This window comes from Hemicordylus capensis, chromosome 3, assembly GCF_027244095.1.
Source record: "Hemicordylus capensis ecotype Gifberg chromosome 3, rHemCap1.1.pri, whole genome shotgun sequence".
Taxonomy (NCBI): Eukaryota; Metazoa; Chordata; class Lepidosauria; order Squamata; family Cordylidae; genus Hemicordylus; species Hemicordylus capensis.
In genome coordinates, this window is record NC_069659.1 from 148,472,942 (window position 1) to 148,545,030 (window position 72,089).

General features: G+C 43.7%; 1 protein-coding gene across 10 annotated transcripts; it reads left to right on the plus strand.

Annotated features, from left to right (window-relative positions):
- Window positions 1–2,558: 2,558 nt before the first annotated feature.
- On the plus strand, window positions 2,559–51,148 carry LOC128349119 (maestro heat-like repeat-containing protein family member 6). Of its 10 annotated transcripts, none has more exons than XM_053305071.1 (16): window positions 2,559–2,700; window positions 3,530–3,923; window positions 8,948–9,100; window positions 10,722–10,876; window positions 14,468–14,633; window positions 17,871–18,040; window positions 22,360–22,494; window positions 22,583–22,697; window positions 26,707–26,850; window positions 35,548–35,715; window positions 38,148–38,303; window positions 41,969–42,061; window positions 43,499–43,601; window positions 46,352–46,433; window positions 49,806–49,917; window positions 50,953–51,147. In XM_053305071.1, exons 2-16 carry the CDS (start codon window positions 3,558–3,560, stop codon window positions 50,998–51,000), a joined length of 2,166 nt encoding a protein of 721 aa, XP_053161046.1. In that variant the 5' UTR covers window positions 2,559–2,700; window positions 3,530–3,557; the 3' UTR covers window positions 51,001–51,147. The 10 variants fall into 10 exon arrangements, 8 of the variants coding, with proteins under 8 accessions (XP_053161046.1, XP_053161048.1, XP_053161045.1 ...); XM_053305073.1 differs by having other exon boundaries at window positions 2,567–2,700; window positions 3,551–3,923; window positions 35,551–35,715; window positions 50,953–51,148; XM_053305070.1 differs by having other exon boundaries at window positions 2,567–2,700; window positions 3,551–3,923; window positions 50,953–51,146.
- The last annotated feature ends 20,941 nt before the right edge of the window (window positions 51,149–72,089 follow it).

The following is a 72,089-nucleotide window of genomic DNA, read 5'->3' on the forward strand; positions in this document are numbered from 1 at the left end:
CAAGCTCGGGTGTCTCTCCAGGATGCCCCACGCGCTCGCATGGAGCATCCTGGAACTTCCGGGGGGCGCGCAACCCCCGATCAACAGAGCCGGCAGTCATGTGAGCGGCTGATCCGGCCACCCAGGGCTGCCTGGCAATCGTCGGGCGGCCCGCTCTCCCCCAACTAACCCCCTTATGGCGAGTCTCACTGATCGTGAGACTCGCCTCAGTGTCAAAGATTGGCTGCTATTGCTGTCAAATACTGTCTAAGAATCCACAGTCAACTGTTGTTGTCAGATATTAACTGCCACATGTCAGATTGTGAAATGCTGATTTCCAGCAGACAGATACTGTCAACAGCCAACATAGTGTAATGGTTAGAGAGCTGGACTAGCTCTGGAAAAGCCATGAAGTTCATTGGCTGACCTTGGACAAATCACTCTCTCAGCCTAATCTAGCCCACAGGGTTAGAGAACCATGTATGCTGCTCTCAGCTTCTTGGAGCTAAATCTGAAGTAATTTAATTGTTGCCTGCTATTTTATAATCTTTAGTTATTAAATGCTGATGGTATTGGAATATTCCAATAATATTTAGAGAGTAGTTGCATATCCAAAGCTTATTTACCAAAAATAAATTTTTGTAGCAAATTTGTTCAGACTCTACACTACACACATCCTGCTCTTCATGGTCATTGAGTAATAAAATAGGCACCAGCAGCAGCAGCAAAAAGGAGCATATTATCAATCTAAAAATCTAAATATCAAAAGCCTGAGGAAATAAAAAGTTTCCACCTGATATCTCAAGTCCATCCAAGAGGAAACCTGTTAGGCTTCAGCTGGAGAAACTATCCCATAACAACACCAAGAAACCTCTGACCTAATTGGTACCACAAGACACAACTGCAGAACGAGAAAGAACTGCACTCCTCAGCCGGCTCTTAAAACAGAGTGGAGGTTATAGGTGACAAAGCATATCTTAAACCATTCCAGCTGTACAGGCACTTTCAGACCCTCCATTCTCTGGTCATGCATCGTTCCCCAGCTACTTGTAAAAGCAAACATTTATCTGGCTTGCACAAAGCACCAGTAATGAGATAAATAACAGGAAATCATTGTGATCCGTGGCTTGGCAGCATGTATGCACTAATCTTGTTGATGCTGCTGTTTCTTGGATCTTTGCTGTCAAACATCCTTTCATCTTCACATCCCCTGCTTGAATTAATCAGCCCTATCCAGATGGATGTTAACGACAAGGACTTTATGCAAAGCGTTGTTATAAAGTGACATTTCTACCATTTCCCCCTTTTGTTTCTATTTATAGTGATGGTATAGACAAACTCAGTTAAAATCCCCAGTACAGTATCAATTGAGCTCCAGTCCATTAAAAAATCCAAAAGCTCATTAAGGTCTTCTAAGATAAGGTGTTTATCCTCAAGACAGGGCAATTTGGATACTGCATCCATTGGGAACTATATTAGGAAAGCATTGCAGTTTGCATAAGACCGTAGTAACTGAGAGCATGCCTATCTGTTACCAATCTTCAAACAACTCCTAATAAAACAGAAATCAGTTTTACAAATGGATAAAACTAATCAAGTTTTTGTCATAAAACCAATGAAGTTCTTTGTTGCCATAGCAATTCTTAAGAATCTAGTCTAGAATTTTAAACCTCAAATGGTTAAAAACCTTCTGATTTCCAGGATAAATTTATTAGCCACTACTAGTCACTGTACTCATCGTTCTTTTCTTCAACCTAATGAACTCGAATTTGTCACACAGTCATATTGTCTCTCTCGCCCTCTTTTTCCAAGTTAAACAAGTAAGGCCAGCTCAAGTCCTCACCCTGCCCTCACATAAATACCCAAGGTGGTGCAACCATCTGTCACCCCTAAACCCGGGTCTCTCCCCACCACCACCTTCCTGGAGGCACACAAAGTGTGTCAATTTTCACTCCCCTCCACCCCGAGGGGATCTCTTTTCTCCTCTCCTCCCCATCCTGAAGGTCCCAGATTCCCTCTCTGGCATCTCCAAGATAGGGCTGAGAGACATTCCTGCCTGTAACCTTGGAGAAGCTGTTGCCGGTCTGTGTAGACAATATTGAGCTAGATGGACCAATGGTCTGACTCAGTATAAGGCAGCTTCCTGTGTTCCTATGAAGCATGCTACTTTCCCACCCCACCACAGCCACCATGCCCCGTTTTCTCCCTTATTCATTCCCATCACTGCCCCTCCTTCTCCTCCTGCTCTTGCCTCTGGCATTTTTGAAAGCTTAAGGGGAAGGGAGCAGAACAGAGTGTGGAGGAGGAGAGGAAAGTGCTGGGTTAGAGCATGTTGAGGGGATGCAGAGGCCTGTGGGGGTGGCTGCCAATGTACTGATAAGTTGGCCACCGCCAGCTTATTAGCCTCATCAGTAGGCCAGCTCCATCCCTGAAGTTGTCCTAGTGATGCTTCTGTACAATAAAAAACAATAAAAACCATTTCTGGCCTTACTTAGATTCACAGCTTGTGCCACTGCAGAGAATGTTGCCATATCCATGACAAGCACCGGAACGCTGGTCATCCTTGGTAATTCTGTTACCATGGCAGCCACAAAACCTATTGCATGGCAAGATCTATTGTGATCTGCACCCTGATGAGCAGTGATCCCTCCATTATCCCAGTGAGGCAGGAACTCCAGAATTGGAAATACACAATATCAGTAGCTCTAAACATGCAAACCTGTAAGTAGTACATTGGTTGTAGTACATGTTGTACATTGCTTATATGTTCCTCTTCTACTGCTCTCTTCTGCTGCCAAACACATCCACTGAACTTTTCTGTGTTTGATTATTTTAATCTGTCTGTAGGTCTGAAAGAGACCTTGGGGGGTGAAACATTCCGGAAGTGTTTACTTTTGCTCTTCTTTATATTCATACTCATTCTTTTTAGTTGGAGTGGTGTGATGCCGACTTGTATGTTGTGCATTTGTTTCATTTTGTTTCACACTGGGTGAGTGAGTCTAAATTTGTAGCTAATCCACTGATTCAGAACCCAAGGCATTTGGAAGCAACCTTTCTTTTGCCTCATGGTGGGGACTGGTTCTTCAGACTGACATACTGCATAGCAAAAGACAGGCAGTTCAGCACTGCTTGTGCTGCTGCTGCTGTGTGTGTGTGTGTGTGTGTGTGTGTGTAAAACCTCAGAATAGGGCAGTTCTTCTCCAACTTAAAGTTGTACAAATGCAGTTGTGTGACATGATGCTCATTGGAAATAATGGGTGTCGCGTCGTGCAGCTGCATTTGGACAATTGCAATTTTAAGTTGGAGCAGAACTTCTCTGTTCCACAACAGTGCTGGTGGGGCTTTGCACACATGTTGCTGCACAGGCAGTGCTGAGCTGCCCATATTTTGCAATACATGCCATCATAATGTGACATCATGCAGATATATAGCTAGACATTCCTGGGAGAATAGAGGAAATCTGTCATGAGCTTGCCATTTTTGGTAATAATCCTGGGGCTGGCACTTTGTCTAATTCTGCCCGTTACCTCCTTGCTAATAAGAGAAGCAGGGTTGTTTTTTCCTCTCCTAGAACAACCATGGTTGTAAAAGAAGAAATAAACAATACCTATGGCCCGCATGGGGGGCTGAAATTCACCACAGAACCAGACTTTATCACCTTAGATAAAGCTACACAGACTTCCTATGAAGAGGAGGCAGATGATCTGACCCAGGGGAAGAGAGCAAATTCATTTCAAGCTCACACATTTGTGCCTAGTAAAGAAAGGTACTACATACTACAAACAAAGACCAAAGTGGTACGAGAGAATGCCTCCCCTATTACACCAGAGTCGGAGTCTGGGGATATCCTCCTGAATGAGAAGCAGATAAAAAAGGATGCAGACAAGAACTTGGAGCAGCACCAAAATATCTCCTTGCAACCAGATGAGAAAGCCTTTAATGAGGTATAAGCATTTTTTATTAATTAGCGGGACTTCTTTTTCCATGTTTCCTTCTCCTTATGCTCCAAATCTTTTGTACCTCATGGTGAAATACAACATAGCTGAATACACATAAGGGAATGTATTCCAATATGTTTAAATTAGTTTTAATTTGTAATTTTAATCTGCTTTTAATTGGTTTTGAATTGTAATTTTAATCTGCTTTTAATTGGTGTTTGATTTTAATTGTTATGTATTTATATTTTATTTTAGTGTAAACCACACTAAGCCACTTTAGGAAGGGTGGGTGTGTGTGTGTGTGTGTGTGTACACACACACACACACACACACACACACACACACACTAAATGCCTCTAACTCTACCGTTCGGACATTGGGCAAATTCAGACGTAACACAAAACTGGAGTTATAGGGGGCAGTGGTTGGAACTCCGTTACATCTGAATTCATGCAACCGCAGTTTCACGGCGAAAGTGACCTGCAGTTTGCCTTGCCAAACTCCAGTTTGAACCTTCAGTTTGCAGTAAGGTTCACCACCGAGATCAGCTGTTTGGCGACCAAAGTGTTATGTACGAATGCAGATGGAGACATAACCATGGTTCCATGAGGTTTTTGAAACTCCAATCATAGAGACAGCAGTGTAGACCCACCTAGGATCGCACCCACTCCATGCCTGCGGTTTTTCTCACTCTCCAACCACCAGCCCCACCCCTCTTGCATCCGATGCAGCTATGCATTTGCCCGGCATCAGGGCACATCCCATCCCAAACTTGTCAGCCTGTCAAGCGGCAAAGTAGCAAAGGAGTATTCCCTCTCCCCACTCTGTCCCTTGCTCCCCGCTCCTGACAAGCAGGGGGGAAAGGGGACAGGATGACAGGATGGGCAGTAAGTGCTTCGCTCCCTGAGAATAAAGTGACAATGATCTATGTTCACAAGCACAAACACTCCAGGTGGCAACATAAGCAGGGTATCCCATTACAGTGCCAGAATGGGGACATTTGGCAGCGGCGGGAAGGGTTCCCAGGATTGGATTTGAATGGCGGCCCTAACCAGGGATTCTTGGACAGCCAATTTCTAATTTTTTTCATAAGTAAGTTGGGGAAGAGCAGCCCAGCCTCTTGCCCTTTGGGGACATTTGCACTCCCTAGGCTTACTCATGAGAAGGGCTGGGCAGCAGGATGAGCACTGCCAACACAGAGAGGGGAGAATCCTCCTCTGTGATAATGATGGATGCTGATCCTGAGCAGACCACTCACTCATGAAAGTGTCAGGCCATGGGGACACCCCATTACAACTCATGAGAAGAACCGTCTGTAGGGACTGGGATGTCAGACAGAAGCTCTAATAATGCATGATTACAAAACAACCCCTTCTCTGATGTACAGCTCTCTCACAAGAGTGACAGGCCATGGGGCTCTATATTGAGCCAGGTTGCTCTGTGCAGGAAAGCCATGGGGAAAGGTACCCCAGCAATTGCTCTTCTGTTTTGGTGACTGCCACCAGGGAGCTGTCAAAGTGTCCCCCCTCCCAGCCTGCCCACTTGTGGACATGTGCACCCTTGCTTGTGCCCTGAAATGGCAACCCCACATTCCTGGAGTCGCTGGAAATTGGAGCTCCCCCTCCCCTGATTCCCCACAGCGGCAGATCTGCATAAGGTGCAGTGACAGCTCACACCCGGGAATTTTGAAAGGCAGTAATGATCCATCCCCGCACTCCGGTGTTCCCCCTGTCTGCTCAAACATCACAATCTCCTTTGAGTCCGTGCAAGGCTTCCCATGGGAAGAGGGAGTTGCAGCGAAAAAGTTCTACCTAAGGTGCTCATCCCCATAGTCCTCCCCAGTAGCCTGGGCCTCTCAGGACAGTGCTAATCCAACAGAGCAGGAGTGTGATTTGGTATGGACTGCTTTGTTGGGGTGAGCCCTTGCAAGAGCATTCTAGGTCTCAGCGTGACAGACCTCCCCCCTGAACCTGTTTCCGCCCTCATTTACATATCTCCTCCTGGGGAGTCCTCCTGTTCCCTTCCCTTTCCTCACAGGGAAATGGTGCCTCCCCCAAAGAAATTGTGCTTGTGTGGAACAATTTTGTTGAAGGGCTCTTAAGAGGCGGGCAGTGTTATCGCTGTCAGAAGAAGCACTGGCATGACATGGCATGGCATTTAAAGGGATTTAAATGTGCTTTCCCTGCAGAGGGTGAGTGGGCCATTCCAAAAAGGCACAATCACACTTGGTATGCCCCCTTAAAGATGGTGGCCAATTGCAGCGACTCTGGTGACATGCTGACACTTTGCCCACAGTCTGGCTATGGAGCTTGCGGGGAAACAGCCTTGGGAGCCAAGAGCAGGGAGGCCTGAAGCACTGAACCACCCTGCCCTGAAGCCGGAAGCTGCTGAACCAAATTTGGACAAATGTCTGCAAAGCGATTTATGGTTTAGAATTGAAACTGGGGGTTTGTCAATGTTATGTGCAAATTCAGCCATTATCTAACACAGCACCAGGGACGTAGCTATAATTGAACAAAAGCGTTCAGTCCTTCCTTCCTTGTCCAGGAAGGAAGGACAAGGACTTAAGGACAAAAGTGTTCAAATAACACGGGCCCCCAGCTCCAGAAGGCCCTCCAGCTACATCCTCCCTATTTTCTTCATTATCTCCCTCAGTCTGGGGGGGCCACCAGAAAGAGGGATGAACACGGGCCCCCTCTCCCCTAGCTACACCCCTGCACAGCACAGTGGAAACAGAAGTACACCAGGTAGCTTTGCCTCCAGGACTGACCCACTCACTGGTCACCTGAGTTTACTATTTACTGAGTTTAAGTGCTATTGCTATTGCTACCTGGGTTCAATGTGTCTGAAGAGAGCAGCAATAAACACATTTTCCAGCTGGGTGCCCCCCCCCTTCCCTCCACAACTGCCATCAGCCAGAGCTATCTAAAAAGCCATCTTGCTCTAAGGGGAGGAGAGGAGAGACAAAGCCTAAAGAGCACAACATAAAAAGTGTAGCTCTTAAAAATTGCCATCTTGCATTTTTTTTTTTAAATTAATGCTTACCCTTTCATTTCTTTTATGTAAACCAATTTAGAAGGTTTGCCTGCAAAGCAGCATATAAATACCAAAAATAAATACATACATACAGTTTCCTTCTGCATGATTTAGAACCCTGGGCATTCCTCTCCAGGCAAGGCTGAACCTGGGAGAGCCAAGAGGCATGGCTAAAGAACAGGGTGCCAGGGGGCATACGGGTGACTATTTGTGCTCCTGTCCCCCCTGTGCCCACAGAGGGAATGTTTGAAAAGGGCTTCTGTGTCTGATTGTAATAGAGCATAACACTCGCAAGTTGTTTCCTTCTTTCACCTGTTTGTAGCCCTTCCTTTTCAGATTTACTCCTGTACCTTCTACTTTTTCCACTCCACATCATGAACATTACTATACCTGGGGTTTCAATTGCCTTTGTGCCTCCCTCACATAGCATTTGTAAATCTCTGTTTGTGTGATAATTATCATTTATTATTATTATTATTATTATTATTATTATTGCAACACAGTCAGACAGGTGTTATTGACTGGTTTGTTTTATCCAGACATCGAGTCCTTCCCAAGGACCTGGGATGGCTGAATTTTATTATCAATGTCGTTGCTGTTATTATAGATATCATTGCAGAATATAGGCTGTTCCCAGTAAAGTTGCTTTTTGTAATTGGCTGATGGTGATTTTTATTATTTATTATTATTATTATTTCTTTGTTACACAGTCAGACAGGTATTATTGACTGGTTTGTTTTATCCAGACATCGAGTCCTTCCCAAGGACCTGGGATGGCTGAATTTTATTGTCAGTGTCATTGATTATTATTATTATTATTATTATTATTATTATTATTATTATTATTAATGATCAGACAATATTCGTGAATACCTCATAATGTGAAAGAGGAAGAGGAAGAAAGGAACAGATTAAGGCTGTTCTCACGACACAAGGTGCCTGGGATACCTGAGGCATCTCATGTTGTCTGGAGCACTGGGAGCCCTGCAGCCATGGCTGCTGCAGTCCTGGGTAGCCCTAATTCTCTACCCAGCTTTTTACCAAGTTAGAACGAACTGCCTCAGCAGGTGATCATGTGTGTGTGATCGCTGCTGGGTAGCTAGGTTTGCCCCCAGCCCACCACAATTTTGGCCAGTGAGCCGGGGGAAAGGAGTCGCCATGCAGAGTGGAACAGCTGCTCCACTCCACTGCCCACACTTCCTCCTCCCGATCCCAGCTCGGGACTCTTTTGCTGTGCCAACCGTGTGGGTATGCAGAGTAGCAGAGCCCAAGACGGCCACCGCTGGTGTGGGGGGAAGGCAGGCAAGCTTCTACCTCCACCTCAGCCCTCCCCAGCCCCACAGCAAAGGCATTTTTGCCCATATAGATTTTATATTCATAGCACAAGCTAACTGAAGCTAGAACCATATGTGTAAAAAAGCACACACACACACTTTGACTTGATCTTATGTTTTTGTGCTTATCTCTAAATCTCTCTATTATGTAATAATACTTCTTTCCCCACATAAATGCCTTTGATGCTTTAGAAGTCTTCTTTCTATTGTTTATTATTGCTATAGTAATGTCTGAACCACCCCTGTGTGAAATGTACACACAGGGGTGTTTCAGACATTACTATAGCAATAATAAAGGATACCACATTATTATATTTAAATTAGAGGTGAGCCACATGATTATAAGACTGTGGGTCAGCACACCCAGAGGGGAGCCGGACATGTGTGCTTACATCCTACATTGTGTGCTGGTCAGCTTTGTCCAAAGCAGCCCAGAATCTAGGGAAGCTTTCAGAGTATTTTTGCCTCCTTTACAATAGAATAGATATTACTGTCTGAATCTGTGTTTGAAATTATGGTATTAATTTCACTAAGCTCCACTCTGGCAAACATCCTCTCCAGTCTAGCACGCAGCTAGTCTACCATGATTATTATCCTTTCAGGAGAAGGATACATTTACAGATGTATCATTTGCAACTTTATCTTCTCTGTTTATTTTAGATAGCTGGAAAAGCTGATACAACAGCCACAGTTACTGGACAGATACTTTTAGCTGTGGCTAGTCTGAGGGACACAGACAAAACTAATATCCAGGCAGCTACAGCTATGCTTAATTCCATCCTGAAGAAAGAGAGGAACAAACTGAGTGGGAAGGTAGAGAAAATTACCAGTTTTGTGTACATTGTTCTCAGAGATTGAGCTTGGTAATACTATGTCTGTGGGTCTCTCTCAATTATAAATGAAATCTGGAGGCAGATGCACTGGGTGCAGACATGTTACTTGCTTGCCCACTTGATTTGTTCTGAACTCACCGCACACACACACACACACACACACACACACACACACACACACACACACCCTCCAGAAGTCTGATGTGGAATATACAGTCATGTCCCCCATCCTCCTGCTCTAATTAAGAACATCCTACAACAAAATTAACAGTTATGACTAGGGAGACTACTCAGCCTATCAGATGGTTTCTTCACATAAACAGCACAATGTCTTCATGTTCTAGATAGTTAGTTCAGCAGCTTTTTCAGACAATGGGTGGCAGTTCATATTCCTGTCCACCTGTGATAGGTACTGATGGGCATGGTGGTCCTGGAGCAATGAATTCATAGGAAGAACATAGAAAGCTGCCTTATACCAAGTCAGACCATTGGTCCATCTAGCTCAGTGTTGTCTACTGATTGCCAGTGGCTTCTCCAAGGTTGCAGGCAGGACTTTCTCTCAGATCCCCTGGTCAGGTCACTGGTCAGATCTCCCAAATTATGTACAAGCCGAACAGTTTTGTGAAGAGGATAATTCCTGTATCTGCCCAATGTGGTAATGCCAAGTTACATCAGGTGCAGCACTGATTTCATTGAAATATGGTCCCCTTGCAGCTTGAATAGTTCCTGGAATCCATTTTTTATTCTCTCTGTAAGTTCAAACAATGACAGGTTGGCCTTGTTAGAGGTTGTTGATTTTTACCCACAATAGGTAAAACAGCAGAGCACTAAGGAATGAGCACACACTCCAGTTACAGAGCAGGTAGCAGAGGATGGTTTGGATATTGCAGCTATTTAGAGAAAACACATGGAGATCCTTGTATGACTAAACACTAAATATTTATTGGTTAAATACACTTAGATAGGAAAGACCTATATCTAATCTAAAGGACTACATAATGGATCGGTAAGGAGGGAGAGATGTTTCCATCTGCTCCCTAGGAGGAAAGGAAGGATTGTGACTCAGCACAGGAAGTGCTGCAGAGTCAGTCCAGGGGTCATAGAGTAGGGACAGATAGGGAGACCCTTACTCACTGTCTCTACTCCCAATGCCCCTAGTGGTCATTAGGACAGTTGGTGCAAAAGGTCAATGCACTGGAAGTTCATCTCCAACAGGCCTACCTGCTAAGTGTAGAGTGTTCGTAGTGCTCTATCTGGTCAGTTTCTAAACAATCCTCTGTAATTTGGCTATAACTTCAAATTCCTCTCAGATGTGAACATACAGAACAGTAACTAAAGGAAATAGTCCTACACCATTCATTGGCTGGAGGTGCTGCATACAATACACAGGATGCCATCATCACCTTTTGATTTCTAATCTCTTTAGGACAAGGACACTCCCATTTTTCCTCTGAAATATCATTTCTACAAACCACTCTCACCCAGATTCTAAGTATCGCTACATTCATCACTGGGGATCAAAAATGTAAAAAAGGAACAAGCATCAGAAAACATGAGAGAAGCGTACGTGACAATCCCTTATCTGTTTTGTTTTTCCCCAGGTGCCAGAAATAATTGATATTATTTATTTTCACCTGCGCGCTATCCAGGAACCTAGTGCAAGAGAAGCAGCAATAGGGGCTGTGTGCCTGCTGGCCGAAAAACACACAGAGGAAACTATCTCAAGCCTTCTGAGACTTTCGCTGCTTTGTGACAGGTAAAAAGAACAGATCCAGACAGAGAAATAGAGAGAAAGAGAAGTCTGGGAAAGTAAGGTTCTTCACCCAAATGAGTTTCTGCTGTCCCTGAATGGGGATGGGCAGTGGTGGATTAACACAGAGGCAGGGCACGCATTTGACCACAGTGGAAAAATTTGAGGAGTGGCAAATTTTGCCACTCCTCAAATTTTGCTGCCTCTCTCTGGCGGCGGCAGTAGTTGCAGAGATGGTGGGGGGCGAGGAGGGGAGAGTTCCCCTTTACCTTCCCCTTGACCAAAGACTTATTTACCTTTGCCCAGGGAGGGAGGGTGGTATGAGGTGTGTCAGTAGTGGCAGCTGCAGGGAAGGTGGGGGTGGCGAGGAAGGGAGAGTTCCCCCTTTTACTGGGATGGGGGGGTCAGCGAGCTCCTTCCAGCTCTCCTCCCAAGTGACTGCATGAGCCTCTTGCCTCTCTGCTGAGCAGCCCGTTTCTGGCCTTCCTCCACGGGGCTGCTCAGCAGAGAGGTGAGAGGCCCATGCAGTCACTTGAGAGGAAGGAGGGGATCTGGAAGGAGCTAGGCCCCCACCCGTCCTGGTAAAAGGGGGGCCGCTCCCCTCTTTGCCCCCACCCCCACCCTCCCAGCAGGTACTGCTGCCACCGAGCAGCAACATGTGGGGTTTTATTTTAACACAAAAGGGGGGAGTTACTCCTCCTTCCCCTGCTGCAGCCGGCGCCACGCCCTGGGCAAAGGGGGGGAGTTTCCCCTCGCCCTCCCTTCCCGCAGCCTACTGCCATCACCGCACGGCAGCATTTTAGTTTTTTTAAGGTAAAAGGGCAGCAAAAGCCTTTTTGCCTATGGGCGGCAAAAAGGTTACTCTGCCCCTGGGGATGGGAGGACCAAGTTTCCCACAGTGTCACGGGCTCCACCTTTTCAGATACCCCCACATTCATAACTTTCCCAAGAATATTGTAGATAAACAGACCCTTTGCTTTGTTTATACAGTGGTCCCTCTACTTACGAAATTAATCCGTTCCGAATGCACATTTGTAAGTCGAAAAATTCGTAAGTCGAAAAGCGGTTTCCCATAGGAATGCATTGGGAACGGATTAATGCGTTCCGGAGCCTAGAAAAAAGACCCAGACCCTCAGTAAGGCTTGCAAACTGCACAGGAACATTTCTTTTCAAGAATAAACAGGCAGTAAACAGGCAGGGAAGTCAAGGAAACCGCATGTAAAATTTGTAAGTCGAGGAAACCCCATCTAAAAATTTGTAAGTCGAGGAAACCCCATCTAAAAATTTGTAAGTCGAGGAAACCCCATCTAAAAATTTGTAAGTCGAAAAAACCGCATCTAAAACCAGATCTAAAACTGCCGTTTGTAACTCGAAAAATACTTATGTCGAGTAGTTTGTAAGTCGAGGGACCACTGTATATCATTCATGATTCCATTCACTGAACTGGCAGAAGGCTTGAGCAGTTGCCTTGATGTGGGCATGCTAAGTGAGGCAACACTCAGACTTTATGCTGAAGTGAGAGCTTTGACTTCACTCTTCTTATTTTTAGTCCTATGAGCATTTAGATGGAAGTGAAGAGTACACCAAGGATGCCATCTTCGCATACATGCTTATGAAGCCCTTTCACATATGTCTGCCTTGCACAGTCTGCCTCATGCACTGGTGGGTTTTCCTTCACTAGAGATTTTCAGACAGTATTCAGATAAGAGGCTGGATGGCCAACTGTCAGGAATACTGTAGCAGATTCTTGTACTGAGCAGATGATTTAATGAGAAGGTCACCCCAAAGTGCTTTCCAGGTCTAAAAGTTTGGAGAAGTCGACCATGCCTACAGCAGTGTCCATGAATGGATACAACATCATCTGCATTAGCCAAGTGGGTAGGTGGCAGGGAAAGAAGCATCCTGCACATCGAGACTATGGGATTTGATGTGTTAAAGCAACATACAGTATTTAGTCCCCCAACTTAGAACCATTAGGACATGCTCCAAGGACGTCTTCAATATAAACAATTTGTTCTAATAATAACTCATCTGCCTACTTTTCTTTCACTGTCCCTATAACTAAATTAAATTTGGTCCAAATTGGTTAGGCACCCCACAAGTTAGCCCACTTTCACCTCAAATGTCCCATGCATCTGCCATCTTGAATTGGGGTGGATAACATCATCACAAACTATGCATTTGAAGTGCCCCTATGTGTCCCTACAACTGTACCAAATTTGGTCCATATCTGTTCCCACTTCAAATATTCACGTGTCTGCCAACTTGAATTGGGGTGGATGACATCATCACAAATGATGCCGTTGAGTTGTCCTTGTATGTCACTCACTACAACAATACCAAATTTGGTTCAAATCAGTTAGTGGTCCACAAGTTAGCTCTCTTGCACCTCAAACATTCATATCATCTATGTACATATCAGATGTACATATCAGGCGGTATAGAAATATGATAAATAAAATAAAAATACATAAATATTTACATGTCTGCCATCTTGAATTGGGGTAAATGACATCATCACAATATGCTGTTGAGGTGTTCCTGTGTGTCACTCACTACAACTGTACCAAATTTGGTTCAAATTGGTTAGACAGTCCACAAGTTATCCCACTTATGCCTCAAACGTTCATGTGTCCTCCATCTTGAATTGTGGTGTATGACATCATCACAAACTATGCCATCATTGAGGCATCCCTAGGTGTCCCTACTGCTGTAGCAAATTTGGTCCAAGTCGGTTAGGTGGTTCATGTTAGCCCACTTGCGCCTCAAACATTTACATATCCACCATCGTGAATCGGGGTGAATGATGTCATCACAAACGACACCCCTGAGGTGTCTCTATGTGTCCCTACAGCTTTACCCCATTTGGTTCATATTCATCCAGGCACTGCAAAGTTGATAGGGGGACACACAGACACACACATGGAATGCCGGGTGAGCTCATAAGCCTACTAGAAAGTAAGCTAACAAAAATAGGAGGAGCCGTTTTCTGGACAGTATTTTGATTGAAAAGTTCAGTTCTATGCAGGCAACATTGGTATGCCATTGATCTCAGAGGAGAAGATTTATAGTGGATGAAACATTGACCAGATTGTGGGGATTTATTTGCATGATTCACTATTCATTTCTTAAGGAGTATTTATATCTGGTCACATTGCTCAATTGAACCCTTAGAATAACTATCTATGTTACAGTAATATGCTGAATGGTTTGGCTTCTGCTCAGAAAATAAAACTGCACGGCAGCAAGTGTTACACAAACAGAGCATGGGGATGTGGGAGAGGAATGTGAGAAATACACAATTAAAAGAGAACACTAAGTACAACACATTATAGCACCCAAGTGGGTAAGAGCCAGTTTCTACACACTGACTTGCACAGCTTGGGTGCACATTCTAAAAACATTTCTAGTCCTCATAGTTGAAAAAGTGAGTTTGAAAATCTGATAGCAAAAAATTGTAATTTATTGGGGACAAACAACCTTCCAGACTGTTAGGTATACATGAAATGAACATGCATGAAAGTGAGCTAAAGAAACCAAAGAGATCACCAAATGTATTCATGTATATTTGTTTTGTTTGCTTGCTTTTGATTTCAGACATATCAGTAAAATTTGGGAAGCTCTTGGCCAAGCTAAACAACCTGTTAGACTCCAGGTTCTTGCCAAGCTTCTGGAAGCACTGAAAAAAAAACCTTGCCTCAAAAGTGAACACCCTGGATCGAACACCAACTTGAAGGATAATTCATCCCTTCTACCTCTAGCTGTGAGCAAAGACAAACATGTTGTTTCCCTACCTCCAAATGTAGCAAGCTGTGCTTAGTTAGATCATAGATTGGGATCTAGAAAGGTGCTTGATTCTGATTGTACTGTACAATTCACAAGCCACCATCCAATAGAGAATTAAGTGTACTTAAGCACATTTAAATCAGTGTGCTTAAACATGTTTCATTTTCTCTGTTAGAATGGGGCCAGATTCTTGCTTTGTTGTATTACTACAGTCTTCTAGTTTGCCCATGGTGAGGTGTATGCTCTAGTATGCAATTCTGTGTACTATCACTCGCAGCACTATTGATTTGTTTGTGCTTTGATGATCCAATTACAGAGGATTACAGGCCTTAAGGAAATAAGGAAAAACTGAGGGAGGAGGGGAGATGGCGAAAAGTCGTATGATGTTTCCTAAAATCAGATTTTCCTAGAATCTCTCATCAGGCTAATTTAAAAAACAAAACAAAGAACTTCTATCAGGAAGGGATTTGGTGGAGGGAGAAGATAAGTAATAAACATTAAAACCAGGGGCGTATCTAGGGTGGGGCAGGCATTGAAGGGGGGCGCCTTTTTAAAAAAATGAATTTTTTAAAATGAATTTTTTTTAATGGCCACTGAAAACAAAATGGCCACCACGTGTGCTCAAATGGCCTCTGCAAGGCCCTAGTATCTGGGAAAAGTCAAATTCTCAATTTATTTTTAAAACTTATGTAATCGTGATGCTACAATGCATAGTAGAGAATTAGAGAGGCACTTCTGTTTAGTTTTCCAAGTACACCTCCACATAGTATTTGGGTATTTCATGAGCCCCAGCATACTGAAATTTGTAGTTTTTGAGCATTTTTTGGTCTGGCTACATCCACTGCTAAATAGTTTTTGAAATATTAAAAGATTAATGAGCTTGACTTGTATTTTTGAGCTGATATTATGGTAAAGTTATCTGAAAGATGGGTGTCAGATGTTTGGACAGGGGGCACAATTTCAGTGCTTGCCCTAGGCGCTATTTTCCCTAGATATGCCTCTGATTAAAACTTAGAGAGGAGAGCTGGTCTTGTGGTAGCAAGCATGACTTGTCCCCTTAGCTAAGCAGGGTCTGCCCTGATTGCATATGAAAGGGAGACTAGAAGTGTGAGCACTGTAAGATATTCCCCTCAGGAGATGGAGCCGCTCTGGGAAGAGCAGCAGAAGGTTCCAAGTTCCCTCCCTGGCATCTCCTAGATAGGGCTGAGAGAGATTCCTGCCTGCAACCTTGGAGAAGCCGCTGTCAGTTTGTGTAGACAAACCTGAGCTAGATGGACCCTCAGAATATGGCAGCTTCCTATGTTCCTATTTTTTGAGAGATACTGCTATTGAAAGAATTTAATTATCCTGCACAGATTGGGGAAGGAATTTATCAGGAAAATTTATGTTTTATTCTTCTGCTTTTCTTATCATGAACACTCTAACCCAGTGTTCTTCATTGTAAGGCCTGGGGGCTAGTGGCAGCCCCCATCAACCCTACGTGCAGCTTCCTAATTGTTTATTGAGCCTATGTGAGGCTTTGGTGGAAGCTGAAAACTCTGCACAGTCCCCCTGGCAGCATGCAGAGATGACTATTCTTACCGTGCAGTGATGTGCTTTGACCAGTCCCACAGGACTCCTATACAAGAAACTGAGCTGAACCCTTGCACTACCTTGGAAGGCTTGCACAGAGTGCTGGGAACTGTTGCTCTTCTCCGTGCTTTCCACCTAGAGCTCTTAAAGGGCTCTCTCCACATGGAGAAAAATGCAGTAATGTGCAAAGGTCAACATCATGGGAAATGGCTGTCACATTGAAGGTTTTTGCCAAAGTGGCTCCCACTTGGGAAAAGAGTGAAGATCACTATTCTAACCAAAGGTGTCTTTGAAAGACATCACAGCTTGAGGACAGGAAATGCTTAGCAGCAAGAGATCTGACTTCATCACATTTGACTGCCAGCACCAAAATATTGCTGTAATATTGCCAAGGTGCATCCCATGAAGCAAGAGAGGTCGGAATTGGAATTAGCCTGGGTGGTGATCTGAAGCTTGTAGAATCCAGAGGAAAGAGTTGTGGCACACAAGGACCAGGCAGTGGAATATAATTAAGAATGTTAGTAGTTTAATGATATAAGTATTATTTACAGAAGGGTAACCGCAGACGGCCTTCTCTTCTCCTGTTGCTTGTTGTTTGTTTGTCTGCTCCACATCCAGTCTAGGACTGGACTTAATAGTAACTAAATTCAAGAGCTAGCCTGGATCAAGGAATGGGTTAACCAGAAATACCACATTGCTGTGGAGTCCCATTGGCAATGGTGAAGACGTTTATCCAGCTACCAGCAGGATGTATTCTCTCCTGTTTTAACAAGGGGTGGGAGGAGAGAAAGAAGTATGTTTTTACAGAGAGGAGAGTTTGGCCTGCATATGCCTCTTCTGAAAGATGCAGGCTGAGTTCCATCACTTAGGCCTGCTTAAGAAGGGTTTCTGTCTTGGATGGTTTCCATTTTGTACTTACTTCAGCCCTCTCCCTAAACTGCAGTGCCTTTCCAAGAGCAGGGAAGCTGGAAGGTCTTGGAAGGCCCAGCAGACTGGGAAAAGTCTCAACACTCACTTCTCCCATCTGGGCAAATGGTACTCTCTCCGCATTCCCCTTGGCCTGGGAGAGGAAAGAGGCTTTATCAGGAAGGGGGAATTTCACTGCCTCTCCCTGCTGGCCCTACCCAACTGCTGAGCCAAATTCCAGCACCTAGGCCACACCCTATGTTTGAATAATGCTGTGTGTGAGGTCAGCTGTTGGGTTGAGGTTTCCTGCTGCTGTCTGGGTCTCTGCTGAATACTCCAAGCTACTAGAATTTGCATCACATCCCACCTATGGGATTCTCTTAGTTTCCTATGTGGAAACTAACTTTTTCAATCCTTTCTTGGTTCTTACTGCTCTGTGAAGGTACAAAAGTGAAACTGTACCATTCATTGTAGTCATACAATAACCCTAACCTGGTTTCAGGGTGAAACCACAACAGAGTAGAGAGCCAAATAATGAGTGATGCAAGTTATTGTGGAAGAGCTATCGAAGTATCCTGAATTAATGGGCGGGTTTACAGGACCTACTACAAATCAGTAAGCCAATAACACGTTAGCTCTTGCTTGCACCCCAACATTTAAATGACATCTTACTGGTTTACTGATTTGCAGTGGGTCCTGTGAACCTGCCCAACGGAAGATTTTTGTTCTGTTTCAGGCAACAAAGGCCCTGTGCATAATATTTAGAGATAAAAAGTGCAAAGTGCCTATGAACAGCTTTTATGTGTCCGTGATCATCTTCCTGGTTATTCAGCTTCATTACCTAGTGAACTTTTCAGAAATTGAATACGGACAGGAGGATATACTCCAAAATTCAAGCTATATAAGGTAACAGCTAATGGGATACTAAGCAGGTAAATATCCATGTCAGATATAACAGTTTTTCTCCTCTAGCTCTTAAGGAATGACTTTGGAGGATTTGTCCCTGTACCACATGCCATTAGAGTAATTGTCATTAAAATCTCCTGGTACAATAGATTATCTGATTTTGGAAGATGGTCCATTCCATTATGGGATTCCCAAGAAATAACATCAGTTGGATCCTAAATAGATTTACTTATGAAATAAGGCCCTTTGGTTTCAAGGGAGTTTTTGAGAGAGAGAGAGAGAGAGAGAGAGAGAGAGAGAGAGAGAGAGAGAGAGAGAGAGAGAGAGTTTTTCAAAAAAATAACAGAAATAGAAAAGAGACAGAGAAAAAGAAAGAAAGAGAAAAGTAACTTTACAATTAGCAGTTCTTAGACATCTCATAATTACATACATCAATCGGGAGGTTCAACAGCCCTCTGTTCTCCACCTTCCAAAAAACACCCCCCCCACGCAAAACCACCCTTGCCAAGAATTGTAAAACAAACAAACAAACAAAACACAGAAAAACCATTTTAATTAGCTGTCTGTTCTAGAACGAAAAACCAAATCTTGGATGAGGGTTTTGACCCCGTGCTAAATTGTAAATTATGAAAGGTTCCCAAATAAATAAATGTTTCATCGGAAGTATTCCATAAGTAAGCAGTAACCTTAGCCAGGGAGTTTAAAATCTTGTGTGTGTCCTAGGATTGCAGCCATAGTGTGTTTCTTTCAGTGCAGCTAGGATCCATCCATGCCGACACCATTTTAAGGCACTTAAGAACTAACCATGAGGCTATTCACATGCATATGCAAAACCAGGCTAAGGAAGTCCGGCCTGATCTCGGTGGCACCACAGCGGCAAACTTGCTTGTGGAGCCTCCCTCCAAAACAAGGTAAGGAGAGCAAGCTCTCTCCTAACCTCATTTTTTGGATCATCTGCCAGCCACAGCTGCTTGCTGTGTGCTTGTGGCGCCCTCAGGGAGGGGAGGGGGATCTCCATGCACTTTCACGGTGCATTATTAGAGCTCCAGAGGGCAGGGCAGGGCAACATGTCCTGGCACTCCGAGCTGCCAGCAGCAGCCGGTGCTTGTCTGGGAGGGCAATCTGCCCATCCAAAGACAGTGAACTGCTCGTGTGCGGGGAGGTAAACTCTTTAGGGCTTCCTCCCTGCAAACCCTGTAGCCCTTTCTCATGAGCAGTGAGAAAGGGCTCCCTGTCTCATTTGGTTCCTGTGTGGATGGGAAAGTTCAAGAGTTTCAGAAAACTAGCAAGAGTGCCAAAATTGGCAGCAACTTTAGATAAATAGTTAAATAGATAAATAGATAAATAATCCGCCTTGGGATTGTTTTAATGAAAGGCGGTATATAAATTTAACAATCATTCAATCAATCAATCAACAGTACCCCCACACAGACACACCCACCCACCAACATCCTATTCTAGCAGTTGCATTTTCATAGTGTAGAAATTGAGGGTATAAAGACAGGAACCCCTCCCTTACTCTGGATTAATTTGGGCTGTTCCAACTCTTCAGTTCCACACTGCCAACCACAAATTTGAATCCTTTAGTCTCTCACACACTGCGGCTTCAAATGTGAAGGATTTGTGGTTTTTAAATTTTATATCCCACCTCATTTTGTTTGAATTCAAGAATGGCTTCTCTTCCCACAAGTTGATACCTCCCCCCCCCCGCCATTTTCATTGAAACAAATGACACACATTGAGCCTCTTTGAACAAGCAGTGAGGACTCCAGATTGGGCTGCAGGGAAGGCAGGTTAAACTTACCTTCCCCACAGACAAGCAGCTCTTCCTCCCTGGGCGAGCAGGTCGCCGGCCCAGAGAGGCACTGGCTCCTGACGGTAGCACTGAGGGTCAGGGTGCCGGGACACGTCGCCCTGCATTGCCCCGTGCCCCAGGGCTCCAATAACCCACCACACGAGTGCACAGTGCATTATTGGGATTCCCTTCCCCTCCCGTGTCTGCAAGCTGTGGGTGCAGCTGACACCCAATTGGAAAAACAGGGTTAGGAGAGCGCTCGCTCTCCTAACCACGTTTTGAGGGGCGCCTCCACAAGCAGGTTTGCCACCAGGATCGGATGTGATCCCATGCCTGTGCAAAAGCGGGCTGGGCTCCCTTTGCCCAGTTTTGCACACACGTGTGAATAGCCTCATTATGTAAAATTAAACTGGTTCTATATGCTCTTGTGAAAATCAAGTTAGGGGAATATGTTGTTCAGCCAATCAGCTTCTGTTTCCCTGACCCTTTGGTATAGGAGAGAGAAGGAAAGAATAATGGAGAAACTGAACTGTTTTAGAGTATCTTTAGCTATTCTGACTCACTTGAAAACTCATTAGCCTGTTTTTTGGGGAGGGAGGGGTAAGTTGACTCTCCCCCCCCCCTTTTAATTAATTGTTTGTAGGAAGAAATTGAAGTTTGTTCCTATTCATGGTTGTGAAAGCTAGTAGAACGTGGGGGATAATTGATTACTTGATACTACTGGTAATGTTTATGAACTTACTTTTGTTACAGGGTGGGGTGGTGAAAAGGAAAACTGATAAATTTAAATTAACATTAATTTATTGAAAATCAGTAAATAATTACTCATTGTATTACTGGAATGTGCCTTATAGTCATTGATTCCAATCCTCTGCTCCAATTAGGATATAATGAAAATTTTCAGTTTGGGGTTATCTTATATTACAGAAATAAGTATTTGGACTAGGGCTGTGCTGAATATTTTCCCGTTTCAACTTTTGGTGCAAAAATAGAGATGGGATAGAAACATTCCCCTTTGGGAAAATAGTTTGGCAGGGGTGGGGGATGGTATTCACTTTTTACAAAATTCTGTTGAGTCTTCTATATGCTGCTGCTTTCGTGCATTTTTTTCCCCTGTTCGGTAACTTTTTCTTCCTGGATTAGTCACATGGACTATCCCAGTCAATTGGAGATCACATAATAAGCTGAGGACTTCATGATGCTATGTAATCAGTGTTGACTATATGTTGACAGCGGTTAAGGCACATGAAGTCAATTGATAGCAGGGGCATTGACAGTCCTGGATGATTTGCATGACTGATCCCAGCCAGTCATGGATCACACAGTGTACAGGATGACATGACTATATTAAATGTCAAATATGGATATATGACAATATCACTGAGGGCAAATTATTATTATTAATATTATTATTTTTACATGTATATCCCGCTCTTCCTCCAAGGAGCCCAGAGCGGTGTACTACATACTTGAGTTTCTCTTTCACAACAACCCTGTGAAGTAGGTTAGGCTGAGAGAGAAGTGACTGGCCCAGAGTCACCCAGCTAGTTTCATGGCTGAATGGGGATTTGAACTCGGGTCTCCCCGGTCCTAGTCCAGCACTCTAACCACTACACCACGCTGGCTCTACCATCTGAGAGAGGGGAAGTGGCAAAATATATGAATAAGGTAATATTTCTGAATAATCAAGGGAGGGGATACTTTTTGACAGTGCAGAAAATATTCCTCAGAATGTCGGCACTGATTGAAAACTAGGATTGCAAGCATGATTGTAATGTGGGACGGATTGGTACTCATGCTTACTTATCTGTGCACCATGGAAATTTCAAAACAGTGGCAGTGGCTTCACATGCCCATATAATGTACATGTTCTTTTCATAAGGAAAGTGTGAATGAAACCTGAAATAGGGAAAGTGGCCTCTGTCTGGAACTAGATGATAAAAGCATCTGTGACTGTCAAGGTAGCCTTCCGGGGACGCAAAGATGGTATTCTGTGACAATCAGAAACCGAAAACAATGGGTTTTATGACCTGCAAGTTACAAGCTAGTAACCTTCTTATTGCTTTATTTAGAAAGGATGAGGGGTGTAGCAAAGGTGAAATGGGCCCTGGGACAAGAAGTGAAGATGGCTCCCTGCCTTTTTCTTCTCCCCGCCCCCACCTGTGTCTCTGCTGCTGAACTGTAAGGACATAGTGAAAAACAAAACATTCTGGGCATGCTCTTTCTCCTGCTCCTATACAAATAATATCACACACCCACACTGTGATCAAGAGGCAGCAGCTTGCCAATGAGTCAGAGAGGCAAGAGCAAACAGTGGGCTGTTTCCCAGCCAGCAGGCCTCCCTCACTCATGGGCCCAGGGACATTTCCCCCCCACCACCATAGTTCAGTTATAGTTACGCTGCTGTAAAGGATATGCAAAGGGTTTACTAGTTGTGTATCACAAAGCTACTGAGGGTTCAACACCATAGGATCCATGTACGATTATCACCACCAGTCAAATGCTTTTCTTGTCCCAAATTCAGCTGTGCCATGGAAGCGTTAAAAGCCTTAGTTAAAAGGGAGAAGTCTTCTCAGACATGCTTTACAAGTCTAGCAGGAAGCTGGGACCTCTTGTCTTCACCTGAGAATTATATTGAAGGAGTTCTTCTGCTGGCCAAGTAAGCAGTGGGAGATCTGTATTTGGGGCTGCTACTCTTCAGCTTGATTTCTGCATATGGAAACAGAATTTCCTTTATATCCTTCCAGAGCCATTGTCAAACATCATCGGGGGCTTGACTATGCTGTGTTTACCAAGGTGATCCCACTCCTTCATCATGGGGATGACCAACAGAAGCTAACAGCAATGGCCTTTTTCACTGCAGTAGGTCTATTTTCTCAATTTGAGCAGCATCTTGGGACATACATACTATTGACTCTATATTATTTTAAGAGTAAGATATCTGCATTCTGAGACTGCTTTGCTCCATTTTATATTTTGGAGCTGCTTTTGCTTTTGCTGGTAAACGTTTTTGCTTTTTCTATTAGCAGCTACAGTAGGGCAGATTGGATTGTTAGCAAGGATACACCTCCACCTCTTTCAGATCCTAGCATTTAAAAGCTTGCTGTAGGCAGAAGGCAAGGGCTTCAGGCCATACACTGCCAGGAGGTTTTACACACAGGGCTTATTCGCCGATTCTCATCCGGGAGAGTGTGTGGGTTAACACACCAGCCATATTTTCTTGTTTCTAGAGTAAACTGAGAGCAGAGGGGAGGGTCTGCTTCCCTCAATGCTGCGAGTGTACTTCGTGGTGGCTTCAATCCACATTTAACACGAAGCCTGAAGCCAAGTGTGAATAACTCCCAGGAGAACACACTTCATTACGGCCCTTGCCTTGAGTGTGGCCCAGGCAGTTCCAGCAAGGAGATGTCATGACATGCTCAACAATGTTTAATTTGGTTTCTATGTTTAGATTCTGAGAAAAAGCATTTAAAAGCATGTGTCAAGTATTTAATAATTATGCCTTACAAATATTTTAAGCACATTTATATTAATATAATATAGAATACCCTTTTCTACAACTATATTTTCTGTGTGGATGAAATTTGCTGTTTCAAACATCCTATAGATTGATTTGTGTTAATTTTATTTGTTAAGTTTGATGAATTGGGCATTATCTGAATTCATGGACAAATGCTCTTTTATTGTTATGTTGTAGCTTCAGAGCTGGTGAAGGATTGATAGTATTTGGGGGCAAGTTTAAATATAAATTTATTAATGGGGAAGAGAAAAGGATACTAAAACCTTAACTTATTTCTCTGATAGAATAGCTTCCTAATCTAGGTCTGAGTCTAAAGTTTCAGAATCTAAAGTTTCAGTCATTAATGAGGCTGCTATATCTACAATTATGTTGGAAAGGCTACAATAAATACTTTTATCCAAAATTGGCAGGGTAAAACACCATATTGATAAAAAGAGTGAGATATCAGGTAAGCAAGTTGAAGATGGAATGAAAAAGTAGAAATAAGTTGGACGTTCTGGAAAATAAATTTAACAATGATAAGCTACTGAAGGATCTAGCAGAACAAAAGAAATTGGAGGTAAATTCACTTATTAATGGATGTGAGGGTCACATTACAGGTGACCTTTAAAAAAAAGTTTTAAAGCTTGGCTCACAGCAGTGGCACAAGATTGGGAATTAACCCTTTCTCCCTGAACAATTTTCCTGACAGAAATCATTCACATCACACCCCAGCTGAAGCTCCTATTAGCTCACGCAGGGGAAAAGACAGGCATTTCAATTGTGTTTTCCTTTATCCTCCAGCAAGGGCATGAACAGTTTTGGGAGAGATTTCTATCAAGAAGATGGGCATGGGAGAAGGAGTTAACCATTACCTCCCTCATTTGAGCCACTGCTCTAATCCAAGCTGGGAATTTCTCCACATCCAATTTTAAGTTCTTAAAATGTATCAGGAGATCCAGTAATAGATTACTGACATCATATGTAGTTTGACCCTAACGGTGCAAGGTGAAGATTTGGACAATAAAGCCAGGAGAAGCAACTTGCTAATGTAAAGTCCCTGAGGGAGCAGTGTCTTACTTGCACAGAAAGTAAGCTTTTTAGCCTACTGTCCAGTAGGCTTATGAGATCACCCAGCATTCTGTGTGTGTGTGTGTGTGTGTCCGTGTGTCCCCCGCTATCAACTTCGCAGCGCCTGGACCAATATGAACCAAATCAGGTACAGTTGTTGGGACACCTCAACGGCGTAGTTTGGGATGATTTCATCCACCCCGATCCAAGATGGCAAACGTAAACTTTTGAGGCACAAGCGGGCTAACTTGTGAACTGCCTAATCGATTTGAACCAAATTTGTTACAGATGTAGGGACACACAGGGATGCCCAAATGATGATGTCATCCACTCCAATTCAAGATGGTGGCCATGTGAACATCTGAGGCTCATGAGAGCTAATTTGTGGACTATCTAACCAATTTAATCCAAATTAGGTACAGTTGCAGTGAGTGACACATAAGGATACCTCAATGGCATAGTTTGTGATGATGTCATCCACCCCAATCCAAGATGGCAGATGCGTAAGCTTTTGAGGCACAAGTGGGCTAACTTGTGAACCGCCTAACCGATTTGAACCAAATTTGTTACAGATTAAAGTACACATAAGGATGCCCAAATGGTGTGGTGTGTGATGATGTCATTCACTCCAGTTCAAGATGGTGGCCACATGAACATCTGAGGCACAAGCGGGCTAATCTGTGGACTGCCTAAACTATTTGAACCAAATGGGGTGCAGTTGCAGTGAGTGACACACACAGATACCTCAATGTGATGATGTCATCCACACCAATTCAAGATGCAGGACACAAACTTTTGAGGCAGAAGTGGGCTAACTTGTGAACTGCTTAACCGATTTGAACCAAATGTGCTGCAGCTGTAGGGACACATAAAGACACCTCAACAGCAAAGATTGTGACAATGTCATCCACCTCAATTCAAGATGGTAGACACATGAACTTTGGAGGCGCGAATACACTAACTTGTGGACCTCGCTCTGCACCAAATTTAGTCCATATGTAGAGACAGTGGCAGGAAAATAGACTGATTAGTTCTTACTAGAACAACTTGTTTTAATTAGAGTTGCAGGTAGAAGCACCTAGGGTAGATCCAGTGTTTAGACTAAAATTTCATTATACTCGTCCAGTGAAACATCCCAGCAACATATTTTCATAAAACTTTATTACAATGGTAAAAGGAGTTAATGCCACTTTCTGTATGGCAGAGGCCCAATTTAGTGATTAGTAAATCAGATGCAAGCACCTGATACTTTAAGAAAGGATATATACTGATTAAAAAGGTCACCTTTACATTGCAACAGGAAAAGGTTATCGTTGGGCTTCATCTTATGGTTATTTTGTGCTTGTTTCAAAGGTGAGATGGTAGATATTTCTACTAATGAAGAAGGATATCTATTCTGTGGAAGAATTAATGCTATGGAATATAATTGTTAAAGGAGATAATACTTTAGATTTATATAGGTATTTTGTATGGCTGCTTTTCCGGTGGAGTATGATGGATTTTTGTGATTCTTTATGGTGTGAACATTCTCTGGGATTTTTGTATATGTGTCAGTTATGACATACAGCTTGAATATTATATAGTGAAAAATCATGATATGCCCTAGAATGTTTGATATTTTTATTTAATTTCCAATAACAATAAATAAAAGAATGCCCTCTTGTCTGTGTCATCCAATGCCAATAAAAGCACATGGAGATGTATTCTTAACTACTGCTCCAAAACTTTAGAAAGGCTTCCCAAGATTGGCTTCCCAAGTTGAAAAGATTGTATGGCCTCCTATTTTGGATTGTCACATTTGTTGGGGTTACATTTGTTGTATTATAAATTCTGCCTTTCATCTAAGGAGTTCAAAGCAGCAATTGAGCCTCACAAGAAATTTAATCCCAACCCCTCTTTATGGTGATATTTTCGTACATATCCTCATTTGGTGGGCATCTCAACAGAAAATTATGTCATGGGAATGTAAATGTGTTCTGGAAAACAGCATCAAAAATCCACACAAAACTTTATGTCAAAGCAAGTATAGTCATTTCACTAGCAGAAAAACTAGAGATGAATAGATGTGATTGCAAGACAAAATATAATAACCCACTGTGCTGCCAAGATTTTTTAAATTATCAGTATTTGGGTTCGGGCCGGGGGATCTTTGTTCATTGGTTAAATCTTCAGTATTAGCTAGCAATCATTACAATTATTCTGTCATATGATCATAAATAACCTTTCTATAGCTGGCAAAGGATGAGGGAAAGTTCCCTGAGTCTTTTGCCATATGTCTATTTATTGGTTTGTGTTGTTCAGCTTCTTTCTTCTGAATCCACCTACAAAGTGCTACAAAAACATTATATCCTGGGTCTATTAAAGAACTGGCAGAACGATTCAAACCCAACCTACCGCCGGCTCAGTCTCCATGGGATAGGCAATGTAGCACATCACCTGCAAACTGTGAGTGATATTGATTCACCCCTCCCAATGATTGCACCTACCTTTTCTTTTAAAAAGAAGAAAGCCAACTCTAAAGTGGAAATGTTGATTTAAGGTAGACAGAGTCTTTGCTGAAGCAAAATATGCCAAGTGAAATCAGGCACGAGTGTTTAAGGAACACAGTATCAGTTGAGCCAAGGGCCACTGGGGCAGAGTTCCAGAAACTGTCAGATTCCAAGGCTCAGGTTTGGAATATGTAAAGTGATAGTAATGAGGAATTCCTTTGGCAACAGTATACCTTTCCCTCGTCACTGAATTTTTTGTGCTGAATAAGACACACTGAGACACAAGCTCATATTGCTCAGAGTATGGCAGAGGTGTAGAACTCATATGGGTTAGTGGGCCATAATTTCAGTCCAGCAGATGCTCAGAAAGCACAACCATATTTTTGATGCAAAAATGTCCCATCTGAATTAGTGATGCAGCCAAAGTTTGAAAGTAAGAGGATCAAAATGCTAATTTTACCAGTCTGCAATGCTAGTTTGTATTGCAGCTCAAGCTCTTTTGCCCTGAAATGCTTGCTGCATTTGTAATTACAATTTATATTATGAGCATATGCATTGATGTTGCATTTGCATGGTCAGCATTCATTAGACTAGGCATCTGAAGCTGGTAGCCATTGATAGCATAGGCTCAGAGGCTGATTGCTCTAACTCCTTGCTTTCAAATGAAACTGTCCTTAATTGCTGAAGTTGACAAAGTTTTAAAACGGAACTCTATTTACAGAGTAATATCTTCAGTCCTCGGCACTTTCAAGATTACACCCTACAACGAGGTCATGACATATCTCTGAAGTGTGCTTCCACACTTCCTGTATTGTGACACCACAGTCCCTACACTGACAGCAGGGTGCTGTTCATATTTCCAATGCCTTGTTTCAAATTTAACCGCTGCAATATAGTGCTATAAGGTTGTATATCGGGTGTTTAAAGGTTGCTGTTTTTTCGGGTTATTCGTTTCTGTGAGACTGCTCCCCCTTCCGTTTACGTTTTGAATGGGATTTGCCTGAATGGAAGCATTTTGCCACTGTTGAGCAGCTAATCTGGAAAGCGCCCTGAGCAAACAATTTGTTTAGGAATGTGAATGTCACTGTGTGTTTGGCTGAGTTGGGGCGTGGATCCCTGCCACCTCTTAGTCCAGCTTGAGCTAAAATATTGAGGAATGCCCCGGAGGTTACTGAGAAGATTCTTGCATGTTTCGTTACTGCTTGCTTTGCATATGTGTGAAGCAGGTGGGCGCATGGAAGCCTCCTGGGCTATTCATACCTTGAGGACTAGATCTAGACAATGCATTGCCTTTCCCCACCCCTGCACTACAGTTCCCATGGGGCCACTGTGAGAATGCACACATGCAGCATATTTTACGCCAGTTTAGAACTCTCCGGGAAAAGCCTTCCCCATCCACCCCTGCCCCCGCAAAGCATTCAGGGATTACATTTGCAATTTGCAGCCCAGTTACAATTTGAGCCAGGAGGAGTTGACACACATCACTGATCTGAATTTGATTTCAATTCCGCCCTAATTAGACTCTGAAATTGAAAAGGCTAGTGCAGCTTTCACAAATTAGTTTCTCAAACGTTTATAATATAACAAATATATATTATGTAAACATACATAATGCTTTGTTATGACAGTAAAACCAGTTCATGTGACAGGGCATCTGGGTCCTAATTCTGAAGATGGTCCAATAATTTGTCACACACCAAGGGCCTGATCCTGCCTTTAGGCCTTCTATTTAACAGCTTTGCATTAGAGAAAGAGCTTCCAAGCAAATAGTTGTGGCTAACTGTCAAGGCTTCAGCCCCAGACCTCTCGTTTAAAACTGAAACAAGGAGGCTATTCACACAATCTCCCAAAAGTGGGCTAAGGGAGCCCAGTCTGCTTTGGGGAGGGCGTGTGCTGCAACAGGAACCGCACAGCTCCTGGCAGCAAACCTCCCAAAGTGCCCCTCTCCTTAAATTTGGTTAGCGTGCTGCTAACCCCTTTCCAAGACCGTGAGATGGTGTGGCTCTGTGCCACAGTCACTCATGAGGAGACCCCCGACCAGGAGGCTGACACAAGCCACCTGGCCTCAGGGGTCTCCTCAAGATGCCCCACACACTTGCTCAGGGCAGCCTGGGACTTTGGGGAGCTGGATGGCCCCTGATCCCTGCCACCCCTACCGGCTCCATGATGGAGCCAGTAGTCATGTGGGTGGCTCCCTGCTCGACTGTAGGGAGAGCAGGCTAGCCCACTCTCTTCACAGAGCCCGGTAAGGCTCTACACACCAATCGTGTATAGAGCCTCATTGCCTGTGAAGTATGTCAGTAAACAGACATGTTGTCATAAGAACATAAGAACAGCCCTGCTGGATCAGGCCCACGGCCCATCTAGTCCAGCATCCTGTTTCACACAGTGGCCCACCAGATGCCGCTGGAAGCCACAGACAGGAGTTGAGGGTGTGACCTCTCTCCTGCCGTTATTCCCCTGCAACTGGTACTCAGAGGCACCTTGCCCTTGAGGCTGGAGGTGGCCCACAGCCCTCTGACTAGTAGCCATTGATAGACCTCTCCTCCATGAAGTCATCCAAACCCCTCTTAAAGCCTAAACATTCCTAATTACTAGGGTCTAATAAGCTGTGTGTGGCACTCTCATGGATTCCTCACCAACTGAAGACTACCACCCCACTCCAGTTTCCAACACCTGAATATACTATTTATTGGTGAATAAATATGCTATTTATTGGTTTAAACATGCTAATTTAAATATGCTATTTATTAGTGAAGGTAAAGATACCAGGTAAGAGTGGTGAAGATACCAAATCAAAGCTCATGCTGAGGAGCTGTGCTGAGTGAATTTCCATCACCACTAAGTTCTAAAATTGACCCTACAAAACTGGCATTTGGGATTATTTATTTGATTGATTGATTGATTTGTATACCACCCTTCCAAATTGGCTCAGGGCAATTAAGGCTTTCATCTGTGAGCCTTGTCATGGTCACCATTTACATTCTGAGATAAGAACATAAAATGTTAATCAAAAATGACTCCTTTTGATTCATACTACTAATATAGGCTAGAAAAGAGTAGGGGGCAGTGAGAATTCATGGTGGCTTAAAGCAAAAATTTAAAAATAATAGAAATAGAAAATAAATGAAGACTGCATTAAGTTTGAGATATTAATAGCAGTAATAGAACAAAAACACACTGAGCTTTTCAATTAAGGCTATAGTGCAATGCATTCTATGCATGCCAACTTAGAATTCCACCCTAATGGAATTCTTAGGAGAGGAGAGCTGGCCTTGTGGTAGCAAGCATGACTTGTCGCCTTAGCTAAGCAGGCTCCACCCTGGTTGCATATGAATGGGAGACTTGATGTGTGAGCACTGTAAAATATTCCCCTTAGGGGATGGGCCTGCTCTGGGAAGAGCATATAGGTTCCAAGTTCTGTCTGCCAGTCTGTGTAGACAATACTGAGCTAGATGGACCTATAGTCTGATTCAGTATATGGTAGCTTCCTATGTTTCTAGAAGTAAGTACCATTGAAATCCATAGTACTTACTTCTAAGTAGGTGAGCACAGAATACATTGCACTATAAAGCCAAAAATATTAAGCATTACAGCACAGAGATAGCCAGTGAATTACATCAAAAGCTATCCTCTCAACTGCCCTATAGAGATCCCCTACTGGTAAAAAAAATCAAAGGCAATATTCCTCAGGGGATTATTTATTGTGAATCTCTCTCAGCAAGCCTCCTGTGTTTTACTCCAGCTTACTCAAAGTCCAGCAGTTGAGCAGAATAGTTTTGCTCCATATCTCAATTTCTGCAAGGGCTAGAGCTTAGCTGTTGCTTTCTTTCTTTATTTATTTATGAATGAATGAAGCTGGGAATCTGGGCAAATCCAGAAGGCTAAGCAATCCAGGTGACTTGCTTAAAATCTGGGCACTACCTGGAGATCCAGGGCAGGTGGCAACCTTAATAATTACTAGGGATGTGCCCAAAAGTTATTTGGCGCTGGTGGGGGTGTTACTTTAAGGGTGGGGGAAGGGTGTACACACCGCTCCTGCTGCATTTCCTCCACCGGCGCTCCGTTATTTTCAAGCCCCTTGGAGCGGCAGCATTCCTCCCTGCCACCCCGTTGCCCTCATCAGCCGGAAGTGGCCAGAAGTGGCTGGAAGTAGCGATCGCACATGTGCCCATTGTGCACACACATACAATGGGCACACGTGTGATCGCTACTTCCGGCCACTTCTGGCCGATGAGGGCAATGGGTTGGCAAGGAGGAACACTGCTGCCTCGAGGGGCTTGAAAATAACGGAGCGCCGGCGGGGGGGGGGGATGCGGCAGGAGTGGTGAGTACACCCTCCCCCACCCTTAAAGTACCACCCCCACCAGCGCCAAAATGCCAAAAAACTCCGGCAGAGCCGAAACATTTCAGAGGCCTTTATAATGTCCGCCGAAATGTTTCAGGCTCAAGCCTAATAATTACTAAACTTTGAATGCAAATTTGTCCAACGCATAATGCTTGGGTATATTATAAATCAGCTATCATTTGCCTGAAAAGTTATTTTCAAGTTCAAAGTAAGTTCTTCACATGCTCCTACAAGGCAGCATTCAGGCTAGAGCTGAGCCAAAATGTTTCCCGCAATTCACTGCCCCATTTGCAAGTAACAAAATGGAGGCCCATTTGGCAGGGGAGAAATGGAAGGAATTTATTGTAATAGAGATTATTCTTCCGGGATAGCGTGTGGTTCCAGGGGATTTGTGGGTTTTTAAAAAATGGTGGTTGCCATAGTGCCCCAGAACCTTTTCCCCATAAGTCTCCTCAGAACAATGCTACATTATGAGGCAAGTCTCACGATTAGTGAGACCCGCTGGAACGGGGTTTGTGGGGAGAGCAGGCTTAGCCTGGACCAGAAGGTCGAGGATGCCCTGTGTAAGCACACGGGTCATCCTGGAGAGACCCCCCAGGGCCAGGAGGCTTGTTTCAGCCTCCCAGCGGGGGTCTTCTCGCTCCGCTAACCCCATTTAAGGGGAGGGCTACAAAAGCGGGTCACCCACTTTGGAGAAACTGGGCTGGCCTGCGAGTCCAGTGGTTCTCACGCTCGGCTGAAATCAGGCTAGGCTCCCTTAGCCCAATTTTGGCTGATCGTGAGAATACCCTCAATGATTTGGCTTCATTCCAGGGCATTGTAGAGGAGCATTTCCAGACATGGCTTTTAGCTCGGAATGGAGGGTGTGCGTTCGCACATCGGCCAGATTTGCACCGAAGTACAAGATATTGGGGAGCACTTCAGGTTTTTCATTGCGCATTTGAGCCTAGCCCAATTTATATCCAGGGTAAAATTTTTAAAAATCCAATGTTTTGTGTTGGTTTTCGGGGGCAAATTCATACTTGTGGTAAACTCATGGTAAAACCTGCTATCTGGGAAAACTCCAGAAGGATAATACTGCTGTGACAAAAGAGTGGGGGGGGATTAAAGAAATTGGCAGGCCCCTTTCATCACTAAATTTCCCCCAGATATTGACCAAAAGTTCCCCTGAGAGTGTTGGAGGAAAGGAGTTTGACTAACCCCAATTATAACAAAGCCAGCATGAGCTGCAAAAGTTGAGCCCATTTAAGAATTTGAAACAGTTGTTTCAGATCCAAAAGCAAGTAACTCTTGTTGGGGAAGTTACATTCTTTAATAGAAAGCCTGTATGCTCAGGCTTTCTGTCTTCATATTAGAGGGAGGGAGTCACATGGCTAATGGAGTTGGAGTATATAGCAGAGCAGACTCAAGAGCAGTCTGGGAGCAAGAGGGGCAGAGTGATAGGCCCTGAGAATATCAGTCTACCAAGAGAAAGCCAAATCAGAGGCAACAAGAGGACATAAAGAGGAGGACCCTTCCTCACTGTCACTTCTCCTAATGCTTCTAGTAGTCACTAGCATAAAAGGCACCAAGAGTCAATGCTTCTGGGGTTCCATCTCCAACAAAGAGAACTTTCCATCCAGCCTTAGTTCAGGCTGACCAGGCTGCCTTGTCAGTTCATATGCAAAGTATAATCAGTGAGGGGGAAACTTGCACTGAATAGCTAAGCAAATTGCACAGAAATGAGAAGTGTTTCTCTGCTTTTAGTCCAAGCTCTGAACACTAATTACAACTCAAACAAACTGTAAAAGCCCTTCATAAGGCTCCAGGGAATGTTCATAGGAACATAGAAAGCTGCCTTATACCGAGTCAGACCACTGGTCCATCTAGCTCTCTACAGAGACAGGCAGTAGCTCTCCAAGTTTGCAGGCAGGGTCTCTCTCAGCCCTATCTTGGAGATGCCAGGAAGGGAACTGGGACCTCCTGCATGCAAGCGTGCAGATACTCTTCCCAAAGCAGCCCCATACCCTAAGGGGATTATCATACATTGTTTCCCATTCAAATGCAAACCAGGGTGGACCCAACTTAACAAAGGAGAGAGTTCATGCTTGCTACCCCACGACCATTCTCCTCCCTTCTTGAACAACTGGATTACAGCTCTAGGAAGTCCCCATGCCTTTTGGGGCAAGGGAGCTGGGCAATCCACGAAGTTGTCTCACCAATCTCATAGCAGCTCCCCAATATGAATGCCTTGGGGCCTCTCCCTGTCCATATGTCAGTGGGACACAGCTGGGGACTGAGCTGATGCCAGGCTTTTATCAGGCAGTGGGCTAGAGGGAGGGCTTACACAGAGTCTATAAAGGGACTCTGTCTGAACTTCAACTCATTTGAACTCAGGAGCTTCCCTGGTCACATAAGCCCAGGTGTGGCACAGCTCCCTTGCTCACAAGTAGGGATGTGTGAGCCAGGTCACTTTGGGCTGGTCTCAATGGATTAGGGGTTGAACCAGACTGGCCTCAGCCGGTCCGAGTTTGCCGAACCGGGACCAGTTTGAACCAAGTGGGCTCAGAGATATACAGGTAAAAGGGGGATCCGATGAGGATTTCCCCTTTACCAGTTCAGGCAGGGGCAAGGGGCTTTCCTAAGTATAGAGGTGGTGGGAGGGGAGTAAATATGTACTTACAAGTACAAGCTACGGGGTGGCAGCTCCCCCACCCCACCCCTGCCAGCCTCTCCCTGAGTAGCCAGCGGCCAATTTGGGCATCTGCACACACATGGGGGCCATTTTACTGACCTCCGCACATGTGTGGCCACACATATGGTCTATGCACATGTGCAGAGGCCAGTAAATGGCCCCTGCACATGCGTGGAGGCCTGAACCGGGCCACTGCTAGCCCGGGCTACTCAAGGTAAGATCAGCAGAGATGGAGGAGCTGCAACTGCCCGCACTGCCCCCTACTGCCACAGCTTGTACTTGTGAGTACCTATTTACTCCTCTCCTGTCCCCTCTATACTTAGGAAAGCCCCCTCCCCCCGCCCCTGTACTGGTAAAGGGAAATCCTCACTGGATTCCCCTTTACCCTTTAACTCAAAGTCAGTTTGAACTTGAACTGGGTCCAGCTCGATCAGGAACTGAGCCGGGCCAGGTTGAATTTGAGCCAAACCAGCAAAATCAGTTTTGTGCACACCCCTACTTCATAAGGCTTGGAAGCTTTCTGAAGCTCTACACTTTTTGGAGTGTAGTTTGGAGCCTGCATAGTTTCCTGAAACTTGACATTAGCAACTGGGGAAGGGGGAGCTTTGCCCAGCCGTTTGTGAGCTGTGATTGGTGTCTGAAACATGGATTAAAAATAGATAAAATCTCGAGGTTCAGTTGAAAATGACATGGCATGTGTGCCAACATTTTGAACTTGTACCAACATTACAAGCTGTGAGAGCATGTTGGAGATCCAGCTCCAGATGGCATCAACCTTTTGCATCAGTAACGTTAACAACAACTGGGGCATTGGGAGTAGAGAAAGACAGTTAGGGTCTCCTGCTCTTTCTTGTTTATCTCTGCCTCTATGACCCCTCTATGGATAGAATGTACTCAGTCAGGAACTTCCTGGGAGTGACTTCCTTCTTCCCAGGATGCTTCTAGCTCTCTCTCTGAGCACCATGCTTCTATAGGTCTCTCTCTGACCAACGTGTAGCCAGGAGTTAGATACAGGTCTTTTCCTATCACCATTCATTTTATTTATGTATTTCAAATATTTATACCCCGCCCCTCCAGTGCACTACTCATCGGGGCGGCCCACAACAATAAAATAGATACAAGATGCAATAAAAGTAATAAAATTAACTAACAAGTTAAAAGTCAGGCTAAAACCACACTCATTATTAGGTTCCATCAAGTACTTCTAAATAAAGTAAATTAATTTAACCTTACATGAATCTCTGTGCTTATTATTTACAAGCTTTTCAGGCTGACCAGGCAGCCTGGTTGCCCCTGAGACTCTGTTAACTTCTACTGCAATGGAAATGAGTTAGCTCCTGAAATACTCTGCTGTTATACTCCCCAGATGAAAAACAGATGAGGTTCTTTTGAACACTCATCAAGGATGCTTCATATTTACTAACAAATTCCAAACCAGCTTAAGTTAAAAATCACACATCAGTATCTGTGACTTCTGGGAGCAGAAGAATAATTGCTTACTGTTCTGATGTGCGAGTCCTGCAACATTAACTTGGATTTGGCATCCTCTTCTATTAAAACTGCATAGTGCTATCCTGTGGAATTGCTTCTGCAGCCAATCAAATAGTAAAGGAATTTTGGTGTCCTTTCAGAAGAAGGAGTTCACAGCCTTGATGCAGGATATCCTTCCAAGTTTTTATGACCCTGATGAGAAGGTAATCTTGACAGCGATTGAGGTCGTAATGAAGGTTCTTTCAATCGACAAGAATGTTGCCACACATATGAAGATTGCCAGGGAACTTCAGCCACTCTTGTCCGATGTAAGGCTTAGAAAATTGTTCATCTATGTGAGATAGACTTTCCAAGATGGAAGGAAACATTAAAGAGTGAATCTGAGAAGTTCTTTCAAAAATCAGCTTACCCGCTGGTACTGGGAAAGCACCTATCAGCCTCCGATTTGCTGTATTCTACCCTATTGTGAAGGGTGACTCTTGTTTGATTGGGAGAGTGCAAGCTAAAGACAGAATTCCTTATCATGATTATCTTTACACAATGATGTTTGCTAACTTGCCTGTTCAGGGAGGGTCATATTTCAAAATGGCGCATACTCCTCCACCAGTGAGCCAATAAACCAATCCAATAAGCTATATGTTTTTACCACCAAAACTACAGGTGGTACACAGAGAGCTTATATTAAGTTTCCAGGCTTGCAAAATAGCCACTGGCCTGGTTGACTGTGGTGAACAGAAATTGGCTCTAGGTGACCAGCTAGTTTTAGCTCTAGTCTTTAAAAACTACTTCAAAGAGTACTGGCACTTCAGTGCTAGGAGGTTACATATCAAGCTGCTTTTCTCTGTTCTCAAGAAGAGGGATTCCCCACATCCAGAATGCGGTCTGAGAGCCAAACTACACAGTTTGGTTAGCCCATGACTATGGTTGATGTGCTTGATGTTTACATTTTAAATCTAGAGTGCACAACTCTGACCCTCCAGGTATGGTTGGACTACATCATCCCCAGTCACAGTAGCCAGTAGCCTGGGATGTTGGGAGTTGTAGTCCAATAAAAGCTGGGAGGGCTGAAATCGTGTACCCACAACGGGTGTGGGGGCCCTGTCTAGCCTGGGACTGTAGTATTAGGAGCGGGATCTAACATTTTTCTTCTGCCACAATGTTCTAAAATTGTTGGTTGGCCTTGATCACCAAACCACAGTGATGGTCTCCTGTCCCACTCCATCAATGAGCACCTGAAACTTTGCCAAGTGCAGCCAAGGATCCCCCTCTCCAGAGCAGAAGGGGAAAACACTCCAGAGTGCAGGGGTTGCTGCTTTGGCCTCTGCAACCAAGCCACTGCAGTGGCCAAACAACCCCCAGCCTTCCACATAACCCTGGAGCTGGGGAGAGGCAGGTATTGCCACACAACTGCCAGCATGATACTCACCCACTCTCTAGCTCCGAAGCTGGGAGGAAGGCTCGGCTCAGCAGAGGCCAGCAGCCCATGCACCACAGCAAGGGTGGTGACCAAAACTGTCGGAGCCTGCTCTGCCACAGTCCCAATCTGGATTGGAAGTGGGGGGGCAGGACTTGGTTCAGGAATGTGATTAGGTAAACCATTAAACAAGCCTGACCCCTAAAAAAAAAAAAAATCTGATCAGCTCCTCATCACTGCAGCTCCTTTTCAAGTTGTAAAAATCAAGCATGTCAGCCCCAGTCACAGGTTTAGCATAAAATAAAGTTCGGCCCTGAAAGACAGAAGGCAGCCCAGTAACCCTGGCTGGATCTCTCCGTGCCTCTGCCCTTTCTCTGAAAGCACAGAGAAAGCCAGTAGGGGCAGCACTGCTACCGGGCTCCCTCCATGTGCTTTCTAATGCCAAAAGGCAAAACTGCAGGAAGCAGCAAGCTCAGTGCTTGGAAGGGTGGCCTCATGCCATGCCTGCAAATGAGTTTGTCTATTCCTGGCGCCTTGATTTATCTGCCATGTAGTGGATGGTGATTCATGCCCTGTTTTGTAGGGAGAGAGGACCATGTGCATGTGAAATGCCATCTCACCTCTACTCTAAAATGCTGTGGCGGAGAGGAGGAAAAACATTGATTTACCCAACCATAAATTCAACAGTAAATAAACCATGATTACACTGCAGCCCTATTCAGGTGTGCTGTTCCTGGTACAAGGAACACACAATGGAGCACAGTGGAAGTGCACTGGCTAGCTACACACACACACATACACACCCCACAGCCATATTCCCTGACCACACATCTTGGTTGTCCCTATATTCTGCATTTCGTCAGCATGGCCACTCACTGACTGAAATCACAGGATGGAACTCCCTATGTTCCACACTTGGAGTGTGGGATAAAATGGGGAAATTTCAGCCAGATGGGTGGCCAGGCTAAAGAAGTATTGAATGCAGGGACAGCCAGGAGGGCATGGCCATCAGTACAGGGTGTGTGGCTAGCCAGCTTTCTTCTGCTGTCCCCAACTACACATTCCCTGTATGCAGGAATAGCGTGTCTGAATAGAACTATGGAGTCATCACATGTATCTTCAAAAGCAGAAGCCAAATGATAGACTTAAACACTTTTTAAAATCACCAATCATTTTAAAATCTGCCTTACAGATCATGGGAATAACAGATCCTAGAAGAATACTAGCCATTTTTCCTCCAGGGCGAACATCAACCTGTGTGACATCTCTGCAAGCCTCACAAGGACAACATCTTATAATTTCTTCCCATTTTTCTTTCATTCCCAGGATAGGAGCAAAGTGTGCTGTGCTGCAAACAGGCTGTTTCAAGACCTACTTAAGAACCTCGATACAAAAGATAAACCCCTTATGCAAGACCAAGTTCTTGCCATGATTGTCCCATTGTTGCTGTCCTTGCAGGATCAGCACCCAGAAGTGGCTAAGGTAAGTGGTGCTGTATCTGTTTGCAGAACCTCACCATCTCTCTTGGAAGGCTCATGGCATCATCATGGCTCAATTCTACAACACGGAACATATTGTTAAGAGGTGACTGTCCCAACACTCGAACTAGGACAAAACCAGTCCCTGTGCACAGGTGCTGAAACATTGTCCTCTGATTCTCAGCAGTACATCTTTCAAGGGACAGCCACATTTCCTGCAAACTGCCACAGAGAATTCTTAAGTGACAATACTGTGAGAATGGCCTGGGGTGAACTGCACAGCTCGACGCCAAGGCTCAGTGGGCATGTGGTCTCACAGCAAGTGAGAAGGAGCTAGACAGTGCAGCTTATCAAATGTAGCTGCTTTAACTGCAGCAGACCAATCTCCTATTTTCTGGCAGGGCATACAAATAGGTTTTAGTTAACTGGTTTATTTTATTTATTTATCTATCATATTTATATGCCACCTGATATATGTATTGCTAGGTGGTGTAAGGTAAAGTGTGCCATCAAGTCGATTTTGACTCTTGGCAACTGCATAGCACTGTGGTTGTCTTTGGTAGAATACAGGAGGGGTTTCCCATTACCATCTCCCACGCAGTATGAGATGATGCTTTTCAGCACCTTCCTATATCACTGCTGCCCAATATAGTACCAGCGGGGATTTGAACCAGCAACCTTCTGCTTGTTAAAGCATTTCCCTGCTGTGCCCCTAATACAGTATAAAACAGAACAAATAAAAGAAAGCCATTTCACAGACTAAAAACAATTAAACTATTTAAAGTTAACTTTAATTAAGAGCCTGAGAAAACAGGTACGTCTTGTAGGGATATGCATGGAACCAGTTTGAAATTCTGGCATTTGAGCCAGTTTGGAGGCCGGTGGGGTAACTTTAAGGGGCAGGGAGGGTGCCTCTTACCTGCCCATCCCTGTCCTGCCACTTCCACCCACCCACCCTTGTCGGCACTCTTCCCAAAAAAAGTGTAGGTGTGGAGCTGCAGTGTTCCTCCAGGCAGCCCATTCAGCATTGCCATGCTTTGTGTTGTGTGGTGATGCTGAATGGGGCTGCAGGGAGGAATACTGCAGCCCTGCACCCACACTTTTGAGGAGAGCACCAATGTGGGGAAATTGGCAGGACAGGGATGGGCAAGTAAGAGGCATCCTCCCTGGCCCTTACAGTAATGCCCCCACCCTCCTGGGAGTGCACGGAAGCAGTGCATGATTTTATCAGTTCCATGCACATCCCTAATGTCTTAGTCTTTTTAGAAGGAATTAGAATTGGAGAAGCTCTTATTTTGACAGGGAGCATATTCCAAAGCCCTGGGGCAGCCACAGAGAAGGCCCTGTCCCAAGTTGCCACCATATGAGCCAGTAGCAACCGTAACCAGACTTCCCCAGATGATCTTAATAGGCATTAGGGTTGATGACAAAGAAGGCACCCTCTTAGGTACCCTAGACCCACGCCATTGCGGGCTTTATATGTAATAACCAGCACTTTGTATTTCACTCGGGAACATGTCAGCAGCCAGTACAGTTATTTTAAAATCAGTGTACATGGTCCCTTCAGGTTGTCCCAGAGACCAATCTGGCTGCTGCCTGCAGTATCAGTTGTAGTTTCCGGACTACATACAAAGACAGCCCCATGCAGAGTGCATTACAGTAGTCAAGCCTGGAGGTTACCAGTATATGTGCCATAATTTTAAGGTCATTTTTTATATTGCACCTCCATCCTGAGTGAATCATCTGCCACACCCAGATGGCTCCTCCTGCTTCTGCGTAGAATATGTCTGTGGAAACTTGAGGGACTCTGGGACATGTGGCAGCATAAAATATGAACAGCAAAAAACAAAAAAAACCCAAGCCATGCAACAAAATAACCTGTTGAATAAAAAATTCATAAAACCAATACCAAATGTCAAAATCCTCACATAGGTTTAAACGAGAATGTTGTATTCTTCTTATTTTGTTACAGTAATACTTCCTTGACAGTTGAAGAAAAAGATGGTGTTATATACATTTGAGATTAGGCGTTGTATATGGTGTTGATGTCACATTTTTTGATCAGCCTGTTTGTTGGATGTTACCAATAATGTCATAATGCACCAGGCAGAAATCCATCAGGTTCCTATAACTAGTAATTGGGGAAACTGCTTCACATGTTGAATTTCTGACACAATACATTCCTCCCCAACCCAACGTGGAACTGAAAGACCGAGGCAAAATGTTGGTGCTTGGAGCCTCTCTTGTAAGCCAATCTAGTATGCTGCTTCCATGCTGTGGAAGTTAAAGTTATCTTTATGATTTCAATGCATTTCAGAGTGCAAGTAAAAATTTGAAGTCTCTTAATCCTCCTCTTAGAATACTTGCTATCTGTATTCCAGAGCAAGCAATCTTGAGGCCTGATACAATGTTGTGGCTCAAAGAGTGTGAACTGGGAGCCAGGGAATCCCAGGCTCAAATTTCATAACAGCCAGCAGGGATGTGAACTTAAATTGTTTGCATTTTTTAGGACACACACACCCCCCTTAAAAAAATTGGACCTATACTTGTTTGATTCAGGACTGATTCTTAGGTCCCAAATGGCTTTTTTTACCCCATTCATTCTGGGTTACATAAAAGGTTACTTTTAACTGCTTCTTCAGAGGCATCTATGGAGTGGACGTCTGCCACCACTGCGCAGGCAAAAAAGCAGCTAAAATAAACCCCAAAATGAATGGGTAAAAATGGGGGGGTTCAAAAATGGGCCCCCAACCTTACCGATTCATTTCCTATTTCATCTGGGTCCCATTTGTTACAAAAGACAAATGCACCCCCATAACAGCATGAGCTTTTTATGTGGTCTTAGGCAGCCATCTCCGTTTCAGCACCCTCATCGGCAGTGCAGTCGTGCTGACCTACTTTCCAGGGCTGTCGTAAGGATGAATGAGATAATATATGTGAAGGCTTTGAATATTCAAAATGTAACTCAGTCCTCTAAAGAACGATTCCTGGAAACCTGAAAGACGGAGGAGTATGGCACTACCCCCTGTGAATCAGAAATGAATAACTGGTGCAGCACAAAGGGCCACATTGAAAGTATATCATGAGCTACAAGGGCTGCAGTTCAGTGTAGAGCACATGGTTTGTATGCAAAAGGTCCCAGATCAATCCTGGCATCTTTAAGTATTGCTTGGAAAACCCTGGAAATCTGCTGTCACTCATTGTAGAAAATAGTTCTCGTGGCTAGCTGGAATAGTCATTCAGTATAAGGTATACTGAATACCTTATATTTCTGGATTTAAATAATGAATTTGATACCCCACCTTTCAAACCAAAGACTTTGCATATGTATAGCGAGATGAGCAGATTACTTGCAGCATATTTTTACTTTGAGTCTGTGGGATTTCATGATTGCTGCCCTGACTTCAAGGTTAGCTCCATGGTCATAAGAACTAGAAACTTGTATTTCAAAATTAAAGCTGCAAATCTAACAGCAATTTTTAAGAGAACCAATGAATGGCACAGAAGTGCATTTCAGGATGTGCACTACACACCATAAGACCATTAAGACAAATATACACAGGTCTGTCATTCTTCATTCTATAATGTATTTATCTTTATTGATTTTTAAAATAATCTCAGTCTTTGATAATGCCAAGATGACCATCATTATCTCCTGTTGTTTTACAGAGTCGTCGGGATAGCTTAAAAGAATGCAGAGCCTTCTTGGGATGGACTACTAATGACAATCTGGATTCTTGGAACGTAATCTGCAAGCACCTTGTAAGGCCATTCCAGCACACTGTCTCCTTTCAGTACCACCTATTTATTTTAAATCACTCAGCAAAAAAAGGCAGAGCTGTTGGGAGAACAGAACAGGCACAATGACGAATGTGTAAAACCACTCACTGTGCATACTTTATTAATGCACTGCAGCAACCTGCTAGCCATTTACTCTCTAGGGTTTGCCAAGAGGCTTCTTCTGAGGAAGACTGGAGCTTTGGCTCTCCGCCTCTGCTGCCTCCGAAAAACCTAGTGGGTGAGCATTTGGAGAGTAGTTTCAAGCTATATTTAGAGTTATGTGACATGTTGATAAGACTTGGTATGTAGTCAATGTTTCATAGATCAGTGTTTCATAGATCTGATAAACACGTATATGCTAGAGATGTACACAAATCGTGTTTTTTTCCCAATACGACCTCAAATCAAATCACAAAAACTTGAACAGATCCATCAAAACAGCTGGACGTTGCCAGCTGGTTTGATGAATTGAATTCATCAAACTGCCCCAGAATCCATCAAAATTCATCAAACTGCCCCAGAGAGAGAGAGAGAGAGAAGCCCAGCAGGCACTCTCTGTCTGTCTCCACTCACTGGAGGCCAGGCAGGTAGTTAGGCTCAGACCACCACCACCACCACTTTGTTCTCAGGGCTGCTGCAGCCTCTCTCTGATCCTTCTCTCCTGAGGCACAAAAGCAATGTCTCTCTCTGCCTCCAAGCAACCCCTTAATTACATTTTGAAAATCCCTGCTTTGGCCTTCCTGCTCCCTCCCCACAGCCAATGGGGTCACAGTTGCCCATGCCAACACTTAATTTGAATGACAAGCCAAACAAGAAGCAAGGAGATCTCAAGCCAATCGGAAGCCAGTCTCAGAAAACCAATCAGCAAGGGGAAAACACAGAGACAAAATGGTGCTCTCAACGCAAATCACTCAAATGAATTCACGTTGAATCAGCCCTGATTCAAATCAGCCTCTAATCAGGCCCTTTTAGGAGTGATTTGATTCAAGGTCAAATACATGAATCACTCCTGATTTGGCACGAATTTCTGTATGCACTAATCGAATTGCACATCTCTAGTATATTTGTGTTTGTCTACATGCACAGAGCTGTCCAATCACTGCCAAAATTGCCTCAAATTTGGATTCACACAGACGTTTATAGTTAATCTGAAAGGATCAGGTCAAAAGATGTCCTACCAAAATAACTGTTAGATCCCTACTCAACTCATTATTTTATTATTGATATCGTCATCATCTATAACTGGTTATTATATAACCAATGGGCACCATTTTTCTTTCATTTATTAGAAGAAGAAAAGTTTTCTATGATTTTATTAGTTTCACTTTTGTTTCAGAAGAGTCCTGTCAACAGGCATTTGACGAAACCAACCAACATAAGTCGTCATTCTAGCATGTATCAAAAATATTTGATTTCTAGGTTGAGGATCACCGAGGAACACTACAAAACTTTCTGTATCAAGCACAGGACTATAGTCACAGCGCACGACCATCTACAAGAATCGCAGCCACCATGTTTATAGGTATATAACAGAAACATTTCATCTCTCTCCCTTACTCCAATTCTACCACTGCCTCTAAGGTTCGTTTACTTAGAACGTACATAAGAACACAAGAACAGCCCTACTGGATCAGATCCAAGGCCCATCTAGTCTAGCAACCTGGACACAGTGGCCCCCAAGATGGCTCTGAGAAGCACACGGGCACGAGATGAGGGCATGCCCTCTCTCCTGCTGTTGCTCCCCTGCAACTAGTATTCAGAGGCATCTTGCCTCTGAGGCTGGAAGTGGCCCCCAGCCACCAGACTAGTAGCCATTGATAGACCTGTCCTCCATGAATTTGTCTAAGCCCCTTTTAAAGCCATCCAAACCAGTGGCCATCACCACATCCCATGGCATAGAATTCTATAGATTACGTGTTGCGTTAAAAAGTACTTCCTTTTGTCAGTCCTAAATTTCCCAGCCTTCAGTTCCATGGGATGACCCCTGGTTCTAGTGTTGTGAGAGAGGAAGAAAAAATTTTCTCTGCCCACTCTCTACTCCATATATAATTTTATACACCTCTATCATGCCCCATGGTAGTCGCTTCTTTTCCAAACTAAAAAGCCCCAAAGGCTATAGCCTTGCCTCATAAGGAAGCTGCTCCAGACCCCTGATCATCTTGGTTGCCCATTTCTGCATCTTTTCCAGTTCTACAATGTTCTTCTTAAGATACGGTGACCAGAACTGCACAGAGTATGCCAAATGTGGCTGCACCATAGATTTGTATATTAGCATTTTTATTTTCAATCCCCTTACTAATGATCCCTAGCATGGAATTTGTCTTTTTCCTAGCAGCCATGCACCGAGGCCACATTTTCAATTAGCTGTCCATCATGACCCCAAGATCTCTCTCCTGGTCAGTCACTGACAGCTCAGACCCCATCAGTGGATTTGTGAACTTGGGTTTTTTGCCCCAATATGGATCTCTTTCCACTTGCTTACATTGAACCACATTTGCCATCTTGTTGCCCACTCACCCAGTTTGTAGGGATCCTTTTGGAGTAGGAGGAATTAGTCCCTTAGTTCCATGAGTTCTTAACAACTCACATTCAAGAACTTCTTGATAGAACATTATGCTTAATAGAATATTATGTCATAGTACCGTCTTTCCATGGTGTTCATCTCACCTCCTCTAAGTCAAAGGTTCTCAAACCAATAGGTTCCTTATCAGGGAGCCTGGCAAAGAACAGAAAATTAATCGTGGCAAACAGGCTTCTCTGAGGAACACCTTCTTGACCAATGTTCAATGTTAGGGATCTTTCCCTGTAATGTACAGTTGCAAAGGAGGGCCAATTATGTTCTAGAGAGTGTATTGGTTCAGGTGGGTCATGACAGAGCCTCAGAAGATGCTTCTGTGTAAACCTGAATTGCGTCTTAGAACACACCTTAGAACCCCTCTTCAACAAATAGACTCACCCGGTTAAACTCTTAAAACAAACACAAAGGTCTTCATATTCTGGCAGGCTTTTGGTAATGGCAATAAACCGCCTTGGGGTTGTCTTTTAACGAAAGGCGGTATATAAATGCAACAATAAATGCAACAATAAATAAATTAAAAAATTGACTGGACTTGCTTTATATATTTATTTTATATACCGCCTGACTCTGAAAGCTCTTTACCTAACGATTGGTTTTATTTACCTAACAAATGGTTTTATTTACCTGACATTTTCAGCTTATTAGATTTGGGTGTTTCTTTTGTTTGGCTGCTCTTCTGTTTCACTTATGTTTTTTGCTGGTTCAATTATTATTTTGAGGCGCTACTCTTAGGGCAAGAGTGAGCTGTGGGGCAGGTTTAAAAAGGAAAATACAGGTGAAACTCGGAAAATTAGAATATTGTGCAAAAGTCCATTAATTTCAGTAATGCAAATTAAAAGGTGAAACTGATATATGAGACAGACGCATTACATGCAAAGCGAGATAAGTCAAGCCTTAATTTGTTATAATTGTGATGATCATGGTGTACAGCTCATGAAAACCCCAAATCCACAATCCCAGAAAATTAGAATATTACATGGAACCAAGAAGACAAGGATTGTAGAACAATATCGGACCTCTGAAAAGTATAAGCATGCATATGTATTCAGTACTTGGTTTGGGCCCCTTTTGCAGCAATTACTGCCTCAATGCGGCGTGGCATGGATGCTATCAGCCTGTGGCACTGATGAGGTATTATGGAAGACCAGGATGCTTCATTAGCAGCCTTCAGCTCTTCTGCATTGTTTGGTCTCATGTCTCTCATCCTTCTCTCAGCAATGCCCCATAGATTCTCTATGGGGTCAGGTCAGGCGAGTTTGCTGGCCAATCAAGCACAGTACACTGTATACTTTTCAGAGGTCCGATATTGTTCTATTCTACAATCCTTGTCTTCTTGGTTCCATGTAATATTCTAATTTTCTGGGATTGTGGATTTGGGGTTTTCATGAGCTGTACGCCATGATCATCACAATTATAACAAATTAAGGCTTGACTTATCTCACTTTGCATGTAATGCGTCTGTCTCATATATCAGTTTCACCTTTTAATTTGCATTACTGAAATTAATGGACTTTTGCACGATATTCTAATTTTCCGAGTTTCACCTGTATATAGACCGAGACAATAAATTAGGTTTTTTCTCCAGAAACCGGTCTTGTTGTAGAAGTTGGTAACAAACATGAATACTACCCATCAGAGTGTGTGGGAAAGCTAAATTGAAACTAATGTAAATGGTCCTTTGTATTTACATTTAGTATGGCATATCTCTAGATTCCATCTTCCAGCACCTGGAAAACAGTCTTGTGCCAAAGTCAGAAATGGACCTCTTGAGGCAAGGTAATATGTTCCATTCAGTAATATGTTAGTAAACAGTAATATGTTCCATTTATAAGCTGTCTGGATTTTCTTGTGGTGTTAACTGGATTTGGTGATCTACTGTTTCTGTACAGATAAATATACATACAGAGTCGATGCCTACGGAGGAGTCTGTCTTTAAAGAACTAATGTTATGAAGGGGGGAGGGGGGAGGGACATCCCCTCCCACTTTCCTTGGGACTTTTAAGTGCCTTAAACAGATAGAATGTTATGTTATCTAACTGAAGACGAGGTCACAAATATTACTTTGGAGAAAAACTCCAAAGACAGAACAGGAAAATGAAGGAACAGGCTTCGGGTGGGCGGCAACTGTGGATTGGTGCAGAAACACAGACATAAAAAACACAGACTTTCACATAAGGCTCAAAGGAAACAAACCGTGGAGAGCAACATGGAACAGACATTGTCCAATCGGATGAAATTCGTGCATACGAAGTGAAATGGGAAATGGCCGATGCTTCCAGAGCAGGGACCCAGGGCAAAGTCATGTAAATAAAGTACACAGAGTGATTGAATGCTATCAACCTGATGAGAATTTAGAAGGAGAGTGTGCAAATTGACCAAGAGTGAGAACTTCTGGCATCTAGTTAATGATGCTAGGCATATGAACTTGAGGCAGGAGACTTTAAGAGTCTAACCAACATTTCTCTTACCCTTAGACTACTTAACTGAGAACTTCCTTCTTAATTCTAGCGTGAACTAACTGCTCTCCCCACTTATCCAGTAAAAGATACTTTAATCTGGCTTTTCTAGCTGAACCCTTACACACACACATGCACTCTTCCATGTTCACCCAAAAACAAAGGGTGAGGAAGATCATAATAGACTTCTCGGGAGCAGAGGAAGGGCCCGATGACTCCCAACAAACCTGTCCAGCGTGCAGGCGATGAAGCCAAGTGACAAAAGCTGTACCGAAAGTGGCTGCAAGGTGGGCCATTGTAGGGCACAACCCCAAGATCTTGAACCCCAAAAGGACAGGAGGAAGGTGTATGTAAGAAAGAATGAAGGTATGGATGTCGGTATGAGTGAAACTGTGAGTGAAGGTATGGGTGAAGTTCTTTAGAGAGGTTAGGTGGGGGTGGGTTTCTTATAGGAAGCGAAAATAAAAACTTTCAAAAATAAAATCTCTCTAAGAACTGGATCAAATATAAGATTATCCCAAAAGTGCTGATGGTAGACTTTGGTGCTCTCCAGATTAGATCCTGCAGTGGGGTCACGACATATCTCTGAAGTGTGCTTCCTGTGCAGGGTGCCAGCTGGGAGCATTCATATTTCCAATGCCTTGTTTAATTGCTGCAATATAGTGCTAACACGTCGAATATCCGGTGTAAAAAAGTTGCTGGTTTGGGGGGTTGTTAGTCTTTGCGAGACTGCTCCCCCTGCTGGGTGCTTTGCTATTTATGTTTTGAATGCGATTTGCCTGAATGGAAGCATTTTGCCACTGCTGAGCAGCTAAGCTGGAAAGCGCCTACAATCTGACACTTTCAGTTCTCAGGCTTGGGAAGATTTAGGGCAAAAGCAACTTACAATCTTGCTTAGTAGAGAAAGAATGCAAGATCAGATCACAGCAACCCCAGCACAATAGATAACACAATGAGAGGCCTGTTCCCAGGTCTCAGAAGAAAGGAGAAGAGAGGCCTTTCAGAGAGCCAGGACTTTTTAGGGAATTCTCAGAGCTTTGTCTTGTTCCACACATTCAGAGTGTCATGGTTCCCCCTTCCTGAATTCCTAGGTTACTTTTCCCAATGCCACTGTTTATGCTGTGAACATCTCAAAACACAGGTTCAACCCATTCATATGTCAACTATGTTCAGGGGAATGCACATTTAGCAGCATCCAGGACTTCCTTGGAGAATCTCAAAGAGACATCCAGTTAACTTCTGGAGAGTTAGAGGCTACTCTTGCAGTTGTGTTTTGGAGCTGTAAAGTAATATATTGGTTCTCAGGAGATGTCAAAAAAAGAATCAACTTCATGCTAGTTAGTCTGCGAACTCTAATTTGTTCACTTGGTTGTATTCCAGTCCAGTGGGCCCTAAGCAACATATATGCAAGCAGCATGCAACGCTGCTTTAGTTTTACAGGCCTGTAAATCCTGTACTTCACTTGATACTGAGGAGTGGGTAGCACCATGGAATTCTTAGAATTGGCATCTCAAGACCAAATTAGATGCATTTGAAGGAACTTGCCCAAGTTTTCTGACATATGGATTAGGAGCATAATACCTCGAACCTAAATAAGGGAGAAATGGGAAAGCAGGGTTGGAAAGGGTTAACCAAATGAACTACCCTAAGGGATGCATGCCTTTTTGGAGTGCTTTGACTGCAGCAATATTCCCTCAAACCTAACAATGGGTGTAACCTTGTAATCTGAATCTTTGACTAACTGACACACAAAAACATATGCTCATCCCCTCTTTCTCAACTCTTATCTCCCTTTTGACTTCCGTTTTGTTCCTCTTCTTCCTACGTATTTGGTTGAAAACAGAAGACAAGATATTCAGTCATTCTACAGAGGCCCAAGATGTTAACAGCAGAGACATAAATTTAACTATAAGTAGCCTCTTTACTATTGAGTGAAATAAATCTCTTCCCAATAGTTTTGTACTACCCAAAAGTATGATATATATATGTATTTTTCAAAACTTTTCTTATTTTAATTTTAGTTCTAATTCTGTTCCTTCATTGATATCATCTGTTGTCGGAAGGAGGGTGGAAGTTTTTGGTTTGGTTTTTTTTAATATCTCAGAAAAGGAGACTTCCAGCTCAAGCCCATTTGTTCTCTTGAATAGCAGAGAGGTGGGGGAATTTTCTATCTTCACTTACTGCAAAATCAATTTTGCTGCCTCTTTCTGACCTTTGTCATGAAAGCATGTGCACATAAAAAACAGACACTTCCTCTCTTTCACACATTTAAACAAGTTCAGTCCTATTCAGACATTATGTTGTATGTGCATATAGGTGACTGTACAACATGCATGTGCCTTTGTGTGAATGGCTGCACATGTGTTCATTTAAGAAGTGAACCTGAATACAAGGCCACTCAATGAAGGCTACTTCTAGGAAGTGTATTGCTGATGTGTGCTGAACTTAGTGTGGAAAAAAACTGCATATATGTACAGAGCTGTACATGTGTATACTGTGCATAGACTGTGCATGCATCGAACATAACATGTGAACAGGGTTTGGGGCATCATGGAATCTGCCACACACACTTTCTTTCTCCAGTTTGTGGTATCTCCCACATCAGCATGATATGCCCTGTCCAGAAGTGCTGATATTTTCAAGAACTAGGTCATTTCTGTGTTGTTGATCTGCCTTTTGATTTTTGTTTCAGCCTTCGACTCCTTTCCATCAGAAAAAGAGCATCCTGTCCCTGTTGTTCTGGAACCAAAAAAAGGACGCAGGTATTGCCCAGTTCTATTCAGATGTTCCCGTTATTTCCCACGGTACGTTTTGATTCAACTATTAGTGTGGAAACGAAGCATTCCAAAATTACAGATCTTATGACTACTTAAGGGACAAGAATGAAGCTGGGATGATAGAGACCAGGACTAGATACAGGGACGGATGAATCTTTTGGCCACCCATAGGCAGCCAAAGATTTGCCACCCCAGGGACAAGAGTAAGGGGGCTTACAGGTGGAGGGAAAACTAATTGGTTTTTTACCTTGAAAAATGCTGCTGTGTGGCACTGGAGGCTCTGCCCACCTCCTATCATCACAGGAGATGAGGTCGGGCACTGGAGGACGGCGGCAAAAGAGGTCCTCCCTCAAGCCCGGCTTACTCGCAAATGACACAAAATGGATGATTTCAGGCCTCTGCCACTACACAGCAGCATTTTAAAAGGTGAGGGGGATTAAGTTTCCCTCCAGATGCCGTTCCCCAAGATTTGCCATCATAGGTGGCTGCCTATATTGCCTATGCAGTAATCCGCCATTGACTAGATATTACAGGGGTTACACTGGACAGCATTTTTGTTACTAAAGACTGAAGCAGACATGATGGCAGTGGACACTTAGTTATTTTAATATGTCAACTTGCTTCACAAATAAAGGAGAGAGTAACATGTTTTCCTTCTCTACAATCCATTGCTTCCGTGAGAAGAGTGTAGTGCTTCCTCCTAACCATGCTTTAGCTCTCCATAGCCCACTACTTCAGGGAAGTAAGGTATGAGTGGAGAGAAGGTTCAGAATCCCCCTGACATTCATCCCTTTTACTGTTAAAGTAAGAGCCCCTTTCCCCAGCTTTATATTTGAATGAGAGGGAGCACAAGTTATGGTTCCACAGTGTCTGGTTTGGCTCTAAAATATACAGGCATGTTTTGTTGTTGTTATGCAGTGCATAATACCTCTGTTCTTGGAGAATCACACATGAACAAGAATCACATTCAGAAAAAATTGTTTAGAAGTCAAAGGGTAGGTACTTTATCACTTCTAAAACTCTAATCATGTTTCCTTTTCTTGCTTACTTTCTGCTTTACAGATCCTGTATCTGAAGCGAATATCCATCAGAATAAAGATCACTGTATGAAACTTCTTTTTTAAAAAAAATTGCATATTGATTCCATTACCTTTAATGTAAAAGCATTTCACAACTAAAAAAACCCATTTCATTAAAAAAGATCATTCTACTATATTAAACTTAGATTAAGCACTCATAATTACTTACTGATAGTCCAAAAGCATTATAAATACAAAGCACAACCAATTTCTCAACACTTTAGCCTTCTTCTACACACTTATGCCTCTGATATATGAAAAGTTTTGTTGAGCTGGTTACCTCCATTATTTTGTTCAACTGTCCTTTATTGCAGGGGTGCTAAACTGGAGATCCATGGGCTAGGACAATTAAATATATAATTAAAAGGTAGCGCTGCAGAAACATTATTTACAATCAAATACAGTATGCCTCTTTCTTTTAAAATTTTAGTTTAAAAATTACCAGCTGATATCCTGAGTTACAAAGTGCTGGTGCTGCATTATGCTAGTATAGCTATGTGATAGCATGGCAAGGGCCAATTTTTTACAAACTCCTCTTCCCCAGGAAGCACTGTGCCACTTGAAAATATGTCCCTGAGGGTCATGCAGTCTTAGGGACATGTTTTTGCATAGCAAAGAGCGCACCCAGGAGAAGAGGAAGTCATGAAAAATTGTCCCCTTGTCCAGATGAGTGCTCATACTGCTAGTCTGAAAGTCATCAGCAGCACTGGTTCTTTCTTCCATAGTACTAGCACTAGTACTAGTACTTTCTCCCTTAATACTAGACCAAGAAACAGAAAAAAGCAAAATGGATGTCAAAACAGATGGTGGAAATTGCCAAGAAGAGGAGAGAAGCCAAAGTAAAGAAAGATAAAGACCTCAGGAAGGAACTTAATAGGGAATTTCACAAATCTGTTAGAAGAGACAAGGAACAGTACTACAGGTGAAACTCGAAAAATTAGAATATCGTGCAAAAGTTCATTAATTTCAGTAATGCAAATTAAAAGGTGAAACTGATATATGAGATAGACGCATTACATGCAAAGCGAGATAAGTCAAGCCTTCATTTGTTATAATTGTGATGATCATGGCGTACAGCTCATGAAAACCCCAAATCCACAATCCCAGAAAATTAGAATATTGTGAAAAGGTTCAACAGTCTAGGCTCCAGGTGTCCCACTCCAATCAGCTAATCAATCCATAACACCTGCAAAGGGTTCCTGAGCCTTTAAATGGTCTCTCAGTCTGGTTCATTAGGAATCACAATCATGGGAAAGACTGCTGACTTGACAGTTGTGCAGAAAACCATCATTGACACCCTCCATAAGGAGGGAAAGCCTCAAAAGGTAATTGCAAAAGAAGTTGGATGTTCTCAAAGTGTTGTATCAAAGCACATTAATAGAAAGTTATGTGGAAGGGAAAAGTGTGGAAGAAAAAGGTGCACAAGCAGCAGGGATGACCGCAGCCTGGAGAGGATTGTCAGGAAAAGGCCATTCAAAAGTGTTGGGGACCTTCACAAGGAGTGGACTGAGGCTGGAGTTAGTGCATCAAGAGCCACCACACACAGACGGATCCTGGACATGGGCTTCAAATGTCGTATTCCTCTTGTCAAGCCGCTCCTGAACAACAAACAACGTCAGAAGCGTCTTACCTGGGCTCAAGAAAAAAAGAACTGGTCTGTTGCTCAGTGGTCCAAAGTCCTCTTTTCTGATGAGAGCAACTTTTGCATCTCATTTGGAAACCAAGGACCCAGAGTCTGGAGGAAGAATGGAGAGGCACACAATGCAAGATGCTTGAAGTCCAGTGTGAAGTTTCCACAGTCTGTGTTGATTTGGGGAGCCATGTCATCTGCTGGTGTTGGTCCACTGTGCTTCATTAAGTCCAGGGTCAACGCAGCCGTCTATCAGGAGATTTTGGAGCACTTCATGCTTCCTTCCGCAGATGAGCTGTATGGGGATGCTGACTTCATTTTCCAGCAGGACTTGGCAGGTGGCAGATGCCCACACTGCCAAAAGTACCAAAACCTGGTTCCATGACCATGGGATTACTGTGCTTGATTGGCCAGCAAACTCGCCTGACCTGAACCCCATAGAGAATCTATGGGGCATTGCCAAGAGAAGGATAAGAGACATGAGACCAAACAATGCAGAAGGGCTGAAGGCCGCTATTGAAGCATCCTGGTCTTCCATAACACCTCAGCAGTGCCACAGGCTGATAGCATCCATGCCATGCCACATTGAGACAGTAATTGCTGCAAAAGGGGCCCAAACCAAGTACTGAATACATATGCATGCTTATACTTTTCAGAGGTCCGATATTGTTCTATTTACAATCCTTGTTTTATTGGTTTCATGTAATATTCTAATTTTCTGGGATTGTGGATTTGGGGTTCTCATGAGCTGTACGCCATGATCATCACAATTATAACAAATTAAGGCTTGACTTATCTCGCTTTGCATGTAATGCGTCTATCTCATATATCAGTTTCACCTTTTAATTTGCATTACTGAAATTAATGAACTTTTGCACGATATTCTAATTTTTCGAGTTTCACCTGTACAATGACATCTGTAAAGACCTTGAGGATGGAAATAGACATGGAGAAACAAGAAAGGTTTCCCAAAAGATCTCTGGACTCAGAAGGAGGTTCCAACCTCGAATTAGTATGTTAAGGGATGCCAAAGTACAGATAGTAACAGATTCAGAGAAGATCAAACAGAGATGGAAGGAGTATACTGAAAATCTGTACAGCAGGGACATCAACATCCAAGATACTCCAGAAGACATTCCTTACTTGCAAGAACCTCTAGTATGGGAAGATGAAGTTAGATCAGCAGTCCAGTCATTACCAAGTCAGAAAGCTATAGGAATAGATGGAATAGCTACAGAAATATGGCAGGCAACAGAAGAAGAATTAGTCAAGGTTTTAACCAAAATATGACATCAAATCTGCAGAATGACACAATGGCCAACAGATTGGAAGAGGTCAGTCTACATACCCACACCAAAGAAAGGAGAATTAACAGATTGCACAAACCATCACACAATATCCTTAATTTCACATGCTAGCTTTCACATGCTCAGGATCATCCAATGCAGATTAGAGCCCTACGTAGAAAGGGAAATCCTGGATGTTCAAGCTGGTTTATTGCTGATGCACGCTGGATAATTGAGAAAGCCAAAGAATACCAAAAAGAAGTCAATATGTGCTTTAATGACTACAGAAAAGCCTTGACCATGTCATGATCATGTTGACCATGTCAAAATGTGGAATATCCTTAGGAAAATGGGCATCCCAGAACATCTCATTGTTCTCATGAGAAACCTATACACAGGACAGAAAGCCACAGTCCAGATGGAACATGGTGAAACAGACTGGTTCCAGATCGGCAAAGGAGTAAGACAAGTCTGTATACTTTGTCCTTATTTATTCAACTTATATGCTGAACATATACTGAGAGAAACTGGATTGGAAGAAAATGAGTGTGGGTTTAAAGTTCTTATATCTTATATATATATACTTATTCTATATAGCTTAAGCAGTGCTGGCTGAAGGGGTTGTGGTGCCTTGGGCCAATTTTGCTCTGGCACACACACACACACCCATTTTTATATAGTTTTTCTTTTTAGTTCAACCATGACACCCACTGGGTGACTCTGGGTCACTTGCTTATCTCTCAGGTTAACCTACCTCACAGGGTTATTGTGAGGAGAAAAATGACCATCTATACTGCTCTGAGCTCCTTTGAAGACGAGCGGGATATAAATGTAATCACATACACACACCTTTCAAAATCAGTCCCTTGTCTCCCCACATTGCTCTATGTCTTAAATAAGACAGACTGTCTTCTCATCTGCCATAATATCAGGGAGACATAGAATTGAATCCCCTCACCAACATGCTCACAAGTTGCAGCACATGTGTTGAATCCCCACCCAAAAGCCCTTCCTTCCACACCAGCCTTGTGGTGTGGGAAAAGGTCAGCAGCCCCCCTTGGTTTCACCCTCCCATAAGGCATTGTGTTGCATTTGCATTTGAAAGGGGAAGAGAAAAGGGACAGCCGGTCCCGGGGTGATTTTCGGGCCTGTTCAGGCCTGCAAAGATCAGCATGGTGGCCATTTTGGAGGCCACCATGCATGCTCAAATGGCCTCTGCAAGGCACCTGGCAAGACCTAGGGCCTCACAGGGACCATTTGAGCATGTGTGGTGGCCATTTTTAAATATATATATATTTAAAAAGGCCGCTGAAAACCCAAATGGCCACTGTGCATGCTCAAATGGCCTCTGTGAGGCCTGGCATGGCCTAGGGCCTCACAGAGGCCATTTGAGCATGCACAGTGGCCATTTTGTTTTCAGTGGCCTTTTTTTTAATTTTTTCATTTTAAAAAATGGCACCCCCCCCCTGGCACCCCCCCCCCTTCAAGTGGTGTCCGGAGCATGTGCCCTGCCTGCCCTACCCTAGATATGCCCCTGAGTCTTGCTGTTGCACAGTTTTCTCATTTATGCTTCCAATGCTTCTGTGGTCCCATACTCTAAACTTTTGTTTGTACAGCCTTTATACTAACTGTTATTTTTTTTTAAAAAAAAATCTAAATTTGTATCTGCATCACTTCTAGTCTAGTATTTGCAGTTTATCCCTTATGCCTCTTATGAAGCCCTAGTACTGCTTGTAATCAGCCTTGCCTTGTACTTTATTCTGGTCTTTGACCATAATACATTTGATCTGATAAAATACAATGAGTCATCCTAAAACACAATAAAAGACAGATCAGATAATATGACACACCAAGTTGAACAGGATTAAAACTAAATGACAATTACAGCTAGTCTTTAAAAACTGCTTTAAAAGGGAAGAATTTGAAATTATTTTTAAAACTAAACAAAGATGGAGACTGGTGAAGCCCTTTGGGGAGTGCATTCCAAAGAAAGCCAGGTGATGGCTGGAACGACACTGGAGGAAGAGTCATGCCGAATCCAACCGAACACAGGCTAGAGCCCATTTTAGGGACTACTCCGTGGTGGTGGGGGCCGTGAAGAAATGCTTTTCTCCGCCTCCATTGCATCTGCTCAGTGCAGACCAGCAGAGCTGTTTCGTGTAGCAAAGACATTGCTGCACACTTCCCCCCAGGTAATAGGGAAGGAATAATCTACAGCCCACTGTGATCAGTTTGCGTGTCACTTTGCAGATAAAGTCGCTTACATCCGTGCTGATTTGGACTCCAGAGTTTTGGCAGTTCTGGCAGATGTGCTTCTGGTACCATCTGGTCCTATTGTGTTGGATTCTTTTCAGTAGGTGTGACCTGAGGATGTGGACAAGATCCTGGGCAGTGTGCAGGCGACATTGTGTGCTCTTGACCCTTGCCCTTCATGGCTAAGAAAAGCTGCCAGGCAGGGGACAGGTAGATGGTTGGAGGTGATTATTAATGCCTCATTAAGGGAGGGCAGGATGCCACCATGCCTCAAGGAGGCGATGGTAAGACCATTATTTAAAAAGCTCTCCCTCGATCTCTCCAACCCTGACAACTATAGATCTTCTCTAACCTGCCCTTTTTGGGCAAGGTGATAGAGTGTGTGGTGGCGTCCCAGCTGCAGAGGGTCTTGGATGATATGGATTATCTGAACCCTTTTCAATCTGGCTTCTGCCCCGGATATGGGACTGAGACTGCCTTGGTCGCTCTAGTGGATGACCTACTCCAGGAACTAGATGGGGGAGTGTGTCCCTATTGGTTCTGCTGGACCTCTCGGTGGCTTTCAATACCATCAACCATGGTATCCTTCTGGGCCGCCTCTCGAATATGGGGATTGGAGGCACTGCATTGCAGTGGTTCCGGTCCTTTCTTGGGAGGGAGGGTCCAGAAGGTGGTGCTGGGGGACTACTGCTCGGCTCCGTGGCCATTGGCCTGTGGGGTCCCGCAGGGTTCGGTCTTGTCCCCCATGCTAACATCTACATGAAACCGCTGGGAGAGGTCATCTGGGGACTTGGACTGAGCTGTCAGCAATATGCGGATGACACTCAGCTCTATCTCTCCTTATCACCTGATCCTAGGGAGGCAGTGGATGTCCTGAATTGGGGGCTGGAGGCTGTGATGGGCTGGATGTGGGTTAATAAACTGAAATTGAATCCAGACAAGACAGAGATAATGTTGGTCAGTAGGAGAGCCAATCGGGATGAGGAGATTTTACTGGTTCTGGATGGGGTTGAAGAAGCAAGTACGCAGCTTGGGGGTATTACTGGACCCGGCTCTGCTTTTGGAAGCTCAGGTGGAGGCGGTGGCCAGGGGTGCCTTTGCACGGCTTCGGCTAGTGTGCCAGCTGCATCCCTTTCTTGAGAAGGCAGATCTGGCCACAGTTACCTATGCCTTAGTCACGTCACGGCTGGATTACTGAAACACATCTACTTGGGGCTGCCCTTGAAGAATATCCAAAAACTGCAGCTAGTGCAAAATGTGGCAGCGAGGGTCTATTTGGAGCTGCCCAATGGGAGCACATCACACCCATTTTGAAAGAGCTGCACTGGCTACCAGTTTGTTTCTGGGTCCAATTCAAGTCGCTGGTTTTGACCTTTAAAGCCCTTAACGATTTGGGCCCTGGATATCTTCAATTCTGCTGTAAACCGCCTTGGGATTGTTTTAATGAAAGGTGGTCTATAAATTGAACAATAAAATAAATAAATAAAAGGTGGCCGCTACTGAGGAGACCCTATTCCCTGGTCCTCACCAACTGGATTTGTCTCAATGGCAGGGCCAAGAAAAGGGCATGACTGGATGATGCGAGGGCCCTGGCAGATTCATATGGGCAAATGTGGTCCAAAAGGTACTATGTCGCAACCCATGTCAGAGTTTAAAGGTCAAAACCAGCACTTTGAATCTGACCCAGAAGCAAACCAGCAAGCAATGAAGTTGCTGCAGGATAGATAACTTTAGTAGAGAATGCTTTCCCAGCCAAAAGGCCCCATCAGCATCTCTGCAACAGCATTCTGGGTCATCTGAAGCTTCTGAACAGCTGTCAAAGGCAGCCCCACACAGAGCACATTGCAGTAGTCCAGTCTGGGTGTGACCAATGTGTGAGTGACAGAGGTCAGTTCCGATTTCTCCAAGTAGGGTCACAGCAGGCATGCCAGCTGAAACCGGTAGAAGGCCCTCCTGGTCACTGCCACCACCTGGGCCTCCAGGTTACCTGGGCCTCTAGGGACAGTGTTGAATCCAGGAGAATCCCAAATGATTTGCTCTGATGTATAGTGTGTGTGTGTGTGTGTGTGTGTGTGTGTGTGTGTGTGTGTGTGTGTGTGTGTGTATATATATATATCTTGCCAATAGTTTTTATAACCATCCCCCCAAAACTAAAGAGCACTATATGAAGCTTCATTATGAAGGGTTACTGTCACTCTGTAATATTAGTCACCTTTGACCACTGGAATTTCACCCATTTCATTCAGTGTCCAGAGAAAAACTGGATTATCTCAAGCAGAAGTTAATCATCCCATTTATCCTACTGTCTGCCTCTGGTATTATCTGATTTTAAAAGCAGAATGTATTCCAAACCGTGGTTGAAATTAGTGATAACTCTTGTAATCCTCTTGTAAGGAAGGAGAGCCAATCATGTGGTAGCAAGCATGAACTGTCCCCTTTCTAAGCAGGGTCCATCCTGGTTTCCATTTGAGTGGGAGACTACATGTGAGCACTGTAAGATATTCCCCTTAGGGAATGGGGCTGCTCTGGGAAGAGCATTCAGAAGGTTCCAAAATAGGGCTGAGGGAGACTCCAGCTTGCAACCTTGGAGAGGCCACTGCCAGTTTGTGTAGACAATACTGAGCTAGATGGACCAATGATCTGACTCAGTACAAGGCAGCTTCCTATGTAATCAACCAGTTTGCTATATGAACTTATGCTGTCTGTAATTTCCACTTGTATACGGAGCCCTAGCACCTATGCAATTTTAAATACATGTATGTAATTAAAGCGAAATGCATTTCTATGAAACCCTTTAATTACAGAGTAAAACCGAAATGTTTTTCTGGGTTACTGAATCTAAAATACAACCAATCAGTGGTAAAGAAAAGCTATGTACATGTACTTAGAGGAGGAGCAGGATACAAATAAGGCATCACCCACCAATTCTGCAGGGCATAAATGCCCATATTTGCATCAGGGAGGGGGAAGAAATAGCAATAAACTCAGGCACCTACCTGGGAGTAAGCTCCATTCAATACAGTGGGCTTTACTTCAGAGTATTGTGCTACAGGACAGGATTGTGCTACAGTGATTAGGGTAACAGAGATCTTACTTACCAGATTGTGCTGCAGGGAATTGGGAAGGATCAGCTGTGTTTCTATTTGAACTAAAGGCAGTGGCCACAGATTCAGAAGTGCCAGCGCTCAGCATGCCAGCCCACATAACCTCACCCACAGAGCCACAGCCACACCCCAATAGAAAAAACACCAAGGAAATGACCACTTTATATTATTCGTGTTTCTGAATGCTGTTGCACTGTTTTCTGTGAAAATATGAAAGCTGTGGGGAAAACCCTTTAAAAAAGAGAGAAACCTGTCCAAAGTATACCGGACTATAACAGCACCACCAGTTAGTGCTATTCTGAGGGAAAGAGGTGGTGATAAAAACACAGCACTATACAGTTGACACCCATAGTACAAGCGGCCACAGTGGCCAGTCAACAGGAATAGTGGGAGTTGTAGTCCAGCATCAACAGCAGGGCCCAAGTTGTATAGCCCTGGTCTACACTGGCTGACAGCAGCACTCCAGAGTTTCAGGTGGGAGCCTTTACGAGCCCGACCTGGAGATGCCCGGGATTGAAACTGGGACCTTTTGCATGCAAAGCAGATGCTCTAGCACTGAGCCATGTCCTCATTCCCTAAGGCAGGTGTGAGCAAACTTGGCCATTCAGCTGTTGTTAAACTACAACTCCCACTATCCCCAGCCATTATATAAGAGTTAAAGTCTAACATAATATTAAGTGTCCCAGATACCTAACTGTCACTCTAGAGCAACAGCTAGCACACAGCTCACCAATAGTTGCCCGCTGACCAGAAAATAAATGGCCCAGCCCACTCCTGTGTCTTTAATGGCCACTTACTCTGCTGAAATCAACTAGTGAAGCTTTTCAAAGCAAGAAGAAGAAGATATCATCTACCAATTTCTGCAGATCACGCTGCTCTTAAAAGCACAAGAGCAGGGGCTGGTAAAAAGGAAAAAAAAATAGCAACCATACTCACATGGCTTGCTGTAGTGGTTAGAGTATTGAACTAAGACTGGGAACACCTGAGTTCAAATCCCCATTCAGCCATGAAACTCACTGGGTTACTCTGTGCCGGTCATGTATGTCTCAGCCTAACCTACCTCATAGTGTTGTTGCGAGGATCAAGATAACCATGTACACTGTTCTGGGCTCCTTGGAGGAACAGCGGGACATAAATGTGATTAACTAATTAATTAATTGATTGATTTGACAGTAATGAATAGCACCATGACAGCAGCAGCATCCATGCCATACAAAGCAAAACGTGAACCAGGCTGAGGGACCAGATGATTGGGTGAAGGAAGCATGTTGCTGTCAGCAACCTCTTTGACTTTCACCATAGTGCAGGAGCTCAGGTACATGTGTGGTGGTTCCATCCATTAAAAAGCCCTCCATTAAGATGGCTGGGCAGAGGATCGGAAAGCCCATTGGCTCATGGATACTGTTAAAGTTTTATATTAAGTGTTGTGTGGATCAACAGTTGTAACTGTGATTCTAGTAAGACAGTGGAAGAGCAACCCCATGGCAGCAGCATAAAGAAGTCCTGGTGTGGAACTGGTTCCCCAAGGGATTTCCTTCGCTATTCTTCTTTATGGGCCTCGTGTGGCACATTTATGAAGATGGAAAACTGGATTGTACCCAAGATGGATAGACTTACAAGGTGGTGTGGAACATGGCTGTTTAGTATGAACATTTGCTATTCTTCTGTAACACCAATTCAACGGCACAACTTTACTTTGTCTGCCACCATGAAGCAAGCCACGTAAAGAAACGTATTGGTTTAAAAGAAATAACCGAAAATTGATTTAAAGAACAACAGATTAAGCAATCCACTTCAAGTTCAAGATACGGAGCCATCCCACCCTGCCTATGTCTGTGCCCTATAAATGCCCTGTGACAAGCCATTCCATAAATCTGCAAAGGTGAGGAGAGGAATAACCAAAAAAGGAAATTGCATACCTTCCAGCATTACTGTCAGAAGAGCAGGTAGGCTCAGCGGGTGTGCAGGGCAAGGGCCAGGGATGGTGCACAGTGCTGGCTACTCTGCCTCCAGCCTGTCCTGCCTCACCATTCGTCCTCTCACTGCAGCTCAGGCAGGCTGCTTGAAAAGGCCCGATGCCAAGACTCTGTGTCGTTCGAAGTGCTTCGGACTGCATGCGGGAAGCAGCCACGTGGAGGCAGGCAGGCAGTGCCTCCCACCAGCCCAACTAGTAGGTTTTGGTAGAGGCAATGAGGAAGCCCTGGATCTTGCTCTCTCATCTCCCATAAGATGGGAGTGAGAGAGATCAGGGCGGGTGGGGGGCACCCACAGCAAGTCTTGCCTGCCGAATCAGCACATGGCTACTAACGCACATGGCCGCCCTCTGGCTGCAGTGCTGCCACCATGGAGGAAATCTAGGCATTTGTAAAAAAAAAAAAAATCTACAAAGGACCAGAGCGCCACCCACCCATGCCACACGTAATTTACCCCTAACATGTAGCCTGGTGGGGTGCCCGGCTTCCTCTCTGTCCTCTGCTGCTGCTTGCAGCCAGCTGGCATTCTCTGCCAGCTAGGCTGCCCCTCCACCTGGGCTCAGATGGCCTCTGAACATGTGCAGAGTTTCCACATGTGTGTAGGCCATCTGAGCCCTGGGGGCAGGGCAGCTGGCAGAAGACAGTCGGGAAAGCTTCCCCGGTGAGCGTGTGGGGTGGGGGGTGGGGGTGCAACCCGGTAGCGTCCCTGCCCCACGAGAAGTTTTGTGTTTGCCATCCTGGTGCGACCCTGCTCAACTACACCCCTGGCTAAAGGGGCTTATCAGAATACATAAAATGGCATGAATACAATATTTTCTCCCCTTATGATTCCCACTCCCACTTAGGAGGACCAAGCTCTTCCTGATCTTGAGGAAGTGCCTATTCCCAGTTGGCAACTGCTTCTGCTACTGTTGCCTTGCAGCTGTATTTGCATGCAGCTCCATTTTTACAAGAGTTGTAGACAATCATGTGACAGGAGCCAACCAGAAGCCGATGTGTTGTGGCATTAGGGCGTACTCCAGATTACACATAATTGTTTCACTATGTATCTGCTAAGTGTGCATTCATACTAACTGTGTTTTGACACCGTCACGCGTGCGATGGTAGCAAGGTGCCATTTACACATCAGAAGCCTTCTTCCAGGTTTTAACTTTACATTTTAGTGTTACAACATTGCATGTGCATTAAAAAAAAAAGCTGTATTTTCCCATTTTAGGAGGGCTGTTCTGCTGTTTACGTGGTGTGGAGGCTTCATTCAGCAATTTGACGTTTCAATGTAATCTCCTCTCAGTGTTTGAAATGACATCATTTAAAGGAGGGGCATTTTCCTAGGTGCACTTGAGCAATAGTGCATCAGTGCAATTTCCTTTTTATTTGCTTTTCGGTCCTCTCCCTCCTATGACAATGTTAAACCCATTGCGATTATATTCCTTTTTATATGTCTGTGAATGTGTTTCTTTTTGTCCAGCTGTGTATGTGTTCTCTCAGCTTTTGAAATGATCCTTTAAAAAAAAAGATTTTTCCTGGGTGCTCTTGTGCAAAGGTGCATTGATGCAATTTCCTTTTTATTTGCTTTTCTCTCCTCTCCCTTCTCTGCTAATGTTAAATCTCTTGTGATTATATTTCTTTTTATATTTCTGTGATTATGTTTCTTTCTGTTCTTCCTTTCCTCTTTCAGCCCCTTTCAGTGAGTTTTTAAAATTTGTTTAAAAAAACTAATTGTCAGCCATGGCAAGGAATAGTTAAGTTTGCTCAAGCTAGGAAAGACTGCTGCCCCTGCAGGTGGCTTTGTGCAAAACCACCAAGAAAAAGGAAAAAGTTGGGGTGGGGGGAGCTTCATCATGTTATCTTCCCCTGCCACCTCTGTGACCCCATTGGCCCAAAATGGGGCAGTAGGAGGGCACAGAGAGCATGTCTTAGAAACAATACGAACAGTCCTTCCTGGGAAAACACGTCATTATGGGTGGCAATATGAAATGCCACAGCTGTACCACAATGCAACAAACAGCTTCCACGCTTTATTTATGTTTTGAATACAATCCTGCCAAGCCATAACATTTTAAACCACCTCCAACCACTGTAGAGTCCACAGTCTGGAAACCACAATGATGTTGTCTTGAGGCACGCGAGACAAAAAGTAACATTGCGTCATTGCCTCAGCAATGCCTGTGACAGACACATTCCCATCCTTCAGGAATGTGCATGCACCAAAAACCCCAAGCATAAATTGAATGCCTGGAATAAGAGAGAGCTTTTGACTGAGCTTTCTTTCAGGTAAGCTAACACATTACACTCATTTACAAATCCCAATAGGGTAAGTTTGCCCATCAGTAGTCAAAGCAGAAGCCATTTTTTCTTCCAGGACCTTGTGTGCTGCCAACAGCTGCCAGCACTTCATTCATTAATGTATTCATTCATTCACTCAGTCTGAAAATATGAAGCAGCTTTTACCAGGGATCTGTAAGAAGGATTTATCAGGCTGAATGAAACATGACATTGCAAGAATATGGATAAGGGTGTATGCAGGCAAGAGGACTTGCAAATGAGACTTGCATGCACTTGGTTCCCAGACAGTTCTCTTTTAGAGACATAATATACATTACATACAAAATGCATGTAACAAAGCTCTGCCTTAAAAAAAAAAAAAAAAAGCAGACTTGAGAGGCTAAATTGTTTGACTAAAGGGAGTGGCAGAGAAGCAGAATGCAGGTGTTTAATCCCTTCCTTAGTGACTGTTTTTCTAAATAAAATTGCTCGCCAGCTTTGGTCTCCCACAGCTGCAGAGTTCCAGGTGCATGTTTTACCCTTGTAAATATATTCCTGGAACCCCCACAAAAGGAAAAGCAGCTTGGGGAGGGGGCATTTTGTAATGGCCAGCAGTGAAAAGGTAAGGACCTCTGCCCTGCCACCGGTCAATTCAAAATCATAACGTTCTAAAGCTGCTTTCATGTTTTGTTTTAAAGGGGGGGGGCTTCATTACATGCATTTGCACATAACACATACACCTTCTTCAGACGTCATGAGCGCCACTCTCATGTTTACAACAGCAAAAGCAGAGAGGAAGTCCCACACCATTGCTGCCATTCACCTCCTCCCGTAATACGCTTACATCACTGTTTGTCTGAAGTGGGAGGCACCATAAATGGGTTCACCGGCAATTCTATGAGCTGCAACTTCCAGGTTGCTATTCACAGAATTGCCAGTGAACATGCTTATGTTGCATTCCCCCTTTCAAATATCCTCCTCACTTTTGTCATTGCAAGCATGAGTGCCTGTGGCATTCATAACATCTGAAGAGAGCTATAGTTCCTGGTCAGTCCAAAGGCAGTGCTTACTCTCAGGAATAAGTAATTCAGGTATTAACCTGCAACAAAATGTTGCCGTATATCCTGGGTGTGTATGTGTTACTGGAGCCTGTGGTAGAGCATGGTGAAAGAACAAATGTTGCAACAAAGACAGAAGTCACTGCTCTTAACTTGGGTCTTACTTCTTGGGATCCCCCCCTGCCCCGTTCCTGGGGTTTGTTTGCATTGGTGCTCAGTCTGATCACCTTTTCATCCATTCCTAACACTTCAATAGTTAATGTTATGAAACCAAGCTCTTCAGTTTTGTGCAACTGCTGCAGAGTGGCCTAACATATTTCTTCTGTTAAGTCTTATTATTCTTCTGTTAAGTCCCATAACTCTGCAGCTGTGGGAGACCAAAGCTGGGGAGCAATTTTATTTAGAAAATAATCCCAGGATTATGGGACTTCCGAGTGTTCCCATAATCCTGGGGAGTTGTGAGGAAATTCCCTCAAAACATGTCCACCAGCACCTCAGAGAGTAGTACTTCATAACCCCAAGAGATTAACTGTGTCAGACTCCATCCCTTTCAGAACCAGAACAGGATTGCATGATTGATGAAGAAATTGCAGAGTTTCAGCATTTGTTCTCTGGGGAGACTATTAGGCAGATTTCCCCCTCTGAGGCAGAAGGGGCTGTTCAAGCTGAGAAATTTCCTGATGTTTTTGCTAAAGCCCTCCTTTCTGCATTCTCACCACTGAGTTCCATTAGCTCCTCCTGCTGCTGCTTGTCTTAACTGTCCAAGCTCATGAACATTCTGTCTCACTGACTAACATGGGGGCTTAGCGGGGGTTTGCTCTCAGGGTTTTTGCCCCTTAAGGTTTTTGTGAAACCAATGTATCTGCAGGTCACCCAGACTCTGGGTGAGCCACTTCCTCTCAGACATACTAGTTCTCCATCCATAAGGAACAAAACATTTTCAGCCCTTTCAGAAGTAGTATATAAATTTAACTATTTATTATTCATCTAGAAGGATTTATATATTGCCAATGCACCACCAATATGCAGCATGAGTTGCCTACAATCTCAGCTTGGGGACACACAAGAAAACAAAGAAGGCCTTTGGGGTCAGAAGCACATTTGTTATTTTACAATGCCAAGGACAATGTGTCAAGTAGTACATTTATCTGTGAAGTGGAAGGAAAATTAACAATTGCTGAAGCAATTCACCCGGCATGTGTTCTCTAGAGCAATACAAATGACTGATGTCTTGCAATAATTATTGAGCCAGATCTATTCAGATAGGAAGTTGCTAGCATATTCACTTCACTTGTTAACTGATTTGTTAGCTGTCCAGAGCGCACAAGGCAGAACGGAAAGTTTGCACTGCTGCTTCTAAAATTTTCTAACAAGCTTTTCATTTGCCTCATAAATACAAAGTTGTCAAGATGTTGTGTGTCACTTTGCAGGCAATATTCACAGCACTTTAATCTCAGAATAATGAACAAAGCAATGCTCCAGTATGCTCCACTGATACCAGTGCATGTTTAGAACCAACATGCAGGATGAAATCTGACAACCATTTGCCAAAGTTAGCATTGATGTGGGCTGTTATTTAATTATCTTGAATTTTATCCACAAAAACACAAATTCTGCATGCAAATGTACATGCTTTGTTTTGAAGCACATTTGGATTTAAGCAAAACTTGTAATTACTTGAAAGTATCAACAGAATCGAAGCATTTTTTGTTGTTGTTGCAAAATAGGGCATTATTTATTGATTGATTTCAGTATAATTTCCCCCCATTTTTCTCTATAAAATTCAAAGCAGCCAATAAGGTCCAACCACTATAATATAAATTATTCAGTAATTAACATTATTAAAATAGTTTTTAAAAGTAAGCTGTGTATAAAATCCGATCATCATCTCAGGCCCTGCTCATGACCCTGCCACTAACAGAGATCTGGTTGGCGGGGACTAGAGACAGGGCCTTTTCGGTTGTGGCCCCTCAGCTTTGGAATGCCCTCCCTGAAGAGCTTCGCCATGCTCCTTCCCTCAGTGTTTTTAAAAAACATCTTAAACATCTTTTAAAGGAGGCTTTTTAATATCATTATTATTTTGTTATATCTGGTAGTTTCTTTAGCTTTTTATAATTTTCAGTTTTAATTTGAACCTAATAATTGTTTTTAATCTGACTTTAAAAAAATTATTACTTGTATCTGTGTCTAATTGTTGTAAGCCACACTGAGCAGTATTGCACTGGAGGGGCGGGGTGTAAATATTTTAAATAAATAATAATAATATAATAAAATAAGTTGTGACATCAAGAGTAGCAGCATCAGCAGATAAAGTCCATATATTATTAAACAGTCAAAAATCAAATGATGCCTGATGAAATAAAAAGGCCTTGACTGCCCTGTGAAAGGCTAACCTTTGTGGAAGTGCATTCTATAGTCTAGCTACCACTATGAAGTATACCTTGTTTCTCATGCCTGCCCACTGTATCTCTAACAGTGATAGGACTGAAATTTCCAGACTGACCTCAAAGGCAGATCCACAGAGAATGCATTACATTAGTCTAAATGTAACTAAGGCATGAATATGAGGGCTAGACCCAGTTTCTCGAGGAAAGAAGTAGCCAATAAGACTAGCAGACATCGATAGATTTGTCCTCCGTAAAATTGCCTAACCCCCTTTTAAAGCTATCCTAGCTGCTGGCCGTCACCCAGAGGCACTCTTACCTTGGACATCTGGGCTGACGTCCAGGGCCTCCACAGCTCCTGGGGCCCCCAAAATCCTCTTTAGACTGTCCTGGGTGGTGCGGTCGCCTGTCAGTACATGATGGTGCTTAATTTGCAGGGGGCAGGGGGACCTCCAAAGGCCTTTAGGTTCAGGCTCCAAAATTACCTAGGTGCACCTAGAACTTAAGAACAGCCCTGCTGGATCAGGCCCAAGGCCCATTTAGTCCAGCATCCTGTTTCACACAGTGGCCCACCAGATGCCGCTGGAAGCCTACAGGCAGGAGTTGAGGGCATGCCCTCTCCTGCTACTCCCCTGCAACTGGTGTACCGCTGCTTCTCCACATCTTGTGATGACTAACCACTCCTTGCATCTGATGTCAGATGCTACCACAGGGGGCGGGGTTAGGAGGGCCATGGTGACAGGCTGAGCCCAGGCCACCACTGGCCTCTTTCCACACCTGCTTGATTCATTCTGCTGGTTCCCATTATTTAAAAAGTGCTTGCCTTTTCTATTGCAATCATAGGGCTGAGTGAAATGACTTTTGAGGTCTATACTGCATCTGGTCGGACATGACTTTGGGGGTTCACATGGATATCCATTCACAAAGAGATTCTACATGCTGATTAGGGCTCTGGATATGTACATACTGGTAATAGTCAGTTCTCAGTATTCTATCTCTTTGTCACATAGTACTGTGGCTAAGGTCTGATTTTAAAATGATGCCGAGTGTGTAAAAGAAACTTACCTGTGAAGTGTTACTTATGGCTGGTGTCACATTTACATTGTGTGCAAAATTGGCATGCCAGGTCAGTGTGCATCCAGAGCATGGTGTGCTAAAACTGTGTGCAGAAGCTCACAATATACAATATAAATCTGCACAGAAGTTCTTTTCAACCCCAGCATAATTTTAAAACTGGGCTCAAGAAATTGACTTTAAGATGGGACTACAGAGAATAAGATGAGGGATTTTGAAGATTAAACCAGTTTTAATTTTATTTATTTATTTAATTTTACATAATTTTACATTTATTTATTTAATTTTACATTTATTTAATTTTACATTATATCCTGCTCTTCCTCCAAGGAGCCCAGAGCGGTGTACTACATACTTGAGTTTCTCCTCACAACAACCCTGTGAAGTAGGTTAGGCTGAGAGAGAAGTGACTGGCCCAGAGTCACCCAGCTAGTATCATGGCTGAATGGTGATATACCGAAAATCAGGTTCTTTTGCTGGGTGGTATCGATGCCAAATTGACACACACACAGGAGGAAAAGTTTTTAGACTTTACTTTCTGCAGATAAGTAGGCACCTCGGGGCGAGACCCAAATCGAATGCCCCCCCCATACAAAGTTGTAGGTAACTATTAATACATTCAAAGTTCTTTGTTCTACATATCTATGACATAGCAATATATTGAAAGAAGACACTTTAGCAATTACAGGTGAAACTCAAAAAATTAGAATATCGTGCAAAAGTTCATTAATATCAGTAATGCAAATTAAAAGGTGAAACTGATATATGAGATAGACGAATTACATGCAAAGCGAGATAAGTCAAGCCTTAATTTGTTATAATTGTGATGATCATGGCGTACAGCTCATGAGAACCCCAAATCCACAACCCCAGAAAATTAGAATATTACATGAAACCAATAAAACAAGGATTGTAAATAGAACAATATCGGACCTCTGAAAAGTATAAGCATGCATATGTATTCAGTACTTGGTTTGGGCCCCTTTTGCAGCAATTACTGCCTCAGAGCGGCGTGGCATGGATGCTATCAGCCTTTGGCACTGCTGAGGTGTTATGGAAGACCAGGATGCTTCAATAGCGGCCTTCAGCTCTTCTGCATTGTTTGGTCTCATGTCTCTCATCCTTCTCTTGGCAATGCCCCATAGATTCTCTATGGGGTTCAGGTCAGGCGAGTTTGCTGGCCAATCAAGCACAGTAATCCCATGGTCATGGAACCAGGTTTTGGTACTTTTGGCAGTGTGGGCAGGTGCCAAGTCCTGCTGGAAAATGAAGTCAGCATCCCCATACAGCTCATCTGCGGAAGGAAGCATGAAGTGCTCCAAAATCTCCTGATAGACGGCTGCGTTGACCCTGGACTTAATGAAGCACAGTGGACCAACACCAGCAGATGACATGGCTCCCCAAATCAACACAGACTGTGGAAACTTCACACTGGACTTCAAGCATCTTGCATTGTGTGCCTCTCCATTCTTCCTCCAGACTCTGGGTCCTTGGTTTCCAAATGAGATGCAAAAGTTGCTCTCATCAGAAAAGAGGACTTTGGACCACTGAGCAACAGACCAGTTCTTTTTTTCTTGAGCCCAGGTAAGACGCTTCTGACGTTGTTTGTTGTTCAGGAGCGGCTTGACAAGAGGAATACGACATTTGAAGCCCATGTCCAGGATCCGTCTGTGTGTGGTGGCTCTTGATGCACTAACTCCAGCCTCAGTCCACTCCTTGTGAAAGTCCCCAACACTTTTGAATGGCCTTTTCCTGACAATCCTCTCCAGGCTGCGGTCATCCCTGCTGCTTGTGCACCTTTTTCTTCCACACTTTTCCCTTCCACATAACTTTCTATTAATGTGCTTTGATACAGCACTTTGGGAACATCCAACTTCTTTTGCAACTACCTTTTGAGGCTTTCCCTCCTTATGGAGGGTGTCAATGATGGTTTTCTGCACAACTGTCAAGTCAGCAGTCTTTCCCATGATTGTGATTCCTAATGAACCAGACTGAGAGACCATTTAAAGGCTCAGGAACCCTTTGCAGGTGTTATGGATTGATTAGCTGATTGGAGTGGGACACCTGGAGCCTAGACTGTTGAACCTTTTCACAATATTCTAATTTTCTGGGATTGTGGATTTGGGGTTCTCATAAGCTGTACGCCATGATCATCACAATTATAACAAATGAAGGCTTGACTTATCTCGCTTTGCATGTAATGCGTCTATCTCATATATCAGTTTCACCTTTTAATTTGCATTACTGAAATTAATGAACTTTTGCACGATATTCTAATTTTTCGAGTTTCACCTGTACATACGTAGATCAATCTCCATCTGCATCAAACAACAAGCAATTGTCAACAGCACTGACATGTAACAGTCTCCAGAGCTCTGTAATTCACAATTTGTTCCACTTCTTTTTGTTTAGTTCTTTGGCCTTGTCTTACTTATGTGTCAACAGGTTTGTTATTGGATTTGAACTCGGGTCTCCCCGGTCCTAGTCCAGCACTCTAACCACTACACCGTGCTGTCAGAGGCTCCCACTGAATTCCATAAGACACAGAGGTCCTGTAGACACTAGAGCATTTGTGGCAGCAGGATTGGTGGGTTCTAGAACTTTTTCTAATCCAGAGTGAGTGTGGGCTGCTTACACACTGCCATCCCCAGCCCATGACTTGCCTCTCTTGCTCACTCTCTTGGCAATGGCAGCAGGAGGAGGGGAGAAAGAGAGCGTGTGTGAGAGGCAGAGCCATGGGCAGCGGCAGGAGGAGGAGGGGAAAGAGACCATGGAGTGCAGCTTCAGCAGGAGAAGGGGAAGGAGGAAGGGAGAGAGAGAGAGAACACACAGGGAGCCCAGAGGTAGGCAAGAAGGGGGCAGGAAAAGGGGGAAGGGGAGGGAGAGAGAGAGAGCACTTGAAGCAATGGTGGCAGCAGCTACTGAGGAACTACCTGTAGAAGTGGGAGGAGGAAGAGGAGGGGGAAACCCAGCCCTCCCTATCCACAGAAGGTCATCACTCCACTTATACCTCTCATGGAAACCCATTCTTAAGTGCTGACATCCTGAAATCTGATGTGCACAGGAGCCACTCACGCATTCAACACAGCAAAAACCAGGGTGGTGTTATGTTTTGTTTTTGTTCTACTCCCCCCGCCCCTCCCCCTTTGCTGGATTTGAACGCTATTCATGGTAGAAGAATATGGAAGGACACCTACATAGTTTATATGGCAGCCAGCAACATTCCCCTGTGAAAATTAACATTCAAGATGGCACAGCTTTCTGTCTTGATAGGCTTACAGTAAATAGACTATGATTGGCACTGCTTTGGAAGAAGGGGCAAAACGTACTCCTCCCTGACATCGAGGTCAACACCCCAGCCAAGTGGTGTCTCTGTGCATACATACAACTTTCCTTCCTCTCACAGACATGTATAGTTGCTCTGGCAGCGGGGTAGGCCAGTCTCCATGGAAAAGGACTCAGGTGGGAGACAGGAACCAAGTGCACACAGCTTTGCAATCCAGAGGGTCTCTCTGATGAGCTCTTCACGGCACCTGACATAAAAGTGTTAAAGCCCCCTTATTAAAGATTTAGTTTAAAATATTTGAAGAAAGAGAGGAAAATGACTATACAATTTATCTGAAATCTCACTGAATAAATGAGAGCATTTTTCTATGGGTTTTTTAAAAGCTTGATTTTTCAAAAATCATTCAGGAATTAACTGTCATAACTCCCATAAGAAGGCAATTTTAAATTTGAAAAAAGAAACAGACCAAATTGCCATGGCAACAGTGTATATTAACATTACTTACATATGACAAGCATGCTTAATAGATGTGAGATGGCAAAGTAATAACTGATTACACTTTTAGTAATATGTGTGGGAAGCTGTATCAGAAATGTAATATGAACAATGCCATATTGTTATATTGAGCAAGTTAATGAAAATGTCCCTGTGCTACCAATGTTTATTTTCTCCACTGGCCTTAATGAATATTTTGCCAGGTCTGAAGCCATGGCTGGATCCATTATGGCCCCTCTGCTTTGTGAGAAATTTCCAGCATTTGAATTACATAACAATGGCCAAACATCTACTGCTTTTCTTGCCTGCAAA

What these genes read in the sequence shown, in the direction of transcription:
- LOC128349119 (XM_053305071.1), top strand. Translation starts at nt 3,558, where the DNA reads ATGGTTGTAAAAGAAGAAATAAACAATACCTATGGCCCGCATGGGGGG. An exon ending in GGAACAAACTGAGTGGGAAG is followed by an intron (nt 9,101 to 10,721) that starts GTAGAGAAAATT and finishes GTTTTTCCCCAG; the next exon opens with GTGCCAGAAATAATTGATAT. An exon ending in CAATGGCCTTTTTCACTGCA is followed by an intron (nt 22,698 to 26,706) that starts GTAGGTCTATTT and finishes TGTGTTGTTCAG; the next exon opens with CTTCTTTCTTCTGAATCCAC.